A 71,029-nucleotide genomic window follows, 5' to 3' on the forward strand; every position below is an offset into this window, starting at 1 on the left:
CATTCTTTTATATGTTACACATCCACTTTCACTGGAGAGATTGGAAATGTTTATGTCCTTTCTCTTGTACATGCCAGATTTGCCAAAAGAAATGCCTGAATGTTCACAATTTCTAAAAGGCTAAACAGAAGTAAAGGCAGAAAGCTTGGCCAATAAAAGGTCACAAGAGACAGGCATGAGGTACTGCCTTCCTTTCCCCACTGAAAAATACGAATGTGTTTACCTCATCTCTGGGTGCTCCAACTTCTGAACAGTCAACCTAAGTCTTTTGCTGCTTAGCTAAGGATAGGTATCATTCGCTCAATTATTGCATTGCATACATATGTGTATTTTAGGACTTAGCCAAAGTGGCAAAGTTTTCCTTTCTCAGTTAAGAAAGTCTAATTAACTGGCTCGTTATGTAGACAGTGAGGATTGGGGCAGGATTTGAATGCAGCTCAGTCAAACTGGCACAGCTGGGAAGTTTTCCACCTCTCCTCCCTGAGTCAATAGCTCTGATTCACATCCCAAGCACTTATTTTCATCCCCAACTAAAAGGGTTTCAAGTGTTTTAGAAGTGGTAGAAGGAGTACCTCATCTCCGATTGCATTCATGAGCTTTCTTCTCACTCACAGGTTGGGAAATCCTAACTGTCGCCGTTACTGACACTCATTTGCAACATATGGGTTCACGCTTCCACAGACAGAGCTCTGTCTATATTTGTTGAATGGTTTAAGTGGAAATTCGTCATGGGGACTCTTGGAAAGTGAGCATGGAAAACATCAAGAAGTAAACCATCCTCTGAAAAAGTTAAGCAATTTACAGAGTATAAACAAATGTGCTTTCTTAGGAACACCAAGGTCCTAAAATTTTTAATACGTTTCTCAACAAACACATAGCTTTTCCAGAGCTGATACTGTTCGTGCCTTACAATTTCTAACCTTTTTAATTCTTATGTGAACCTGTAAAATAGATGCTGTTATTTTCTCTATTTTTTCACGGGAGCGAGTTGAGGCATACAGAGGGTAAATAATTTTTGTCCAAAGTCATGAATCTAAATAATGGCAAGTCTAGTATTCCTGCTCCAGAATCCATACTATTGAGTCTTCTTCTTTACAGCTCCTAGGAGCCCACTGATGCAGATGGGACGTAAACAAGATTCAGTAAAGTGCCTAAGTATTACCAACCTGAATGTTTTCCCCTTTCATCTTCAGCTTTTTATTAACTATCATGTAAACAAATATTTTTAAAGCATTGAAGTTAGAAGTTTGGCATTTAACATACACGCGTATTCCTATTTAAAAAGAAATGGAAACAATTTTTCATTAGTGAGGGCAGTCAAGAGGACTCTGCCCTCCATGTGTATTTGTTGGGGCCAAGCCTGCCTCACCGGGCACCACAGACAGTCCACTGCTCACTATTTGTCTGTAGGAGTAGCACATGCTTGGGACATGGTGGACCCTCAGGGTTGAATGAATAAATGCCATACCTTATACCTTCTACTCCACCATAAGGGCTTGACTCAAGCGCTGAGGGAAGACAGCCTCATTTTGTCTCCAGCGGACCCTGATGTACACTCTTGAATCTCCTGGAGAGATTCTAGTCTCAGTTCCCTTGGTCCTTTTCAATTTCAACTCGACTTCATTGTGCCTTTTTCTTCTTGTGGCTTTTCCCAGTTCCACTTTCTGGTTTCATCAAACCTTTATTGTCCTCTACTTCCTAATTACTTATTTAATATATATATTATTTAACTTATATCTATTGAGCAACTACTATGAGCGGGCATCCCATTTACAGTTTCATTTTAACCTTGATAGCATTATGGAAAAAATCCTAGGTCACAACAGCTTCATGTCATGTTCCATGAACTTATTTAGCTTTCTATGGCAGCTACAAATGATTACCACCAACTTGGTGGCTTAAAACAACACAAATATATTCTCTTACAGGCCCTAAGTCTGAGGCAAGTTTCACTAAGCTAAAGTCAAAGTGCAGTCAGGCCAGTTTCCTTCTGTAGGTTCTGAGGGGAAAATCCCTTTTCTTGGATTTTCTGGCTTCTGGGAGTTACCTGCAATCCTTGGCCTTTAACCTCTTCCCTGCATTTCTCCAACCTCTTGTTTCAATTATCACATCTCCTTCTTTTTCTAGTCAAATCTCCTTCTGCCTCCCTCATTTAAGGAAATTTGTGATTATGCTTCAGGTGCATCTAGATAATCCAGGATAACTTCTCCATTTCACAATCCTAAATCACATCTGCCTTTGGCCATATAAAGTATCATTCACAGGTTCCAGGATGTGGACATTTTTGGGGCCATTTTTTAGCCTACCACAGATGTCCAAATAAACTTATTTATATTTTAAAGAGTCAGATATCCATTTTCATGCTCAGTGGTCAAACCAAAAATACAAAATATAAATGATTTTAGATCTGCAGATACAAAAGATAAGGAAGTCAGTAATACGTTTCCTCTTCTTAGGAAAAGAGATGGTCTGAATGGAAATAAGCTCCATCATAGTTGAATTATGTAAGGAGCCATTTTTTATTCAGTACCATTCTAAAAAGAAATTTTTTTTTTTTTTAAATGACAGGTGACCACAATTCTCCATTCCCAACCAAACTTTGGAATCATCTGAGTCATTATGAAACTTCAAATTTTCCTTCTGGGAAAAAAATAAAAGTTTCTTGACCTTTTGCTTATTTATTAAGTATGGTGGTTTTAAACATGTCCATAAATTCTTCAACACTCCTCCCAGAAAGAAGCATACTTTCCTTCCTTTTCCTCCCTTTGAACCTAAGTGGACCCTTATGACTACATCAACAAACAAAATATGGCAGAAATGACACTACCTGACTTTCAAGCCAAGGGGGGGAAAAACCCATGAAGATTGTGCCAATTTTTCCTGGGACACTCACTTTTAAGCCCTGAGCTGCCATTTTAAAAGTATAACTATCCTGAAGCTGCCATGCTTGAGTGATCATGTGGAAAAATAACACTGAAACAGAAAGAGATGCTTGCGGAGCTGCAACATTCTAGCCCCAGCTGTCAAGTTCCCCCAAAGTCTTCCAGTTTTCCAGATGAGGCCAAAGACGCTGTAGGCCACATGTTTGCAAACTAGGACCTACTAGCCAAATCCAGCCCATCATCTATTTTTGTAAGTAAAGTTTTATCGGAACACAGCCACCCTTTTTCTTTCATGTATTACCTATGGCTGTTTTCATGCTATGATGGCAGTTGAGCAGTTGTGACAGTGACCGTAGGGTTGAGCAGTTGTGACAGTGACCATTGGGTTTCCAAAACCTAGAACATTTGTTATTTGACCCCTTACAGCAACATTTGTCAGTCCCTGTTGTAGAGCATAGAAAAGCTCTCCTGACTGTGCCCTATCCAAATTTCCAACCTACAAAATCTTTGAGCATAAGTGCTTGTTTTATACCAGTACATGTTGGAGTAATTTGTTATACGGCATGAGATAACGGGAAAAGAATTAAGGAGACATTTATTGGAGTCTTTTTGTTCTTAAATTATATATAATCTCATTTATATTACTGATTTTGAAAAAAAAACCATTTGAGTTTTCTTTAACTCATATCTCCTTCAGCTATCACCTTGTTCCTTTGCTTCCTTTACTGCAAACGCTTTTGAAAGGTGCATCTGTCATTCTGCTCAGCACATTCCAACCAGGTTTTTGGTTTTTATCCTTATCACTCTTCCACAATGGCTATGATCAAGGTCATAAAAAATATGTTGCCAATGCCAATGTGTTTAGTTTGCTCAATCTCTCAGAAATTTTGTTCCTTTTTTAAAATCTTCGTTGACCACTCTTGCCTTTGTTCTCTAAGTTTCAAGATCCCCCACACCCATCTAGTGTTTTACCTGACATGACTCGGCATGTTGTGCCTATATCTCTTTGACTCTTCTCTTTTGGTAAGCTTCCAGTTGTTTCTGTACCCCAGGACTTGCTCCTGGATCTTCATCTCTTTTGTATCCACTTTCATTACCTATTCTTTTCCTGGGTGATGTCATCTAGCTCTGTGGCACCAAAATTAAATATCTAAGTATTTACTTAAATTTCCATTGGGGTATATCTAATAAGCATGAAAATTAACATGGCCCAAATATAAACTATTGTGTTTTGCTATAAAATCTGCTCCTCTCAAAATCTTCCTCCTTAAATGACGTCACATCTACTCAACTGTTCAGGTAGACATTTTAGTCATCCTTGATTTCTCTCTTTCTTATATACTTCACATTTAATCCATCAGTAACTCCCATGGCACTATTTAAAAATATATAGCCCAACTCTTATATCATCTTCAAGCCACTATCACTTTCCACCTTTAGCTAGTATTAAATTTGTGTTATTTCTTATTGTATGCATTACTTCTCTTCATCACCAAGATATATAAGTTCCTTAGGATTCTAGAAGAAAGCTTGGAACACAAGATATCCTTAATAAATATTTTTTGACAAGCTGACTAAATTATAATGAACTCAGCTAAAAGAAAAATTTTCCTGAAAAGATAAAAATAAATGAATGAAAGACAATGTCCAAAGATACTATTAATTCTGGAAGTGGCACATGGGGAGATTTTGAGGCACTGGTTATGACATTCTACTTCTTGAATTAAATGGTGGTTATTATGGTAGTTCACTTTAAAGTTATTATTTAAACTTACAATATATCTTACAGCCTTCTGTATGTATAACATTTGATAAAATGAAATAATGCATTACAGGAATAGGCAAACTAAGGCTATGGGCTCAATGCAATCTGTTTTTTGTCCAGATCCTTTAACTAAGAATAATTTTTGCATTTTTTAAAGGTTAGAAAAAGGAAGAAGAGGTGACAGAGACAGTATGTGGCCTACAATGCCAAAAAATTACTATTTGGCTTTTTACAGAAAAAGGTGTGCCACCCACATTAGAATATAGGGTTTGAGTAGGTGTTTTATTTTATTAGAAAATATTTTTAAAATCCCAATATATTAAGATGGCGACTTGATGAAGGTGGTGATGAATAAGCAAGTGGCCTAAAGCTCTACAGACCTGATAAAGACAATTCATAAAAAATCCATAAATAATAAAAGTGCTTCTAATTGATACAACCAGGGTCAATTAAATTTAATGCCAAAGGATATTAAAAAGAGACATAATTGTTGAATATTAAAGATTTGAAAGGAGAAACATTTATGATTCAGTGTTCGTTTAATACAAAATTTATGGCATACATTTTAGAATAAAGTAATTTTCCATTTCCTAAGGGGTTTACATATTTTTCACTTTTTCTTTAGCTTGTAGATACAATTTCATATCGTAAGTTTAAATTCCTATTCCATCTTTCCAAATTGAAGACCAATTAAAATATTAAGCATTAAAAATATTAAATTGATTATATGAGAAGAAAAGTGTTAGGTAAAATATTAATGGAAAAAAGATTAAAATGTTTGGGGCTGTATTAAATATTTACTAGCTATAGCTTTCAATAAATTAACAGTATTGCCAAAGTTTTTATTGCCGCCGCTATTAAAAGTGAAAATCAAAATAGCCATTGCCATATGAATAAATTAACCTTTCCAATGAACATTATTCCATTTAATGAGTTTTATCACGCCATCTTGGATATTTACGTTAAATATTAACTTTCAGATAATTCAACCTGCATAACATGACAGTTTATGAAATTGGATAAGTTGAAGACTAAAGTTATATTTTTAAAATGCTTTTTGCTGTCATTGTAAGCCTATAGCACCTTTTCTTCCAAGTTAAATAAACATGCTATGTAAACAAATATAAACAAATATATTCATGTGCTTTTTGTACCAGTAACCTATACTTTTTGCATCCATTCCTTTTATGTGTGTTCATAGTAGGCTATTGGGGGTGGCGGGGAGTCCCCCAACCACCAGAGATTGTATGCAGCAGCATAGGTGGAACTGTCAATCAAAGCTCCCTGCCCTTCCCCAACAGTAAGTGAGTACTTGACCTGACCTCCACAAGGTGATGGATGCTTATCTCTTCAGCAGAATGACTCACAAATGGAAAAGCAGTTGGCGCTCAGGAGGGAGTCAGCCCGCTGATCAGGAGGACTGAGCTCTGCTGCCTATGTTCCCTCCTGGCCTGGTCATCTGCCTTTTTAAATTCCATGAGCTACTCCATACCCTGCCAATCAATTTCATGTTTTTGCCCCCTCAACACACACATCTGGTTTTATCTTGGGTTAACCAGAGACACTTTCTTTTGTTTGCTATATCCCATCTGAAAAGATTCATTTAGATTCATATGACATGGAACTAAAGCCTAAGGAGAAGTGTGTTACAAACTACATTTAAAAGATAAAAGCTGGTAAAATTGGCATGGATGATTTTACTGTCTTCTAATTCATATATATACATAAAGATAGATAGATAGGTAGATAGACAGACAGACAGACATATAGATAGATAGATATAGATATAGATAGATATATAGATATATTCCAGGTTTTTCTCATCTAAGCTGCAAATAAGTTACCCCATGAATATCCTATGTTAGTAGCAAGAGATGTAATGCAAATGGTTTCATGCATACTGATGTTAACCCAGCATTTCAACATGACCTCCTTGGCTGGAGAAAAGTCCTCTCCAGCTCACTGATATTTATTTGAACTGTGTGAATTCTCTTAGCTAATGTTGATTCAGGAAAACACTACTGAAATAAGAGTAAACACTGAGCAAACACACATAATTTATCATAACATGTAAAAACCGTGCGATGTGACAATAGCACCTTCTTCTAATATTCAGTACATGCAGAAAAATTTTTTTCTCTAATTTTTCAGTTTTTTCTTTTTAAACTATAAAATTAGGAGGTTGAAGAGGGGCCTAGACAGTTTGGAAAAGGATCATCATTAAGAAACAATAACAGCTTCTATTTAGAATGCTTATTTTTACATCATCTAAATCAGCCCTGACAATACCTAAAGAGAAGGCATTATCTCAATTACGTGGCGAAAAAAAAGTCTCAAAGAGGAAAAATTGACTTGCCTGAGGTCACCCCTTATTTATGAAGGACAGAGCTGAATTTCGAACTGAGGTATATCTGTCAGCAAAGCCCATGCTTTTACCCACTACACAATTTAATTTCTATAACAGATTTTATACTCTGTTCATCAGTCCGTGAAAGAATATCTACAGGGTGCAAGAAAAAAAATTGGATACAATTTGTCACACAAAATAGCTTTTAAAACCAACTCAGATAAGAGACTTTGGTAGGTTGTATTTGAAGAAAATAAAATGATGGCTTTGTAAGAGGTTATATGTATATATATCACAAATTCCTATCTCTGCTTTCTTACCCTGCTTGGAAGCCTAGAACTCTCAAGTTCAATGGCTACTAAAGAGACAAGTTCAGAGTTCCCTTTAACAGTAAAGTTTCAAAAACCAAACACATTTTAAAAACGCTTTCAGCATTAAAAAGTAAAAGAAAAGTGCCGTGATTTTATCTATTGCTTTCACAAACCCTGATGCGAAAAATTAGCATTAAAAATAGAAATTTCTGGAAACTAGCTTGCATAATTGTGCTTAGTGGAGAATAAGGAGGGTGGGTATAGGAGACAGTGTTATAAAGCAAGAATATAAATCCATGCTACGTAACTAAGCAATTGCCTATAAAATTTAGGTTAAATGAAAATGTAAACCCAGCCCCTGTTAGGTTGTCGTCTCTGGGTGTGGTTTTCAGAATGGAGTCTCTGGACCAGCAGGATCAGCATCACCTGGGAACTTGCTGGAAATGAAAATTCTCTGGCAACATTAGATTTACTGGATTAAAAACTCTAAGAGTAAAGCCCAGCAACCTTTGTTTTAACAAACCCTCCAAGTGATTCTGATGCATGCTCAGGTTTAACATCTACTACGCTAGAGGTACAAATTAAGTTCTACATCCTGGATTTCAGGCAGAAGCACATAGATCCCTGACTTCAGATGAGGCCCAACAGAGCTTTTCATGAAGGTAGAAGGAACTCTAAATATACAGCTTTTACTTTATGTTCAATATCTCCCTCTGATTTCAACAAAGGATCTCAACAGCTGTCTGATCATTATATATAGCAAATACGCATCTCATTCTACACTTGGATGTGCGAGGAATGTTCTGTATCTTTTGTTCACTCCACATCTAACCAAGTCAGCAGGGAATCCAATCGAAGGCAATCTTAGAGCCTCTTCACCCCACTGCTATAAGAAGGCCTTTGATTACATCATGGGTGAAAGTCAAGTCTTTGAAATCTGGAGGCATCAGCAAGTCATTATAGGTTTTCAGTTCACACTAGTTACCAAAGAGAAATCCACTGTATGGTGAGTTCTCACTTAATGCTATCGATAGGTTCTATGGCTTTAAGAGAAACAATGTATAATGAAACCACTTTTACCATGGACTAATTGATATAAACAAAAGTTAAGTTTCTACAGCATTTCATCAATATTATAATGAAACAATATTGAACAAAACAATGTTATTTGAGGACCCTATATAAGCCAGGCAGCTCATTTAGGTTTAGCAATTTTTCCATTTTGTGGCAGGTGCCATTGCTACAATTGGGAAACTTTGTTCTAGAGTCTAGCTTTTTGGGGACTGCCTTACAGACATGCCTTTTGAGGTCTTGTCAGCACCTCTAGGAGATTTCAGGAAAGCTGAAAACAAGTTCTCACAACTTTTGAGAACCTCAGCTTCCATTCCCTTCCTATTTTGAAGAATTATCTTTCTCTGTGTAGGTATGCTTAAAAACACTCTCTACCAAGGCACCTAGCAGTGTTGCATCAGTGATCCCAAGCTTTCAAAGAAAAGCTTTAAATTCTTTCTAATTTCCCAAAGCCTCAACATTTATTGGTTCAACAAAAGAAAGAGTAAGTGATTATGACCTCTCAACCCATTTGTTTCTGTATGCTACTCAGTGATACACTAACCTGACTAGAGGTCATCCCTTTGTAATTTCTCTCTGTGACCCATAGTCCCAGTCATAGGACTATGCTGTTTATCCTATATGAGGTATCTAAAACATTATTGGTAAGTGGCTTAATAATAGAAATAATCTTCATACTTCAATTTTATTTATTGAGCACCTGCTATGGATCTATCTATAGCTTCTCTTCTCTACTTTTTCATAATAGTCCTAGGAGGTACTTCTAGTTTAAGTACTTGAAGGAGCTTGCTAAACTCATAGGTGGAAGGAAAGGGAATCAGGATTCCATTCCAGCTCTGACTCCTCTCAGTACCTGACAGAGATTCAGCTCCTTCCCAAAGCCACACTGCCTCCTATCTTACTCTTTTGAGGGCAACCAACCAATGGAACTCACATTTGGATTAATTGTCCAAAGGGCATCAATCCAGCCAAAGCACCTACTATGTGCCCCTTGGAAGTAATCAAAATGACTGATTCGTAATATTTTAGATAAAACCTCTCCTTGGTGGTGTGTGCTTTCTGGTTCTGCCCAGTGTAATGACTCAGAATCACATCCTGGAGAAATAGAGAATTAGCTCCTGGAACTAACTTTAGAAGCTCAATGGACTCTTCTTCTGAAGTCTGAAGAGTGAGCATTATGTATGTGTTCAGACAATACATCCTAATTAACTGCCTGGTCCAAGGGTTCAGACCAAAGAGGCTGTGAATTTTGAAATAGCTATTGGAGAGGGGCTTGAAAAAGAAAAACATGGCTAATACAACAAATTCATGTTAATAGTAAACTTTAGTTAGCCTTTGTAAGTATCAGGCTCTGTGCCTAGCATTCCAAATAGTCTCATAGTTAATGTCTCAAACACTCTATTAAATTGTTGTGTGTTCTCCAGTTACATCATCTGAAAGATAGGGATAATATCATTGCCAGTACAGCATTATTGTGAGGACTAAATGAGTCAATACATTTCAAATGCTCAGGAGTAGACCCGGTACATTATAGACACTCAATAAATATTAGTTATTATCATTTCCTCCTTTCTACAGAGGAGAAAACATGGCTTAGCTACACTGAACAATGGCGTGGTAATTGTGAGAGGAGGATTTGAGCCTTTCTCATTCTGGGAGCCATCTTGTAAACACTAGCACATTCCAGCTTCCCTTTACTTTCTTTCAAGTCAAGGACAAAGGCTTTTGGATTCCTGCCATCACATAACCCCCAAAAGTACACTTGGTCCTCTCAGACTTGATTATCTTTGCATACTTAAAAATTTAGAAAGACCATTTATCAAAGAAGGTGGTAAGTTTATTATCAAGAGTGTTAACAGGAATCGAGATAAATTTTTCTGTGAAAGCCATTGACACTTTCATTAAGCACCGACCTGCCCATTGAAAAGTTCTTTGACGAATGTCTCCGGTGTGGCTCCTACAGCAGCCACCCCAATGACTGCTACAGTAGTGTAATCAGGTAACCTTTGTCTGAGACAATCCCCAGGCTGGTGAATGTTAAGACACAAACAAAAGGAAATGGCTTTTTGATTGACGTGGCTGTTTTGTGGATTGGCCTCACTGATAAAATCAGTCAAAACAAATCAGTTTATGCACCAACACATACTTAGAAAGATTGTATTTGGAAATTTCATGGCAGATGTGATCTCTTCTGCTTTTGCTTTTGAAGTCCTTGGTGTCATCTATCTTACGATAAGGGAGAATGTTAAGAAAGAGAGTTGACTATAGTTCTCGACTTTTAATTACTACATAAGATCACACTCCAAATCTGCAAAAAAACAGATTTCTGGGTCTCAGGAGCAGAAATTTTGATTGAATAGGTTCAGAGTCAAGCCAAAGATTTTGCATGTTTATTTTATATTCTTGAATTAAAAAAAAAATAGTTCCAGAGGTGTCCCTGGGCCTTTGAGAAATTAAGAGATGAAGAAAAACAGTTGATACAATGTTTTTACATGAATAAAAATGAATACATAGGATATCAATCTCACATATACTTTCTGAAATGAATGAGTAGGATATATACAGTTTTAGGTAGAATGTTTTTTCCCAGGGGCAAACATTGGATTTTTCATTTTATATTCCCAGTGCCTGGTACACGGTGAGTGCTAAATATTGCTGAATGAATGAAGAATGGATAAATGGTAATCTTAGGGTCTTGCCACATTTTGTTGTCCTTGGTTTGCTTTGCATCCAGCAAATAATTAATAGAGGGATATATATACATATATTACAAATAAGGGAATCATTGAACAAACTACTCTTTAAATAGTCCCCAAATTACAAGCTCCTGACTTGTGAACACCCTTATGTATGAACCACCTGGGTGGAAGATGACCCATTATTAGTGCTTAAAGATGGCTTTCCTGTCACCACCATTTCCTTCCATTTCTATTCCAATCTGCAGCTACCCCCGGATACCAGGTAGCCCCAGACAACAGCACAGCAACTAAGCCCGACCCAAAACTCTCTTCTTAACACTTCCAGAGATTTTCCTACAGTCCTACTTGTTCTCTAACCTTCTTCCTTGTACTCTACCAGAACTCCCCTGAGCCCCTGGCTGGTCCCCGCTCAAGTAACCTTTTGTCTGACACCTTGCATAATTACTTAAATTAGCATTTCAGGATTGCCTTCCTATTTCATATGGTATTTACTGAGCCTCATCGCATTAAGAAAACAGAAGCACTTAAAGATTCATTCCAGACCTGGTTCCCTAGGCAGGAGCCATATTTGGAACAATCTCTGTTCTCATGATAGACTCATTCCCAGTCTGTAATATTACAACACCATGATGAAAGAAAGAGTGAAAGAATTAACTCCTGAGAAGCAAACCTGAGTACAAGTCTGTGATAAAACACTAAGCTCTTCTATCCTTCTTCCTTTCAATTTATACCAAAATGATTTCACATAATTTTAGGGGGTAGGAGCTGAGATGAGACAACACTATCTAGCTATGCATGTACAAGAAGGTTTTCTACCTATCTCTCTTTAATTTGTGGCAATGTGAGGTAAATATTGTTTTCTTTTTAAATATGAGTAAACTAAATCTCAGAGTGTTTAGGCAACTTTCCCAAAATGACACTGTTAGTGAGGGGCTGAGGCGAATTTGAATCCCAGCCTGATATGACAGTATTCTCAAACATTTCCTCCCTAGTGGCAGCAAAGAATAAACACAGATGCCTGTGGGATGTTAAGGATATGTACTAAAGAGGCTTCTTTTCTTAAGCTTTGTTTTGAGTCCATGTGAATTTTGCATTTTCACATTGTATCTGAGGAAGATTAAAGGTAAAAGAAATGATTCTTTCCTCAAACCTTCAGGTAAGATTTAGCCTTACTATCCCAACCTACAAGTGTTTTCAAGTTGGAACTGAAAATCTGGGCCAGTAATTATCAGGAAGCATAACTCCACCTCATATGTCAATATAAAATCCTCACTTTGGTGGACAAGCTCAGCATCCAATTCAACAGGTCAGTTCATCCGGTTATCTTTGGATGTGCTTTGCCAACTATTATACTCAGATGTTGTCCACTAAGTTATTCTTTGATTCAAAGTTCAATATAATAAATTCTTCCCAGAGACTGGAATTAAGAAAAGGGTTAATTTTATTAGTTTATGAGAGGTATATACTGCAATGCTTCTACATGCCTATCAGATATAGACTTCCTGAAATCAAAGGTAGAAAATAGAAGAGGAAAAGATCTACTTTATGATATGCTTGGTAAGATATTACACCATAACAGGAAAAGCAAATGTTTCCTTTTGCTTTTGAGTTTTTAGGTCTAAATTTCTAAGTAGAACATTATTTTAAAAGAAAGAATATATATATATTCATATATATTATATAAGAATACATATATACATATATATATATATATATATATATATATATAGTATTTTTTCCTGCAATCAACATGGGGATGCAGATATTTTTGAGTTAGTGTGTAAGGGACTCAAATAACACATTAGACAAAATGGACAGAGAATTTCATCCCAGAACACAAGATTATACATTCTTCTTTAGTGCACATGGAACATTCTCAAGGCTAGACCATATATTGAGAGACAAAACTTGCCTCAACAAATTTAAGAAAATTGAAATCATACCAAGCACATTCTCTGACCACAATGCTTTGAAATTGGAGGTCAATTGCAAAGAGAAAGAGGGTAAAACCAGAAATATGTGCAGATTAAGCAACATGCTTAATGATCAGGTCAAACAAAAAATAAAAGGAGAGATCAAACGACACATAGAGACAAATGAGAATAATAATATGACCTATCAAAACCTTTGGGTACAGCGAAACTGGTAATAAGAGGGAAGTTTATATCATTACAGATCTATCTTAAGGAACCAGTAAAACTCCAAATAACCTAGCACTAAATCTTAAAAAAAAAACTAGAAAAACAAGAACAAATGAAGCCCAGAGTCAGCAGAAGAAAGGAAATAATAAAAATTAGAGCAGAATTAAATAAAATGGAGAACAAAAAGACAATAGAAAAAATTAATGCAACAAGCTGTTTTGATTATTGTAGCCCTGTAGTACAAGCAAAAATCAGAAAAAGCAGAGAACCCTATGAGTTCACTGATATGTGGTATATAAATCAAAACAACAAAAGAACAAGACAAACAAATGAGAAACAAAAACTCATAGACACAGACAATAGTTTAGTGGTTACCAGAGGGTAAGGTGGTGGGGGGTGGGTGATGAGGGTAAGGGGGATCAAATATATGGTGATGGAAGGAGAACTGACTCTGGGTGGTGAACACACAATGGGATTTATAGATGATATAATACAGAATTGTACACCTGAAATCTATGTAAATTTACTAACAATTGTCACCCCAATAAATTTAATTAATTAAAAAAAATTAATGCAACAAAGAGCTGGTTCTTTGGGGGGAAAAGTGTAAAAGTGTGCTCCTTTCCTTTGCATATATATACTCAGAATGTAATTGTTGGATCATACGGTAGTTCTATTTGTAAGTTTTGGAGGAACCTGTGTACTATTTCTCCTAGTGGCTTTACCAATTTACATTCCCACCAACAGTGCTTCCCTGTCCCTACCAATTATTATCTATCTTCTTGATGATACCATTCTAACGGGTTTGAAAGGATATATTATTGTGGTTTTGATTTGCATTTTCCTGATGATTAAAAATGTTGAGCACCTTTTCATGGGCACGTTGGCCATCTGTATGTCTTCCTTAGAAAACTATTCAGATCCTCTGCCCAGTTTTAAATCAGATTGTTGTTATTTTCTGCTATTGAGTTGTATGAGTCGAAGGGTATATATTTTTATAAAACACATCTAAAAAGTGGTTGGCCTTTTATATCTCCCTGCACTGCAGCTTGAGAATTATCTCCAGAAAAAAAGCATCAATGAAAATGGCACTCATCTTGTATGTCCTCCATCCAACCAGGGATTGTGTCTCTGCTTTAGCTCCAATCTTATCACTACAGTGATTTTATAAGTTTTCTCCTGACTTTATAGTTATTTAAAGTCAGATAGTAAATTCAATACCAGCTACTCATCATGGTGGAAACCATGAACTTCCTCATATAGTCTTAGGGCAACACAAGAAAAAACTCGAGTTATTTTAAAATTACCATTTATTGATAGCCTTTTGACCGAGAAACACCTCAGGGGTAACATTATAAGCTTTTCATAGATTTTTCTGAGGATTTTTCAATTTAATTAAAATTTTATTTGAGAACAGTTAACTAACTTCAATCGTTACAGTGAAGGAGTATTATAAAATAAAGATAAATAAACCAAAATAAGCGTTGTGGTCATTATTTGTAAAAGTGTCCATGTGGTTCAGTTTTTAAAACTTCAGAGTCCATTGTTTTATCTAAACAACGTTGACCATGGCAAATTTATTTTACCAAAAGTTAAATTTAATAGAGCATTTTTAGGATATATTTTCTTGATTTCACTTGAGACAATAATATCTAATGTACGAACTAGAAATTTAAAAAAAATCCATAAAACATTTCTGATCACTACCCACCAACGAGATTAAAATTCTGGAAAAAAAATCTTTCCATTGCCTGATCTGTATACTTCGAATCCACCCAATGCCAGAGGAATTATTCCCTTCACCTTGGCAACTTACAGAGGAATCCTTCTCCCTTCTTCTATGTCTCGTCTACTTTCCAAAACAATCTTAGGCATCTTGAAATAAAAATAATCATTTAGATATGAATGAAATAGAAACTACTTTTCAGAAACATCACTGGTAGAATATATTTGTAAGGAAATGCAAACATCATTTTAGCAGATGACCCTGGCTTGTTCTGTTGACACATTTAAATGAGAAAATTGCTCTGAAATATGGTAACAGATACGACTTCCATCATGGTGGTACTGACTGGACTTCGATGTTTCAAGAGCCATCAGCTTCAGCTCCAATATATTCCTTAACTTTAAATCCTCCCAGTTATGTGGGTACTTGTGATCTGAAAGAATCTATTATTTTCCTGTTCCTTTCAGAAAGCCTTTTTGTGTATCTGTATCTACGTAAACATCACATCTGGATGCTATACTCTAGCTTAACTTAAGTGATTACATTTTGGTGATAACTCAAACACGAAAAAATTAAAAGTTTAAAACACTTTGTGCTGGGTCCTTGGCAAATTAAAGAACCTCTTTGTTGGGCACCTTCTCTTTATTTTAAAGGAGTCTTGGAGAAGGAGAAGAGACCATATTAATGTTTTAGGCACTGTTTCTGGCTTCTGAAGGACATTCTACACAGAGTAATAACTCCTGTTATTATCAATAGGGAGCATAGACAGTGGAAAATTATGCCCACATACTTTGAGCCAACCTGGGAGGGCTATGAAAATAGGAAGTTACCGTAAGAATGCACTATTTAAAATTCCAGATCTAAGATGCGTTCAGTGTGGGTCAAACATACCCATTTCTCAGGTATCCTGGACCAGTGAGGTCCAGGCACGTTTGGGGTCTTGGAATCATCTCTGCAGCCATCAGCAGAGACACCACTGGCCCAGCCTGTGGCAGAATCTTCTTCTTCATCCTCTCTGTGTATAAGAGTAGAGCATCAGCTGCTTTGGATTGTTCTGAGAATGGCAAGAGAGAGCCTGAGGTTAATTAGGCAATAAACCATGACTGAGTATGCATTAGCCATGACTAATCACATCTTACACTTGTGCTGCTGGGAAACAAGAGGTGAGACTGATGGGCTTGGTGTCCTGAAAGTGAGTGGATACCGCTGAGACTTGACGTCTGAAGTGCCTCCTTATGGCTGGTGCAATGTCCAGAGAGATGTTTGGTGACTGTTTCATTTTATGTATGCTCATGCAGGAAGTGTAGCATGCGTGCTAATGCTTCCTGTAAGTAGAATGACTTTGCACATGATGTCACAAAGCAATAACTTTTATTGTGCTTTCCCTGAACAGTGAGGAGGGGCGGTTATCTCTTATTGTGCACAATATGCAGATGAGAAAACTGAGGGTAAGAGAAATTAAGTGACTCAACCAGACTTCACAAGTTACACACAAAAAAGAAAGAAACGAATCCAAGAGACAATGAATTTGCCTGGAGCAGAGGTTCACATAAGTAGTAACATGGTCCGTCAAGTTAAAAGTTAGAGACCCTTCAATGCGGAGCCAAAGAATTGAAAGTTGTTGTTGTTGTTGTTTAACTTTTTTATTGAGGAATATTGGGGTGTTTTTTCAGGACCCATCAGCTCCATGTCAAGTCGTTGTTTTTCAATCTAGTTGTGGGGGAGAGGGGTGCAGCTCAGCTCCAAGTCAAGTCGTCGTTTTCAATCCAGATGTGGAGAGCACAGCTCACTGGCCCATGTGGGACTCGAACAGGCAACCTTGGTGTTATGAGCACTGAGCTCTGAGCAAATCACTGAGCAAACCAGCCACCCGAGAATTGAAAGTTTATTTGAAAAGTGATAGGTATCTCCAAATGCAATTTGATAAAGAAAGTGACATAGCAGTGTTTAATGGGGATTGGTCTCATGGCAAAGTCCTACATAATAAGAAAAACTGGCAGGTAATACTCTTTGAGCTGTTATTATGTCCCTAAAGATCACTTTACATATGTATATAAGCTTCATGTAAGCAAAAAGGGAAGTGGTATTAGCTCTGTTATATGAATTTAAAAAATCATTGGCAGTTATAGGTGACCTTGCAAAGCCTTTCAAGTAGTAAATCCTGGACTCAAAGCCACATCTACAGCTTTCCAGGGGTCATGCTCTCATCTCCATGGTGTATTCCTAGGAAGAGGAAGTGAAGTTGGACTTGAGTACCAAACCACTGTATGTTAAGACATTATTAGCATCTTCTGCCTCGACTACTACAGGGACTTGCCACTACTATTTGTTTTTACCTCCTCTATTGCTGCATAACAAACCATCCAACTTTTTACTGATTCAAATAACAAATACTATCTCATAGTTTCTGAGTGTCAGGAGTCTTGTAGCCGTTAAGCTGGCTTGTTGTTGCTTTCAGTTGGCGGGATGTTGGCAGCGGCTAGAATCCTCTTTAGGCTTACGTGGGGCCAGTGGATTTGCTCCCAATTTGGTTACCTCATGCAACTATTGGCAGGAGTTCTCAGTTTCTTTCTGGAGCTCCTCACAAAATGGCCACTGGCAGCCTCCAGAGAAAATGATTAAAGAGAGTGCAGTGGAGGTCACATTGTCTTTTTTGACCTGGCCTTAGGAATTATACACCGTCACTTCCATCATGTCCTATTCATAAGGAGTGAGTCACTAAGCCCATCCCACCTCAAGGGAAGAAGAATTAAGTTTCATTTTTTGAAGCAAAGAGTATCAAATAGTTTGTAGACATACCTTAAAACCACTGCACTCCCATCTTGAATAGATTTTTTATGTACTATATTCACAATCTTTTAGAAACAAATCTGTTTACATCTCTAGTCTATTAACCTTTCAATGGTATCCCAACCAATATGAAGATAAAAACCTGATATCTTTGGCTCTGCTTGATGTGGCCAGTGTCCCCCACCCCCTCCAGTGTCAGCTTCCATTTTCCCCCAGCTCTCTGTCCTCTGGTCACTTTGTTGCTTTTAGTTCCTCCACTACACCAAATTCCTTTCAGTTCGAGGCCTTTGCCCATGCTGTTCCTGACCAGAACGATCTTCCTCTTGCGTTCACTTATTCATCATTTAGTTCTCAGTCCAAAGGATGCTTCCTGGGGAGAGTTTACCTGACTCATTATCCTTCATAAGCTCCCCAGCTACAAGGTCTTCTTACAGCCTGTACTTTCATTTCTGGGGCTGATCACAATTTACAATTACTTATTCATCTGATTATTTGGTTATGGCTGTAAGAGTCTGTGTCTGTTTTGTTCGCCTAGTGTGTTATACAGGTTTTGGCAGGTGTTAGTGTGCAGTAAATATACCGGTACTGTATAGGTTACCAGGAAAGGAAGATGAATTGATAGAGCAGATACCTCTGCTTTGTTACCCGTGTTAAAAGAGGTAAACAAATACATCTCTCTCTCCAATTTTGAATAAAGACCAAAAGGAAAACATACCATAAATGTGCATAAAATGGAATATACCAATGATGGGGATGCCAGCAGGGGAAGCACAATTAGAGGAAGACGAGGAAGGGATACGTGCAATCAGGAGTCTGCTGCTGGCTCTCAGATCTGTCTGGGTCCTTGAAGAGATCCAGTCCTAATTTTAATCACGCTAAGCTGGAACAACCTTGGTTCTGGAACTTTGGAGTGTATGTGCACACCAACACGGCTCTCCTGATTGTAGGCTCATTATCCTTAGAAGTTTTATTTTAATGTTTTGCCCCATCATCTGCCTATACCTCTATCACCTACATACTGACTTGAAAAGGTGCACCCATGCTGGTCTCTGAGTTGTAACCCATGGGCAAGAGCATCTAAAAAACATCACTTCCCCAATTATATCCTCTTTGTTACATGCCAGGGTTGATGCTTCTGGATTAGAACCTTCCAGGTCGTGGGGTATCTTTGCAATAGAAAGAAGCATCTGGGTGAGGGTTGGAAATCATGCATTGCTACTCATTGTGTTGTCAAATGCTTTTTACTCAGGGGACTAAGATGCTTGCTTTTCAGAGAGTCCATTCACAGAGCATTGCAAGTTAGAAACAAAAATAGTTTGCTGGGAAATGAGAGCAGTCCCAGCAGCACAGCTCTGAGCCTAGAGAGAAAACAAACAAAGCTGCTGCTAAGAATAAACACAAGTTTAGTGTTTTTCTCATTATGGTTTCTCTTGCTCGAGCCCCTTAAAACCTCTTCCTTTGTGTCCGGGCCTGAAAGCTTCTAGTGATCTGACTGAGCCTCTCTAATGGGGTACTTGCAGTTCATCTTATTTTTCATTAAAAAAATAAGCTCATCAGCCCTCTAGCCTCAGGGGTCCACATGGAACATGTCTATAGGAAAGAAGTTTTTGTGTTTATTAGCATCACACAAAGCCTATTACACAAAAGCCTCGGAAATTCGCCCTGACCTCAGCAAGCTGTGGTTCCAAATGTGAACACGTGCTGTCATGAGCCATAAGTCATTGTTAGTGACAGAGCCCACATAGCCCTGGGAAAACTATCCTTTCACTCAGCCCAGGGTGTTTGAGCCAGGGGACCTTTAAGGGGGTACCCCTCCAAAAATTCACAGCCATTTATTTTGGGTTGAAGCTGCAGGTGAGACATTCCATTCAAAGTTAAAAAAATTATGAAGCACCTACTAACCTACTATACTACGTAGTAGGTGGTGTAGATTACCATGCAGGAGCATGGGGCTATTCTTTTAATACCCACGATAATTTATGAGGTGATGTGAGCTTGTTTTACAGATGAAGCCACTGAGGTACTGAAAGATTAATGACTTGCCCCAGGTCCTACAAGTAAGGGGTGGAGTCAAAATTCAAAAAATTTAAAGCCAGATCTATCTAATCTCAGAGCCTCTCTTTCTCCTACCAAAATGTACAGCCTCTTAATATAAATTACAATTTGCGCAAAAGCCCCTTATAGCGTTTTATCCCAAACCAGGCAGGTAGACAGAGTGATTCCAAGAGGGCACAGGGCCAAGCAGACCTGGGTTTGAGTTCAGTGTCTGCTGCTGGGTCATGCTGGGTTGCCTGCTGGGCCAGTTTCTTTAACACAGATTAGGTTGTCTGCTCTGCTGGAGGAAGGCTCTAAGCACAAGTTATGCATCAAGCAACCAATATGTCACGACTGAAGAAGAGATAATGTTCCACAAGGATAAGCACAGCAGGAAGAAAACCAAATTAATTTCAATTGCGGCCAGAGGAAGAAAAGGCATTTCAGCAGTTGATACCAAAGGCCGACTGTTTTGAGACAGAGCACAAGAGCAGGTGACTTCAAGTTAGACCTGACCGGATTGGTGAATAGAAACCATCAAATCATTGCCTACTAATAGCAGCTGCCTGAAAGGCACCGGGATGTTTGGAAGGAAATCGCATTTCCACACAGCCAAGCGTTTCACAGCACCCAGAAAGAAAGAACAGATTTTGTGACTACATTAAATATACATAACTACCACTTTTAATTACTGCACTTAAAGGTGGTTGATTACATATGCTTCTTAGTCTTTTCTTCCTCCTCACACAATAGGTATGTAATAAATGTTGAAATGAAGAAATAATGAAATGCAAGTAAGCAACAGGTTCACATGATTCTGCTTCCTAAGGCAAACTGATGTACATTTGCTAGGACAGGAGAGATATAAAATAAAATAGAAATGGTGTGAGATATCTATGTCTATGTCTATATCTATATCTATATCTATATCTATATCTATATCTATATCTATATCTATATCTATATCTATCTATGTAGATAGATAGATATCTATATCGCTATAGCTCCAGAAAGGTGTAAAATAAGATACGAAAGCATATCTGATTAACCCAACACTCACCAAGGTAGACACCCATTGGTAAGGTAGACACCCATTTCTCAAATATTACTTGCTAAGTTGAGGTTTCACTTTTCACACTGCTTCTCTGTGAATCAAATAAAATAATTTTTGAGTTAGTCACTATCATAAAGCATCTGCCCATAAATTTAAAAAAATGATGCAGAGTTATTCTGTCCTGAGTCAAAATCAACTCTTCCTTCACATTCAATATGCTAGTTGGATGTTAGGAGACCATCTATAAATATCGGACCTGGATCTCATTCTGACACATAAGAGCCTGGAGACAGTTAGTGCAGAGCAAAGCAGCACGATCTAATTAGCACTGGTGTGATTTTAAGGCATCTAAATCCATTTAAGTTTGTTCCAAATGTGGATTTGCCTTAAGAAAGACTCCAAAAATTTTATGATTTTTCAACCAAATTGGCCAAGGGCCAAATGCAGCCCTCTTGTTTTTATAAATAAAGTTTTATTTGAACACAATGATTTCCACTTGTTTATGTAGTAGCTATGTCTGCTTTCAAGCTACAAGGGTAGAGTTGAGTAGTTTTGAGAGAGACCTGCAATACTGCACATATTTACTGTCTAGTACTGTACAGAAAACGTTTGCCCACTCTTGCTCTAAACTACATCCAATTCTCCTTCAAATCCTACGTATCACATAAACCCAACCAAATCAGTAATGCTTATTAAGATCCTATTATTAGGTAAGCTGGCATACTCACTTCTTACTGAGCAAACTCAGGCAGAATCTTCCCCGAGAACACCCACTAATAGGGTGGAAGTAACAGGGCTGGCCACTTGCGTAGCTAAGTTCTGGGGTCATGGCCAACATCATAACCTTCTAAGCAGCAAATATGGACTCATGGCCCCTCTCCCATGGCTCTCTTCTCAGTGTTTTGGGCAATATAGGACACTGAGGCCCAGATCATGCAATGACACAGATGACATTCTGCCTCGATAAAATAGACTTATAAGAAAATAATACCCACAAAATTCAAATTTTAGAATTAGCCTCAACAACCTATTCAAACTTTCAAGCCCCTTAGGCCTAAAAAGAAAGAAAAAAGCCATTAATTTTTCTGGATCAGCAGGAATTCTTCATTTACAATTACATAAGGCCATTCCTATATACATTCTTTTGGCACTGTAGATTAATAAAAATATGCAAAATACATGAACAACTCAATGTATGTAATATCAAGACATCATGCAAACACGTTTCAACTAGTCTGTCAGTAAAGGTCCCATTGCTGAGAGGGGAAGATGATGAAAAACTCAGGCCCACTGAGATCAATAGAGTGTTCACTGGGCACATTTCTGCTCTAGTACACTGCACACGTCAGTAGTTAGAACCCTAGAATGATTGCTTTTTGAATGATATCTTCATTACTAGGAAATTGCTTACACCTAAGCAGGATGTTTGTCATTGTGCTGTGAACAGATTTCTCTGTTTTGATTGTACATTTATTAGAAGGTAAGGGCTCTAGTTAGTTCTCTCAGAAAAAAGAAACAGACGTTTAAAAGTTGGCAAGTTTTCTGGCAGGAAGTGTTCTATAAGGGTTCATGACATTTCCATGAAGCTGTCTATAACAACACATCACCTATCAACCTCTTTGATACTATCTACACAAAAATATCCCAAAGGCAGTCAGAGGTGAATGCTCTGGAGTCTAATTAACCTGAAAATGTCAAGAAGATTCTAGGAAAATTCATATGTTTATGCATTCAACAAATATTTATCAAGTTTAAGGCAATGTTAAGGATACAAAAATGAGTAAGAACAGGTTCTTGCTTCCAAGCACCTCAAAATATATCTGTGTCATAAGAGAGTTCAAGTTTAAGCCGTAAGTGGGCTGGAAAATCTCTAACAAAAATTATTCAGGGCTTTTCTGTAGTAAATCAAATCTAGCCTTTCAGAAAATCATTTCCTAGGTGAAAAGGATTTTACCAGAAGGGAAAAGATTGTATGCTGTCTTGAAATGACTGTAGTTTTTTAAACTTATCTTCCTGTTATACTCATTTTAAAATTTCACACAATAAATTTCTTATTGATTTCAAGCAACTTCAGTCCATTTAATGCAAGAGTTTAATACTATTTAAACAGATAGGGCGCTATTAATAACTTTTGATAATTGTGAAAGATCAAAGCTTTTAAAAATAGTTATGTTGTGTCCGTTGTGTTATTTTAAAGATAAAAAGGGAAAAATAAAAATCCCTAGCCCTTAAATGCAAAAGGATCCTGGAACACAAAAAGGTCGTTAGTGAAATCACTAGGGAAATCTGAATGAAGTCTGTAGTTTAATTAGTGGAATTATACCAATGTGCGTTTCTTCGTTTTGATAAATGTACCATGATTATACAAAATGCTAATATGAGGGGAAACTGGATGGCAGAGTATATGGAAACTCTCTGTTCTGTGTTTGCAACTCCTTTGAAAATCTAAAATTATTTTAAAACAGAAATACTAAAAAATATTGTATATCCCAAGTTATTGTTCAAAAGCATTTTAGCTTTTCTCATAGTTTAGTATAGATGTAAGAGAACTCAGACAGGGGCATCCAAAATTGTCCAGCTAGATAAGGCATCATCAGGAATTATTTTTTTCTAAGTAAGAGCACGGAAATATAGGCTTCTCATTCAAATGTGGATTGCACCACTCTGCTATGAGACTTAGAGAAAAAAGCAAATAATTCTCTGTAAAGGTAAAACTAGAGGGACCCTTAGGTTTATTCCAGTGCTTCTCAACTTATCCATTTATACACCCCTCATGGCTAGAGTTACTGTGTACTCTAGAGCGTGTGGAAGTTTGCTGGAAGTGACATACCTGCAGATAGAAAGTGTCTTCACAGTTTCAGGTTTAACTTCAAAAATTCACACTATATAATTATATATGTAATATATTATATATATAATATTAATGTAATATATAATATATTATATATACATATATAAATATATATATATATATATATGCTTTTTACTTATTTAACTTGTTTTCCCAAAGTACTTACAAAATTGATACTCAAAAAAAACAAACAAAAACTGATGCTCTTATTACTTAAAAAGATAACCGATTATACCATGTTGATCCAAGGGTATCATTTAACCTTTGACACAACGCTGAAATTTGGTGATGGGGAGACAAGGATAAAGCTCCTGGTCTAATAAATTGGATGCAGTTTGCTCAAGATCTGTTTCACCTGACCACTGCTGCTCGTGGGTGTGGGTGTGGGTCTTGGGCATGTGGAATGCCATTCTTTTCCAGCCACAGAGTCCCATCAGCAAAGCTTTCATTCCAGATGATTCCTGAGGAACTTTCCCTTTTTATAGTCCTTGCCTTTTTTTTTTTTCATTTATTTTGCCATTTCCTATCTATTTACCATATGGATATGGGAAGAACCTTTTTCAATATATCAAATTCAGCCAGTTTAGCAGTCCAGGGGCGGGTAGGCATTTTAAGGTGCTTTTTCTTTCAGCTTGTTACACTGATAAGACCATCGTAATGGAGTCTCAAACACTGAATGGAAATATGAGCCCTCTGGAGCCCCACTTCTGTCTGGTCTATAAAACACAAGGTAAAGTCAATCAATTGGATGACTTCAAGCTGTAAAGATCAGAGTACAACACAGATTTGAGAAATTCCACCCCCAAATTCCATTTATGTAATTAAAGGCAGACCAATTTGAATTATTTAGACAATCCCCCAATTTATAGATTGGAGGGCATAATCACTAAACCTGACATTTATTACTGAGACACCATTTCCATAATAAGTAAGGAAGTTCAAGGTTTGCCTCTTTTTCTATTTAATTTCAATTGATGACCAAAATTAATATGGTAAAAACTGTTCTACCTAGTATTCTGTCAATTAATTAAAACTGCAACACAGTGTACACTGATATAAATTGTAATTAGTCTGATTAACTAAAAATAATAAATATTAAATTGCATATATAAAAACTGGAACAGGAAATCTAACACCCTTTGTTTCTGGTATATGGTTCATTTTGTAACCACAGCTCCCAAAAGCATTTTTTTCCCCTTTTCTTTTCTCATTAGGGAGGAAATATGAAAACTCAAGTCAGCCTGTCTGCCTGTCTGCCTTGAAAAAAAACAAAAACAAAACAAAACAGAAAAACACTAAGAACTTTAGATAACTCTACCAGTTCCTAGATACTTCTAGGAATAACACCAAATCTGATTCTCAAATCTCAATCTTCCAAGAAACTTTCTACCAATGCATTCAGTAGGGGTATGTTAATAAAAGTCATGAGAGAGGTGTTAGTAATGTGGCACTGTGACATTTTAGAATTGTCATTTATCTCCTATTTTGTCACAATATCAGAGTGTTTCCTCTATTTTTCCACTGATGCCCTTTTGAATTCATTTCTGAACACCTTTTAGAAATTGGAAAATGTGTTTGCCAAGTTTATAATTTACTCATTTTCATGGGTTATAAGTTTAAACCAGAATTGTCTTTTCTACATGATATTATTCTAATCCTAGCACATAGTTGAAAGAAAATTGCTAGATTTACCTATCCCCAGTATTCATGGATTATTAATGCATTGGATTTTCTCGTCTGTGTTTCTCTTGAGTTCTTAGGAAAGTAATGTGAATTTTAATCAGGCTACATCATATAGGAGGTATGAAAACTTTTCAACATTTTGTGCTATTTGGTAGAATTTATTTTTTGCCTGTCATAATACCTAAAATTGCATTTGAAGGACATAGCTGAAAAAAAAATCTCTCATTTTGATTTTTAATAATCACCTCACAAAAGGTTACAAAAGGTTGTAATCTGAAGGTGGGAAACAAAATATCCCAGTGACGAAAATTGGGCTCTAAGCCATAAGATATCAACATTGATTTTGTAGTCCAGAAATCCCTTCTCCTCTCTTCCACCCAAATATCCCTAATTGTATTAGTCATGTTTCTATAAAAAACATAGAACAGTATACATATATATGGAGAGAGAGAGATTATGAATAAGGAAACGGTTCACATGTGAAGAACCACGATCTGCATTTGGCAAGCTGGAGATTCAGGAGATCCAATGAATCATGAGAGCTGAAGGCAGGAGAAGTCCCAGCTCAAAGACAGTCAAGCAGAGAGAATGAATTCTTCCTTACTCTGCTTTTTGTTCTTTTCAGGCCTTCAACAGGTTAGATAAGGCCCACCCACATTGGAAAGGGCAATCTGCTTCACTAGGGATTAAAGTATTAATCTAATCCAGAAACACCTTCACAGACAAACTCAGAATAATGTTTAACCAAATATCTGGGTACTCTACAGCCCAGTCAAGTTGACATATAAAATTAACTATCACACTAATCAAATCATGATAAAATGTTGATCATCAGATAACTTCTAAGATATCTTGGTATTCAAACTCTGAAAAGTTCTAATAGGAGACAATTTATGAGTCAAACTGTAGCATCTGTAATTTCTATTGTGTAACATATTTTTCTTCTCCCATCTTCTGATTTCTCAGAAAATAGTTTTTCCATTCTGTATATTTCTGATGCAATATCAGTTATGGCCAATCCCAGTCCTCCATTCCCCTAGACACACAGCACATGATGCCAGCAGGGCCAATGAGAGTCTTGTCCAGGACTGACACACAACTGTAGGGAAGAGTGCTACTTTCTTTCTATTGGTTGTCAAACTAGAATCGTGTGAAGTTGTGGTTGCAAGTGGCCATCGTCTCTGGTCACATGGAGGAAGTCATCTGCAGGAGACAGTAAAGAGACTATCATGCAGAGAAAAGAGAAACATGACATGGAGGGTTGGTGTAAGAGAGATTGTTAAAAAGAAGATTTGAAACTCTATGTCCAATTGTACCTGAAGGCATCATTCCTGGACTTCCTGGTTCAGTGAGCTAATTAATATATTTTATTGTTGTTATTGTTGTTAAGTTCATTTGAATTGGCACTAAGAGAGCCCTGACTAATACATACTATGCTCCTATGCTAAATAAACATTCTTTCTATTGATGGTCCTATTTACACACTGAAGAGTATCTGTTATATGGGTAGATTGTCCTTGTTGACAAAGTGTACAGCTTAGGGAGGGATCACTTATGGAAAGGATTAGGATTTCTTGACCTTCCAGCTGAACCCATCCTGGGGAACATAGGGCAGTTATGCTACAGCCAGATGACTTTCCTGAGAGCAGGTAAATAAACTGGTAGGAAGGATAAATCTGTAACTAAAAACCACCTGAACTGCAGACATTTAAAAGCCAAGTTAATGGATACTACATTTAAACTACAAGAGGAATGACACAGGATCATTCCATACCAAGTAGCAATTCTAGAACACAAAATGCAAACTAGGTTTCCAATAAAGCTTTCCCCTACAAGAGGTCTAAAACAGCAACACATATCCTCTGCAAAATGCGATGAGAGATGAAATGCAAAATATAATTGGGGCAAAAAAAAACCTGGGTACTGTTAAGACCCCTCACAAATTTAGACCTCTGCCAACCTCTGACAAATCAGCCAACCTCTGATTTCATAGGTGTATGCTACGTAAGGGCTGAGGCTGCATGTTTAGTAAGCAAAGATGTTATGATAGTCCTTTCGGTTATTAAAAAAGAAAACAGGGGTTCCAAAAAACATAAAATAGCATGTGGGTCTCAGGGATGGGATGCCTCCTCTTTCTTACCCCACGTACCCTGCATCACAGCATGGTCATCCATTATAGCACACCTTTCTCAATGTCCTAGTATAATATGACACATCAGAGCGTCCTGCAAATGGAGTATGAGTTGGATTGTACTTATCAGAAATTTAATAGCAAACAAACCAAAAAAAGACATAGAAGTAGCTATATAATCTGCGGGGAGAAAGTCATATTCTGTTTTGTCATGGTATAAAAATGGAAAAGTATTATCAAGTTAGAAATTAAAAATAAAGGAAAATGAGGAGCCTCACTTCATAAGGTGACCAACTTCCCATTACAGATTGTGCCCCCTCATCATTTTTAAGTTATTCCTTGTCTCTTTCCAGAAGGTTTCTGTGTAGCCATGCTAAAGAAGTCAAAGCTTTTCCATCCTTTAGCCACTCCTAGTCAGTATAACATGCTGACACACAAAAAAGATATCATTTAAAGTCATATTTGGGCCCCCCAATTATGTTTTCTGACAATCACATATTTTCTTGGATCTTCAGAATAACTTACCAAAGCATTCTTGGCCTTGTCTTTCAAAATGAGCAGTAACAATCCCACCCTCTATACGTTCATTACAGTCTGACCCCCTGTATACAGCTGGATGCCATGTTGACTGAATGCTTTTTCCCAGCCATTGTCAATACACAGAGCAGAGCCATGTCATTCCCTCATTCCAGTGAGGTCCCTCAGCAAAACCACAGGCCCCTACCAAACATATAATCTACCAGATCATGACTTTGAAAGAATGCTTCTTTAGGGATTTACTACAAATGATTTTAAGAGAGGTTTTTTCTGAAAACAGGAAGGTTTAGTTCCAAAAGACTGTCTTCCCTTTTGTAAACATTCTCAGAAGTTTTGTATGGAAATAATCCATACCAGTTTAATGTTCTCAACATTTATTTATGTTGGTGGATTTCCTCCCAACTCCCACACACATTTCCCATACCTTGCTTCTCCTAAAAAGTAGAATATGCTAGGTTTGCTCAGTGGAGAGCATAATGGAATAATTGTTTTACAGTTCCTGTAAACTTGCCTTTCAAGTGGGTCCTCCAGACTCTGCCCTTAAACCATGGTCTTTGTGGTCTCTTGCAGTCCAACCAGACTCGGATTCTTCTCTCACACGGCCAGTTGCCCAGTCCCTGACCCCCACCACGTATGGCTTCTCTTTCTCTTTCCTTGCACTTTCCAATAGTTCCTTATGCTGTGTGTTCTGACCATGTGCCAGCTCACCATGCTCAGTTGAATTCTAATCCTCTCCAGAATGAAACTAATGAGCATGTTCACATCAAATGTCTTAAATCAAGAGCTACTCCAGAACCCAAAAGGATAGAGGTAAAAAACTAAGGCGGGAAAAACCCACAGAAGCACTGTTAGAAAAAGCAGTGCAAGGGCCAAAAGGGTAACCCTTTCCTATTTGAAAAACATCTCATCTTTCTCCCTGTTTCCCCCATATATTTAAATCTAATTTATTTTCCCTCAAAAGGTGGTGAAGCTTTTAACACTTAGCAGAATTTGCTTCTAAGGCATTAAAGTCAATATTGGCAAACATTGGAAATCTAGCTTTACAGTTTATATACATTATTTTATTTGATATTCATAACTACTTAAGTAGGACCCAGACAAATATTTATTCAACAAAAGATGCAATGAAAATTCCTGATGTGCCAGAGGAAGGGACAGTGATAAAAGGTCAACAATTTGGGACGCTCTATGGAAAATGGATTATAGGGTGCTAGTGGGGCGATGGGCAGAAGAAGCTGTTCTGGTGTAAGTGCGAAATGATTGTGGTATAGGCCAGAGTGGTATTGTAGTGGTGGTGGAGAAAGAAAGGAGAGGCAGCTTTGAAAGATATTTCAGATGCAAAATCAACAGTCTATGTTGAAGAACTGAATTTTGGGTTTGGGTAGGATACCATTTCCAAGTGTAGGCTGTCAAGGTTTCTGGATGTGTTAACTGGGTGGATTGAAAGTGCCAACCATGAAACTAGGAAACAGAGGAAGAGAACGTTTAGGTGAAGCAGATCATTACTTTGGTTTTACGTAGACAGATTGAGTTTGAGGTATGCCTAAATTATCCCAAAGGAGGTGTCGGATAGGTAGTTAGATATACAGGTCTGGAGTTGAGAGGAGTAGTCTGTGCTGGAAATACACACATGGGAATTGCCACGTATGACTGTTATTGCTATGAAAATAATTGTGGTCATTGGATTAGAAATTATAGAATGATAAGAGTTCCTAGGAAAGTGCTTCCAGGAGGAGAAACAATCAAAAAAGACTGAGAATATGACCGCAGAGCTAGACGGCATCCGGGGAGATTGCAATAAAACAGATAATAAAACAGATGCTATAAATATCAAAGAAGCAATGAAAATGTGGCTAATGATACTGAGAATTCACATAAGAGTTTTTTGTATTTATGGGCATGAACTTAAAAACTGCTGTTTTTTGTTTGTTTGTTTCGTTTGTTTTTTTGTGACATATAAGTTTTAGGAAACTAGAATGGACAGATGAAGAGTGGAGTGGCTGAAGTAATGATGTTCCAGGCAACTTCCAAGTTCTTTCCAGGCATAATCTTATCTAATCGTTAACAGTAACTCTTTCAGGTGAGGAAACTAAAGTTCAGAGAAGTTAAAATGACCTGCCCAAGCTCGCTGAACTCTGGGAGGCAGGAGAACTAGAACTCAGCTCCCAATGTCAAAGATACGTGTGAGTATCTGATTCGAGTTTTGTTGTTGGTAATTGTTTTTAAATTAAAGATGAAATGCTTCTTTCTAAAAGTGAAAGTAGAATAAATTTGCAAGTTAATTTTGAAATATTTAAAACAAAGAAATAAAGCATTATAGTCTTTATTTTAAGCTGTTGTTTCACCTTTTCAGTACATGGACATAGTTTAAAGGCATTACCATAAAAGCACCTGTACCCTTACCCATCCAACCCTATTTTCAATCAGCAGAGCAATCATTTTGGACTCTTGCAGCTGTGTGTTTGCTCTTGGTTGTGTTGTTGCATTTATTTTCATATTCCTAAATAATATGCTTATGTTATAGTTTCTGAATTAATAATTTTTGGATGCTAACTGTGCACTTCCTGTTAGGGTAGATGTAGCCCAATTACACATGCCCAATCCCCCTTCTCTTCCTAGCCAATATAATTATATTGTGATCTTAGTTATAGAAAATCATATTACATATACATTAGTGTAACTTTGTAAAAAGTGTTCATTAGAGACATGTTCTATTACGTTTATTTTTCTCTTGGGTTAATAATTGCCTCATTTTAACTTGCATACCTTTTTATAAACCTATTCCTAATTTTCCACCTACTTCCCTCCATAAGTCAATCACTACGTAGTTGTTTCAAAATGCTCAAATTTGTCTGCTAAGCCCTCCTGTTTCCCAGCATTTTCACACCTAGTTACGTTTTTATTCTCCCTCCACTTACTATCTGTCTTCTGGCTTACCCTGGAGGTGTATTCTTCTCTTAGGCTCTTACCCCATCCTCTTTTAAATGGAATCTATTGTCAGAGGACAAAGCAATCTGATATTTGTCCCAGGTCCTTGACACTTGGAGGGTTGGATCCCTCAACAGTGAAAGGTAAGGATTTGTTCCCTGCAGAAGGCAGGTGAATAAAGGACAGAGGGATCCTTTTTCCACCCCGGAAATCAGCCTAAAAGGCCACCATGTGTCACTGTGTGAAATAGCCACATTACTCACAAGCACTGGCATGTTGATTTAAGACAATAACCTAACTTTTCATGAAGACCCTCCCTCCACAAGACTGGTGCCATGATCACTCTTAATTACAGAAAAGTTCTAGTGAAAGCTGACTTCAAAACAATCTATAAACTCTACAATCTTAATCTTGCATTAAAATAATTCCTTAAAATGTAATTTATGTTCAGTAAGTTCTTTTTCCTTGTTGTTAAATCACATTATGAAATATTTTATAATCAATTTCTGTCACTATGTCAGAAATATAATAACAACAGGGAATTTTACATTCATCTTAGGAAAATAATTATGCATTAAGTTGTAGAGCAAAGCAAACTGGTTTACAGTCACTATTCACTTACTTTTGCAAGAACTGTCGTTGTTTTAGAAAACTCAAACAATCCTAAATATGTACAAATGAAAACTAGATACTCTTAAATCTATTAGTTGGTTTGTTCAACCTAATTGCCACTCTTAATACTATAGATCCAAGCTGTATTTTATAAAGGGCTGTATTATCTTGCTTTAAAGACAATGACAGCCCCTGGTTCGGATGACACTTAGGCCACAAAGCAGTAAGTGATAAAGATCTTTTCAGTTGTGAGATTTCTGCTGGTCAAATTTCACTGACAAAAATTTGCTGGCCTACCCATTGGCCTAGATCAATTATTCTCAAAGTGAAGTACCAGCAGCAGCAGCAGAATCACTTAGGAATTTGTTAGAAATTCAAATCTTAGGTCCCACCCTAGATTTACTTAGTCAGAAATTCCGTGAATGGGGTCTAAAGCAATAGTTCTCAAACGTTAGTGCACACTCCATATTGAGATCAACCCTAAATCAGTAGTGTCCAGGTGAGTGGTGCTGCCAGTCAGGGGGTTACATTTGAGAGCTAATGACCTAGGAAAATGAAGCCATGTGAACTAAATGGGTTACTAAATGGAATGTGACTATCTTTGTCCTAGGACCTTGTTTGGGGGAGTTTATCTGATTTTCTTTGGACATATATGTATGTAGGGAAGAGAAAGGGAGAGTCATCTCCAAACATACATTTATTGACACCTACTGTGTGGCAGGTATGAGAAAGACAAGGAATTTATACCTAGAGTTGACACACCAGCAGGGGACAGCAACAATACACCATAAATAACACAACAATAAATTTTAGTTATCGTTGTTTTACATGCTGTAAAGTGCTAAAAAAATTAATGCTGCGTAAATAAAGTGTCTAAGAGGGAAAGTTGACTGACTATCTGGGGAAATCAGAAAGCAATTTTCAGCTTTAAATCTGAAGGGTGATGTAATAGCTTTCTATGGCTGCTATAGCAAATTACACAAAGGTAGTGGCTTAAATGACCCACGTTTTTATAATTCTGTAGGACAGAACTCTGACATGGATCTCACTGGATAAAATCAAGGCATAGTAGGGCTCTATCCTTTCCTGCATGTGCTGAGAGAGAATCTGTTTTCTCACCCTTTCCAGTTTCTAGAGGCTATTCTCCTCGTTGGCTCACAGTCACCTTCCTCTATAGTCAACACCAGCAACATTGCAGCTCTCTGTTTCTTCCTTCAGAGTTACATCCTCCTCTAACTGACTTTCCTCTTTCTCCTCCCTCTTCTACTTTTAAGGACCCTTCAGATTACATTGGGCCCACCTGGATGATCCAGGCTAATGAAGGCCATAATTAGCAACTGTAATTCTATCTGCAAATGAACTACCCCTTAACATGGATGCATTCACAGGTTCTGGATATTAGGACACTGACATTTTTAATAAATAGCATTCTGCTTAGTACAGATGATATCAATTTCACAGAGTTAAAAGATGGGAAAGAATATTCTCAACACATATTGTCACATAAACAGCATATCTGGCAACCCAGGGAATGACAGAAGCATGACATTTAAAAAGTTTAACATTCATAAGGTATATAAATGTCTAATCACTATGTTGTACACCTGAAACTAATAAAATATTGTATGTCAACTATAATTGCAAAATAAATACATTTTTAAAAAAGGTGAACAAATTTCAGTGTGACCTGAGGAAGAAAGTAAGGGATAATATAGGAAAAGCCGAAGGTAGTGATTAGCACATAGGGTCTTCAGAAAAAATAAATTTGCGAACAAATTAATGAAGATTATAATTTTGGCAGAGGAGATGACCAAAAACAAAAGGAGTCACCAAAAATATGCTGAAATCATATTAAAGCAAATATGCCCCAAAACTTTTATCCAAGCCATCTGCAGACATATCCAGTCCTCAATTTTAAAGTGAATATTTTGCTGTGTAATAATGATTCATGTATTTCTGGGAATGCTTAAAGTTATACTCAGGTTGCCTAGATTTCTGCCAGAAATATCAAATAAAAGAAAGGTCGCCGTTCTTGAAAGCTACGTAATAGATGGAGAGCTTTTAGTAGGAGAAGGAAAAGTTTCCATGTTATCTTTCTTACCCACACAAACTAACTTTTATCTATTTGACGTGATAATTCTTAAAGGATAATTTATCATTATCAGCAAATGTTACTTGGAAATTGCAATGTAGAAATATTGTTTTCCTTCTGGTATATAAAATGTCCTGAGATACTCAGGAAGATCATTAGTACATAACACAATTTTGCCCTTGGGAAGACCCTAGAAGGCACTACTGCTTTGAGTCTAAATTAATTATCTGTGCTAGAGCAGGTTCTGTTAAGCAGGGTCTGAAAGTCCTGACATTACCTGCAAAGTTACCCAGGTAGGTCCACTTTCTGTGCCCATTTGGGATGGAAGTGGGGGGAAGATTATTGTGGCTTTAATCAAAGAATTATCTGACTTTAAAAAGTGTAAGATTTTTAAGGCAGTGAAACTCTACTGTATGATATCATAGTGGTAGATACATGTCATTATACATTTGTCTAAACACAAAGAATGCACAACACCAATAGTGGACCCTAATGTAAATTATAGACTTTGAGTGATGATATGTCAATGTAGGTTCAAACAGGTGCGATAAACATGAAAGCAGAAATACCATCGTAACTGATAATCACTGTTCACATTTTCGTAAATATCTTTCCAGAGTCTTTTCTGTCGTTCTCTAAATGTGCACACACACACACACACAAACACACACACACAAACTGCATGTATATATGTTAAATGTATATATTTACATATGAATAAATAACTTTCATAAAAGTAATCATGATACTAGCACAATTTATGTAGTGGTTAATCTCCCTGTGCTCTTTTTCTTTTGGCATTTTTAAAATAATGATAAAATGAACAGTATGGTGCTTACATTTTTTGACACTCATTTTCTCCTGGGAAAAGTGTCAGGGTGTTATTTCTGACTCAAAGTATAAAATCACTTAAAATTTTGATACTTATTACCAAAATGTTTGCCATCCAGGTTTTATTGGTTTACATTTCCATCAACAGTATATTTCTCTCTTCAGTCAGCCCCAAACACTTCAATTAATTTTTTTTTTTTTTTACTAATCTCACAGGCTATATATCACACCCTGTTGTTAATACATGATACATCTGTAGCTAGGTTGAATATCAGTAGTTTGACCAGTATACCTTCTTTAGAGAATTGCCTTTATCCTGCTATTTATTGAAATATTTTTTTATCTGTTGAGCTTTAAAACTTATTTCAGATTATAATAATTTATTTAAGTATTTTGGCAATATACATTCTCAGTTTATAATGTGTATTATCTAGTATAGACAAAATTATTGCAACAACTAGAACCCTAAATTGATAATGGCTTAATTTAATGAAGAGGTTTTGAGGCCCAGATGCCTTTGATCTTACAACTTTTCTGTCTGCTCCTGCCTTATCATCATATACATACAGCTGGAGATGACAATACAGCATGGAGAAAGCATGCTTACCTTTTCCTTGGTCCGGAAATTAGCATGCATTACTTATATTTCATTGGCTCTACTCCTACTGGCAAATGAGATGAGGAAATTTAGCCCTTAGCTGGGCTGTTTCCTATATACAACTGTACCGTAGAAAGGAGGAACAAAATTTCGTGGACAGATACAATTTCTGACATAACTTGTTTAAGATGTTTTGGAAAGCAGAGGTTTTTAAGTTTTATAAGGTTAAATCAATCATTTTTTTTCTTGCAAATTATTTTCTGATCACCGTCTGGGAGCATGGAAACTGAGCAGAAAGTGGTAGCCTCGCACCTGCAACAGTCTTCTTATTGGGCTGGGAGACAGAAATGGGAGTCCAGAGCTTCTAAGACAACCAGGATTTGAAGGACCAAGGTCTCAGAAAAAAAAAAAGGGACCTACAGAGAAGTGAGCGCAGTCTTCTGTGTGTGATCTGCCTTCAGTGCATTTGCTGACTCCTCCCCAGTGCAAGTGTGATGAGGTGCTTTGAGAAACCATGCAGAGAGCAGCTTCTAAAAGGCTAAGCTTTAAGCAGAGAACACAGTGATTAAATGGTGCCAGGAAGACAGAATTTTGAGTTCACCAAAAAGAAATGGCCCATGTCCAGGAAGAATGAGGGCCTCAAGGGGCTATGCTCTAGGACTAATGGCAGATCAAAAATAGAATAGTTCAGTTGGATATAACTGCTTACCAGAATAAAATTAAATCTCTTGAAAAAAATTGTATCCGGCTATTCCACTGAAAAGCTCTCCACATCTATTTATGACTAGAGTGATAAACTAGTTACAGGAAACCCAGAACCATACAATGTTTTTCTCTCTCCTCCCTTTACCTTTCGGGTTTACTTGGAACACTGAAAGAATGCTGGCTAACTGCCGTGGAGTGGTAAGGTTGCTGTTAATTAATCATTTTCTCCCACGTGTGCTTGTTCTACCATGAGTTAAGAAGCCTCTGTGGGATATTAGAAAAATGTTTTTCTTTCTTTTTATCTTTTGTGGGCTTTGGAAATCCTACAATTCTGGAATAGTTGGTGGTTCATGTTTGACTTGGCTTTGGTTACAAATTGGAACTTTTACAAATGAACAATTTATTAGTGCCATTTAAAAACAAATAGTAGAACAAACAATCGATTTAGGTACTTAACATGAAAATACAGTCCCGTTCCTTTATTTTAATTTAGTTGTTCAACTGGGGGCAAAAATACATTCTACTTCTCAACTGTACATGCTCTGTACTTGCTCTTTGTCATCAACACTGAGTAGTAATTGCCTTGTTTTTAAATCACATTTTTTTAATTTAAACAAAAACTGACTTTTATTACTTTCTGCAAATACCTTCCATTTAAATTTTTTTAGGAAAAATATAAAGAGGGAAAAGGCCATAGAATCTAAATATTTTTATGCTCCTAACAAATAAAAAGGGAAGAAGCCTGCCTTGTAGAAGATGGTTTGTTTTGTGTGTGTGTGTGGGGGGGGTTAATTTCTAATTGTATTTTAGTAAATATCCTTTATTTCTTGAGCAAAATGGGTTTTTAAAAAATATAATTGAGATTCTGGAAATGAAGGGTGCAGCAAAAAGAGTATATGCCCCTTTCTATCGTTATGTTGTCATTCTATTGTATTTCAGTTTGTGTGCAGATATTATAATTAAATTGTGTGTGCATGTGTTATGTGTGTAGAAAGTAAGGATCCAATATAAAATTTAGGCTAATTAGTGGCATCAAAACAAGTTCCCTGGTCTGAAATGGAAACCATTCCCCATACTTTCACACACAGAAATTACAGTATCCAGGCATGTGAAATACAGCTTAAAATAACTAGCATTTATATAATCATAAAAATGTGTTCTATAAAAGTGGACTAAATCTTCTGGGGCATGAGGGTAGAAAATAACTGCTTTTGTTTTATACTTTTGCCTTAAGGATATTCATGAACGTGTTTTTTTTTTTTATTGTGAAGGTATTTGAAACATTTCATAATTAGTTTCTAAAAGAACTGTTAAAGTCATCATAAAGTAGAGAAAATAAATACATTCTTTAAATTGTGGATTTCTGTTAGATTTAGATTTTAAATGTCTAAACATAGTTTGAACAATTTCACTCCATTCTTTAGGTAACAGAGCCAGTTCAGAAACTTGTGGTGCACCAGTTATAGAATACTTTCATTTTACATGTACAGAGTTCAACTTGATGAGTATTTTACTTTTTAAAATGTATAATAAATATCCTCTGTCTTTAGACTAACTTGTTCCATTTTAATTTTAACTGAGACTCTCATCTGTTTACCTAAATCTTTGGTGCTTCAGGCCCATGATATTTCAAAGCAGAGCTCATTATGTGTTTTAAAAGCATTCAACAAACCAGAAAATGAAACAGTATATACTGAGATGGAAAATGCTGAATTTGTGCGCTATTTTTAGATAAAAACATTTCAGATTTTATGGAGTGACATTACATATACTCTATAATTCAATTAGGAGTTAATAGAGATGTTAAGAAATAAGACCAATGACTGAAAACAAAGAGAAAAAAAAGACAATATAAATAGACCACAGGTGATTCAGATATTGAATCCATACATAATAACCCAAAATGAGTATCTTCAAGAAGGTGGATGAAAAATCAGAACTTCATGGTTTCACCAAAAAATGCTTCCAAATATGTAACCTTGATTCTAAAACCTGACAGTCATTACAAAAAAGGAAAATTACAGGCAAATTTCTCTCATGAATAAAGATATATAAATCTTTAACAAATATCAAATCAAAGTAAATAGTATATAAAAAAGAATACTATATCATGATCAAGTTGAATTTATTCTGGGAATGCAGAGCTGGTTTAACATTTGAAAATCAATTCAATTCACCACATTAAAAGAAGATTTTAAAAGCTGATCATCTCAATAGATTCAAAAAAAGAATAAAATGATAAAATCCTACAACTGGTAATGATTTTTAAAAAACCCTCTTGGCAAACTAGAGACATAAACTTTTTTAATCTGACAAACTATTTATAAAATGTCATAATACTGAAAGTTTTCACCTTGAATTTGGAAATAAGTTCACCACTGTTCAACATTGTACTACAGGTTTTAGGCAATACAATAAAGGAAAGCAAAAAATGGGAAAATAAGGGAGTACTAAGGATTATAAATGAAGAAATAAAACTATCCACTTTTTATTGAGAACTTACTTGAATTAGTGGATAATCTACAAAAATTTACTTTTATTTCATTTTTGTATATCGGCAACAGTTAGAAAATGAAGTTCTTAAGAAAGGCACCACTTATAATAACATCAAAATATCAATACATAGGGATATATCTAGCAAAACTTTTGCAAGATCAGTGCACAGAAAATTATAGAACATTATTGTGAGAAATTGAGGAAACCCAACATAATTAGAAGAATCCATTGTGTTTAGAATTGAAAAACTCCATGTTGTAAAGATATAATTGCTTCCTGAATGCAATGCAATCTCAGTGAAAATGCCAATAGGAGTTTTTTCAAGTTAAACTTGACAAATTGCTTTGAAGTTATATGGAAATGCAAAAGGGCATATTTTAAGACATTCCTGAAGAAGATGAACATTGTAGGAAGGACTTGTTCTACTGAATATTAAGTCTTATTATAAAGTTATTTAAGAGAACATGCTGCTGATGCAAGAATACAAGAATAGAGCAATGGACTAAGTACAGAGTTTATTAAAAAGCCACAGGTATAGATGTCCTTGGTTTATAAAGAAGAATTGGGGAAAGGATAGTAATAATAGTAGATAAATATTACTAAATATTATTTCAATAGTAATAATAGTAGATAAATTGGATAGTCACACAGAAAAAAATGCAACACGATTCCTATCTCATACCATACACAAAACTAATTATAGTTAAAGTATAGATAAACAAATAGTCTTTCCATGCTACCCAGAGAGGGGCCCATGTGGCATTGTTCTCGGTTCCCACATAACTTAAATGGAAAATTTCACAATGTCCAGAACGCTTGATGTCCTGCAAATAAAGGAGTAAGATGTTCTTAAATTCCTTGAAGCAGGAACCCACTTAGGTGGCACCAGCCTTGACTTCCATGGAACAGTATAAGGACCGCTCCAGCTCCCAAGTTCATTGCTGCTCAACCCGAGGTCCCAGATGGGTCTGAAAGGGTGCAGGTGCCCTTATGTCCATCCATCAGTTCCCTACTGAAGACCGGAGGGCCCAGCCAGCCCCTGAAGACTGGTCTGCAGCCCCCACTGCTCAGGCCACTGAGTAGGGAGGAACAGCCACTGAGTAGCCTTACGCTGTTCTTCCACAAACTCTTAAACAAAATGGAAATAAGATTGATGGAAAATACTTTCTAAAAGTTAAACAAAAAGGATAGCTATAAATGTAAGTAACAAAACACTAACAGTTGCGAGGGCTGCAAGATTCCTATGTCGACTACATTGTTCCTCTAAGTGGGACTAGTGATGATCCAGCACACAGGCCACTTTTGGGGACTCTCCAGATGTCTTCAGAGAAACTAAAACATAATTCTTCACACACACCCCCCCAACAATAAATCATGGAGAGTTCATTAAATGCCATGAAATCATGATCACATAAGATTCGTGTTCTGGAAATTTTAATCTGGTGTGTTTGAGGGGAGTGGACCTAAAAGCAAATTAAGAAGCCCCAGCGATATTTGAGGTGTTTAACACTTATAATAATATAGTTTGTTTTGGGATGGAAAGAAATGGTCAAATCAAAAAGATGTGTCATTTTGGGGCTTGGCAGCTGGGCTGACGTTGTGGGCAAAGTGGGAAAAAGTCAAAATGACCCCAAGGTTTTAAGCCTTGCTAGTATCATTATCAAGGATAGAAAAATCAGGAAGACAAGCTGGTTTGAGAGAGAAAATTATTGAGTTTGAAGTGACCGTGGCATGTTCAAACAGAAATAACCCCAAAAATGGTAGAAATAACTTATTGGAAACAAAGAAAGGGGCCAGGACTAGAGTGATGGCACAGAATGTCAGTAGTGTCTGCAGCTAAATGACACATGGCTATTCACTGTCTGCCCCAATTCTCTCACATCCGTTTGTTGAATTACACTTGTGGTGTTATCTGGCTGCTTTTGAAATGGAGGGGGAAAGACAAGTGCTGATATTCACAGAGACTAATGACTTCTGCTGAGTAATTCTGAAGAGGCTGCCTGTGAGTAATTCTGAAGTCACACAGAATATTGAGAAAATTCTGAATTAACTTTGTCTTAAGAACTTCTGGATGAAGAGATGTTTCGATAGACTTGGCAAGTCACTCCATTATTTCACCAGCAGTAGAATTTTTCAGGTACTTCCTTTCATCAGTTAACCCTCACCCTGTAGAATATTAGTGAGGTATGATGTCACACCTTGGAATTAATCTACTTAACTTCTTTAGTTGGGCTAAGGGAGGACCCGGTCATCTCCTTTGTAACAAAATCCGTTTCATAACTCTTTGTATTCTCTCTAGTACAGGGATAAGTCACTGGATAAATATTCATGGCCATGTGTGATGGATGTCATTAGCCACCATCCTTCTAATAGATGGCACCTGGATGCCAGCAAAAAAAAAAAGTTATTCTTTAACGGAATAGATCCAGCATGAATATTTATATAACACATTATCACTTTAAAACACTTTTTTTCTTTTTTCAAAGCTTTTTAATTGAGCTACAGAAGTTTATGCTAGCCTAGAATTTGGCACCCATGCTAAGGGCCCAGGTGCCACATTAACACTTTAATAAAGTTTGGGGGGTGGGGGTTGGGACTGTGGTGGCAAATTCTCCTCTGTTCCTATGAAATCAATTTTATAATTCTTTCTATAAGAATTCTTATTCCTACATAACTCCTTGCTAATAGTTACTGATCAAACTGTCTTTTTGATCTTGGGACCCTTTTTAAGAAAATTTTAGAGGGACAAAAAGGACTTTGGCAAAAGAAGAAATCAAATGCGCAATGCCTCCCATCTAGCAATAAACAGTTTTTATAGGTGAGTAAACAATGAAGCAAAGATGACATTTGCTTTATAACTGTAGAGTATAAATTATGACTCCATTTTTATGCTAGAAATGTGTTCTTATGGAAAACAAAACCAAAAACTTCCTACAAAATAATTTAAAATTAATAAAACGCTCTATTTTCCTTAAAATGTGGGGATTTGATTTCAGAGTCCCTGTTGATAACTATTGGGCTACAAAAGAGATATGAGGGAATGTGGACTGTCTCTGTAGACAGTTTGTATGAAAGTCACAACTTGAGACTTACCCTCCACTGCAGGGAGTGTCAGAGAACTCAGCGCGCTTTAAGCAAAATCAAAGTCTTTATCCTTGCCTCCTGAGAGAAGATGGTCTTCTAACTCCAGTAAAGAAAATTCAAAGAAATGAAGTAAACAGGAGTGAAACTCACCTGAGTTAGAAACTCAAATCATTGCTCTTGCTAGCAAACCATAATATCTATGACTAGTTTATTATAGTGATAAAGGCCCCAGTGATGAGAGTGAGCACATAGCTTTTACTTTTCTAAGCTAGTCCGTGAAATCTGTTTCTTGCTCAGAACAGAGACCAGGAGCTTTTATGCAAATGCTCAAACTGCACACATTCTTTAAGGTACTAATAAATAATATTTTCCCTACCCCTGCAACCCCTTCTTAGAGAATCTGTTCTGCCCAATGTTCTGGAATCCCTGTCACTCAGTGTCAACTGCTTGGACTGACCAGGGACAGACACCTTACTCACATTTGACCAATCAGATTTTCTCTTCTAGGAAACTGGGACTGGGAAACTGCCTGAGATAGATTGTTACAAGGACCAAACTGGAAAGTCAGAGAGACAAGGGGCTATGGCTTTCATTGTGGGACAGTTATGGGAACCTAGTCCATAAAGAGAAGAGTAAAGTAAATGAGAGATTCAGAGAGAAGACATAACATAGCCCCAGAGAGACAAAATTGGCTGCATTAGGGCTTTCCAGAAGTCAGGCTTCATTTTGTGCTGTTGAGTTCCATGATTTCTCGCTTGAAATTCTTTCTTTTTCTTCTTTACTTCTTTCTTGCCTTCCTTCCTTCCTTCCTTCCTTCCTTCCTTCCTTCCTTCCTTCCTTCCTTCCTTCCTTCCTTCTTTCCTTCCTTCTTTCCTTCCTTCCTGTCTTCCTTTAACGTTTAGTGTTAAAGTAAATTACAAAAACCCTTTAAAACTTTGTACATATAAAATATTTATTTAATGATTTTTTGCATTTTAATATTGGAATTAATATTGGATTTTTATATTTTTGAGTTGGATGGAGCATCCCAAAATAACAGAGTTTAGGGTCCGTGATGGTCTTAAAACTTCCCTGAAGGTTTCAAGGACCACTCAGCTGGTGTGTGTTACATACAGAATGCTGTGCCTGAAATGACCTTTGCATTTCCAGTGCCCATTTCTACTATATATTATCCATGGGGAGTGAATAACTCATTTGCCCTTAATCATAGGTTTCCTCATCTTTAACACAAGAGGGTTGGTTGAAGTGACGTGGAAAGTCTCTTCCAGGACTCCAGATACTGGATTTCACATGTTTCCACTAACTTGTTCACACATTCGGGAAATTTTGGTGATTTTTGAATTATTTGCCCCAAAACAATAGATTCTAGATTCCACTTACAGACTGATCACTATCTCTGTGAGAACTATTAGGTTCTTCTCAAGAGAAACAATTGAGATAAATAAAATTTAGGCCTGTTTCATTGTATATGACAATGATTAATGAGTTTGACAAATACCATAGATCTGTGTACCCAAATAGGCTCACTTTACTGTCTAAACCTCCCAAAATCTACACTTTCATCCTCACACTTAAAAGCAAACACATAAAAATCTCCTATTTTACACCTGCTTCCCTTCATAGGTTCTTTTTTATGCTCTTATTTATGTATTTACATCTCTTGAGATCTTATTTTAGTTATATACTCATATCTCTAGGAGGAAACATTGTAAACCTCCAAATGTGTCCCCATTATAGAACCCTTAGTTTTCCTTTTTCATTAAGACAAATCATTTTTTTGCACAAAGTTTGGAGAACTTATCTTTTTTTGTTGTTTTAAATTAATTTTAATGTTTTCTCCAGGTATAATTGCTCCATAGCAGTTCTTCAAGTTGAATTGTACTGTTGGCAGAAACACTCTGTGGCAAAGGCACAGACACTTTAGAGTCAAGGGGCTGTCCTAGCCCACAGAGAAAAGACTGTGGTGTCCACCACACCGCTTCAGGACTGAAGGACTTACTCCCTCCAATGGTGGGAGTGCTGCCCTCTCACAGGCTTCTGCTGTCAGCACTCTTGGGGAATTGTCTTCCTCCCTGATCCTACAATAGTTGGTCTTGACGGTACTCTCCAAAGAACCTTTTGCCTGCCAATCTCCATCTTGGAGGGCCCAAATCTCGCTAATTATTCTCCTCCTCTTTTTCTTAAAACTTTTGCATTGTTTATTATGCATTCAATGTGGACATAAGAAGAAATATAATTCTGGGTTTCTTTTTAGTAAACTTTTTACTGTTGTATAACGTATAAACAAAATGCACACAAATTCTAAGTGCACAAATGAATGACTTTTCACAAGGTTAATACTCTATATAAGGTACCAGAAGTAAATATGTAGTACATTTCCAGTGTACCAGTACATTTCCAGTGTCCTAATTATTCTAAAAGTTGTTTTGCCTGTTTTGAACTTTGTCAATGAAATCTTACTTTCTAAATGCACTTGTTTCATCTAGTTTCTTTCACTGAATATTATATTTGTGAGATTCATCTGTGCTGTTGTATGTTGTATGAACTTTTTCATTCTCATTCCATAAAATTCTAATGTATACATTTATGATGTTTTTTAATTCATTTCTTCTGTGGATAGACAACTGCATTGTTTCTGGTTTGTAGTGCAACTATGACCTTTTATTTTGTATGTATGCATAACTTTCTGTTAGTGTATGCCTAAGAAGTGGTGGTTCATATTTCCTAGGTATATGTGTACATTTCAGCTTTAGTAGATATTGTCAAACAGTGACCCAAATGGCTGTACAGATTTACATATCCATCTGTAGCCCTTGAGTGTTCTGTTCGCCCCCCCATCCTCATCTCTATCAGCAGGTGGTGGTATGTATAGTCATTTTGGAAGAGGTGTAATGTTATCTCATTGTGGTTTTTATTTGCATTTTTCTGATATCTAATGATGTTGAGCAACATTTCAAACAAATAGCTATTTGGATATCTTCTTTTGTGAAGAGCTTTTCAAGTTGTTTTGCCCATTTTTGTATGGAATTGACTGACTTTTCCTTTTTAGTTTGCAGGGATTCTTTATATATTTTTCATATAACTCCTTTGTCAGATACATGTATTGCAAATATTATATTCCATTCAGATACTTTTTTTCCACTTTCTTAATGATGTTGTTTAAGGAACAAGAGTTCTTATTTTTAATGTGGCAAAATTTATCAAGTTTTCCTTTTGGTTACTTCTTTTTGTGTCCTGTTTAAAAAATCATTTCTATACTAAAGATGTTTCTCTTTTTTTCTTAAAATTTCATTTTACCTTTCATTTTTGATCTATAGTACATCCCAAATTAATTTTTGTATAAGAAAGAGGTAGGGGTAATTATTCTTTCTATCATGTGAACATATTAATATAACTGAATTAGTGCCATTTATTGAAAAAATTACCTTTGTTCCATTCTACTACAAGTATCATCTTTGCGTAAGTCAAGTGATTGTATGAAATGTGCATAACTGAGATCTGTTGATGTAGCTGCACCATAAAGAAAATGAAGAAGAGAAAGTCAGTACAAATCAGTTACAGGAAAAAAATTACTGAAAGCACAAATAAATTTTAAAGGAAATACCAATCTTGATACTCTTGAAATGTGGGTGTCAAATAACAATGATTCTTGGTACAAGGATTAAGTCATTTCAGTGCTATCTTATGCTTTGGAAACTGTAAAATTCAGTCTATAAGCATAAAGAAAACCTAAGTACTGAAGATATAAAAATTTGACCATCTCAAGTGACTGTGGGATTATGGTTAATAACAGACAAGGTGACAAACTGGATCTTTTGGGCTCTGGCTACAGAGTACTTCTGAGTCAGTAAACTATGGCAAACTAGATAAGACAATTTGGATACATCTGTGACACAGTCTTGGCCCAATTCTAGAAATCAAGCATTAATGAGCTCATTGTGTGCAATAAAATAGAAAAATTAGGTGAATGTCTCCTACATAAAAAAAAAAAAATGATAGCATATTTCAATCCCTGGATAGCTTAATTGAAATGTTTTGTCTCTCATACTTGTATATACATAATTAATCTGCACTGATGGGCAAAACAAGTCAGTGAGTGGGGTAATAAAATAAAATGTCTGTTGAAGAGTCTAATAGCTATGCAAATAAAGCTAAGGTGTGTACTTCATTTTTCCTTTTGTACTTTGAATGTATCAATATGATAATCCAATATATTTCTTGAATAATAAATGCTATTAAAATAAAATGACTATCAACTTGACTAAATTAGACTTGAAAGATAGGTAATGCAAAACCTTTTAAAACATACAACACCAATATTTCCTAGGCAAAGGAAATTAAACCCATCATCTTTAATCTAAAATGGTGTTTTAGAAATGTCAAAGATGTCTCTGAAATTGGAATATTAAAAGGGCAGCCTACGCAAAGTGTCCATTTTGAAATTTAGCTCTATTGTGGGTCCAAATATTCAGGGTGAAAAAAAATCAAAGCTACTGATTAACTGACATTAAGGAGGGAATCGTTTCCCAGAATGAGGTCTTAGTAACACATCAGAATTGCTGAAAGAGAAAACATCTTGGAGAAAAACACAAGAAAAAGTCTCATGCCTGCAATCACTCAGGTTTGCTGGGATCACAGCTGTTTTGAAGTTTTTTCTACTGGCCTGTACATGCCAAGTCAAAAGAATTTCACTCATTTGTGGCTCATTAACCACCTGCTGGTGACAGAAACCAACTTGGTGGGTTGTAAACTGTACAGCTTACAACCACTTCCCTTCCTTCTTTCCTTTCGCTTGCAGCATAATGGGAAAGAAAGAAGGTATATTCTATTATATATTTATATATTCTATTCTATTATATATATATATGTATATATGTATTCTATTCTATATATATATATATATATATATATATATATTCTATTTTCTTGCTTCCCTGTAAATTTCACTGCTCAGTTATTGCACCTCTCTGTGGATATATATGTCCTCTGTATTCACTAACTGTTTTCCTTTTTCTGTACTAATTAAGTCCCATTTCCTTGGAAAACTTATCTCTGAAGACCAGGGCCAGGTTCATGGGTGTACAACCTTTGCAGTTGCATAGAACCCCTTGCTAGAAGAGCATCATGCTTGGTTTAATGCTCCGTGGTCACTGTCTTGAAATTCTTAATTTTATCTTGGACTTGTGCTTCATAAATGATGTCTAATGGAACAATGGAGCATGCATATGAGCAGAGGAGATATGTGCAATATGCATGTTTATTGTTCCTTGCCTCCTCATTCATGTGTAACATTTGCAATGCCTCATGATCACAGAATTCCAGTGGACCCATAATGCATAGGAATTCAGCAAAATTCAGAGTACAACTTAAGTGTGTTAAGCCTGTGACTGAGGAAGAGTGGGCACTGAGAGCCCCCAAAGGCAACATTTTCCTCTTTAACCCGAACTACTGCAGAAAGAAGAAAACATCAAAGGAATCCTATCATATCTTCCTTTCTTATCTTACTTCTTTGTAGTAGCCAGTTCTATTGAAAATGATGACATAGAAGGAAAAGAAAAAATTGGAAACCCATATTTCCTTTTCTTTTCAGTTCCTCCTAACTCATCAGTAAGCTGAAGGTAAAGTGTTCGTAGAATACCAAGATATAGTGCATACGAGTATCAAGATGTGGAATAAAAACAGTCGAGCTAGTTTTGTGCATTGTTTCCATAAAATACATATTCATATATGAGCTATGAAATACAAATTGTGTGATTTGGGTGATTTCACATGAATTAAATGCTCTTATGTTTGCACTTAAAACTGTGTATGTCATTGCACAGTACAAAGATAAAAGGTAAAATTCATGCTAATAATTTTAAATTTTACTTTACTTGGAAGGGCATTAAATCGCAAATAAAACACCATAAAAAGTTGGAGAGGTGGAGTTGTGGCATAAGAAAAAGCATTATTTTTAGTATCTTTAACTGTACTTTACTCCTGTTTTTGAACGAGAAGTATTGTATTTTTCATTTTGCACTGAGTCCCACACATCATGCAGCTGGTTCTGCTAAAAACTTTTCAGTTGGAACTGAGAGCCTTATTTTTACTAATTATGGCTGAGAAGTATTACATCAGTGCTAGTAATATTCCTGAGTTTTGAGAAGGGAAGATCAAATTGGTGGCTCTTTGAGAACTCCTTGAAAGTTTTCTTAGCATTTTCAAGAACTTTTAGTAAAACTAATTCTTCCTCAAACAAACATAACCAAAATATTTTAAATTACATTTCTTTTTTAATGATACTGCTTTACTTTAAGATGAAGATTACAAAATTATCTTTTTCTACTGGTTTTCACTGAAAATATGAAGTATTTCAGCTGCAATATGGGTTACATAGACTTTGGCCAACATTGGAACCACAAAAACCCTGCCTTTTCTCGGCTGTGTTGGGAGTCTTACTATCATTTCTTTCAGCACAGAAATGTGTTTTAAGTGCCAAATAACTGACTTACAAACTAATTTTTGTCTCATAGCCTCTTTGTAAGTCAAGAGCTATCTGATTTTATTTTACATTTTCTTACAGTTCAAAGATGATGCTTGATATACTGAATTTGCTTCATGATTGGAAAAGTTGTTAATGTTTATTTAGCCGGTTTTGGGAGCTTTGTGTGCTATTTTCCCTTGGATTAGCCCTGAAATTTGGTCAGGAAGATGCAGGACAAATGGGCAGGAAACAAACAAACAGGAAAAAGAAAGTTTTATATCTTGTAGCAAGATTTAGACATTTCCTGCTCATATTCTTGCTGTCGTAATTACTATAAGGGATACTTATTTTAAGTCATATTTAGTTATCCATTTGCTAAAGACCCCCCAAAGTTAGATGTTTTCTATGAAATTATCCTATGAGATTAAAGAAAAAGTTGTAAATGCTGTTAATCTCCAATAATTTTTTAGTTCAATCAGTAAGAAGAGTTAGGAATTTTAGCTTCAAAAAGCAAAGAAAAATAGAAAATAAAAAAGAATTCCCTCTAGTCTCTATGTTAAATGTAACCACATTTAATAATTATTTTTCTGTGTATTAAATCCATCTTTTCCGCCTTATCTTTTGAATGCAAACTCTTCTCAGATAAGGTAATTGGAGACTGGAAACAGCAGCAATAAATAATTATTTGAAATTTTAGGTCACAATTTCAATAAAAAACAGCTTTGCCATCTTGAGTTATATTCTTGCTACTCTTTATTATTCTTTCCTTTTACCTATATTTTGTTCTTGTATCTCCCTACCATGTAAAGTAAATCGTTTATAAGAGGATGAGTATATATGTAACTTAAATAGTCTGCTTTGGTAAATTTAACATTAGATTTTTAAACATTGAATTTAAATGAAAAAGACTTCTTAAATAAAATGATTTTTCTGACATGTTTTGATTATAGAACACGTGTACTTTTTACAAAGGAAGAGACTGTCACCAACTGTAAGGAAAAAATGGAAGCCTTGCTATCATTTCTCTTACTGAACGTTCGGTGTTTATTTGCAATAATTGTCCTTGATGCAATCTTCATTTAATTCTATTTCTTTTAGAGAAGGGTGATTTATTTTATTTTTTATGAAGACTACTTTTCTCTCAAAAAGCTATTGGATTAAGCTTATTTCCCAGGTTAATAACTTTTATTAAAAATTGTTTTCTTGTGGATTTTACAAAAACAACCTGAAGGCAGAGATTTATCCACCGCGGATATACTCAATGTTTGTATTGGAAAGCTATGAGGGAAATGATCAGAGACTGCATTTTCAGAAATCTCTAGCATGGAGATTATGCCACTGCCCTACAGCAGCAACAAAATCACATACACTCAGTGGTTTTTGAGCATTTACTGTGGATCAAATTTTAAAACAACAACAACAAAAATAAAAAAATAAAAACACGTTATCTCATTTAATCATGATAATCGTGTGAAATAAAATGAAATTCTTGGAATAGCCTTCATTCCAATACCACCCCACCTCCACCACCAAGCCTAAACCCTTAAATTGGCACATTACCGTGTGTAAATATATTTCAGCATCCTTTGCTTAAGTTAAAAAGGTCTAAGGAATTTAGGGTTCCTTCGGTCCCTTAACAAATAATAGCCAGGGTTCTTTCCAGAAATGCAAGCAATCCATTAACAGGGAATTTGACGGGGTGACCCGTCAGTTCTCCTCTTTCTTTCCTTCTGTGGGACTCGGATTACTTATGTGTGATGACATCAGATACTTGGACAAAGTTTTCTTTGACTTTCCCTGAACTGACTCTGGAGGTGAGAAGTGAAAAGGGAATCAGGAAATATAAGTCAACCGCCCTCTCACAGTCTGGGAAAGGTAGAGATCTACAGGTTAAACTCTGGGGCTGACAAGCTGCGACCGAGGTACTTGGGGAGCGGGACGAGGGCGAGCCCAGCAGCGGAGATTCGGAGCTCGGGACCCGAACCCCGGAGTCGGTCCTCCTCCGGAAGCCCAGAAGCGGGTTCAGGCCACGCCCCGCCGCACTGCCTGCGTCCGCGACGAACTACGTTTCCCAGAATGCCACTCACCCGCCTCGCAGAGCGCCAGTGAGAGCCTGGGTGACGCCATCAGCCAGCGCGATGTTTAGACTCCACTGATGTCGTGGCGCTTTGGGGGCGAAGTTGGTGTTTTGCCGGGCTCTGGTCCTGAAGACGCGGTCCGGGTGACCCCTGGCCCCTTCCTACCCACTCCTCCGCCCGCCTTTTCCCTCCTTCCTCTGGCAGGATGAGGCGTGCAGGCCTGGGTAAGAAGAGGACTGAGGCTCGAAGTTCGGGGGCCCTGGAACCGGCCGTGTTGGGCGCGGGGCCTGGGGAGGAAATGGGACCGGTCTTCCTGTCACTGGAATCTGGGCCGGCAAGCAGGATGTATGGAGGGGTCTTTGGAGGCGCTGCCAGGTGGAAGCACATCTGTTGTCCCAGATCGTAGGGTTGGTTCAGTCCCAAGTGTGGACGGTAGGTTTAGAGTCGTGGAGGATGGAGGGTGCCAACTCCGCAGTCGAGTTTCTTAGTGTTCTCGACGGAGCGTGATGATGGAAACCGCTCGTTTCCTGACGTCTGGCTTCGCTTTCTCTTTTGTTGTGAGTTTCTTCAGAAGCGCCAATTAAAGAGTGTTACCTGCGAAGCGCAGTAACTAATAGTCCTCGTAGTCCTGTAACAGTGGGCTACATAGGTAAGCGTACGTGGCATTACCGTCAAAGGCCACGATATGCACCTGGGATCAGAGGCCGTTTTACACCCATTTCTTATCGGAGCCTTGTTCCACTGTCAAAGCAGTGGACTGTGGTAATGCTTGGTGACTTAGCATTCGTTGTTGACCTTTTGGCTTGCGAAGCAGGTTCACCAAGCAGCAGGAGTAAGTTAGGCACAAGGAGTTTTCATGGGCCACTGGAATGAGCTACTAACACGGCATCTTCTGGTCCTGATGTTCTCTATCAAGAGACGGTTAAAAAGGAGAAATAGGACCCTGCTGAATCAGCATACCGTATACCTGAGAAAATATGTGAAATATTGGAAAAAAGGTATTCTTTTTCAGTTACGATAAGATGGACCAAAAAAAAAAAAAACGTTTTCAAAAGTGTCATTTAAAGTTAGTAACTCTAGACTTGTATATCGAATGATACATTGTAGTATGAGCAACAGCTTTTGAAAAATACAGTTTTTATGAATACTTGGATCGTACAAAGTTGTCCCGGTAAATTGTGGAGAAAAAAATAACTAATTTGGAGCAAGTTGAGTTTTTATATGCCTGAATGTTTTTCCTTTGTATCACTGCTAATGACAACAAACACTGACTGTGTCGTTGAGTAAGCGCTAGGTATATAGTTGTTTGTGGTCCTGTTTGTGCTCCCCAAAGCGTCCAGTCTAGTTGGAGAGTAGGAACATGTGCAAAGATAAATTATAGTACAGTGTTGTTTACATCCAAGCACCAAATAAGTTCTACAGATAGTGAATATCTAGGGATTTGTGGGGACATAGGAACTTAACTAGAGCTCGAATAATGGACAGTGGGAGAGGTTAGTTCCAGTGGGAAGGATGACATGCCCTCCCTCCAAAAGTTGCAGGACTAGAATTATGGATGATATGCCAAGGGGTTATGATTAATACAGTTTGATTCAAGTAAGAGGCATGGAACGAGAACCACCACACAGCGGAGATCTTTGAGTGCCAGGCCAAGGAGTTTGGATCTTACCAGTAGGCCCTTTGGCGCCTGCGAATATTTTGTGCAGCAGTGTACCATGCGTGATACATTTCAGGAAAGAGACTTGAGAAGTGGGGGTTCTTAGCCCTGATTGTACATTAGAGTCATCTGGAGAGCTTTTAAGGCATTGATACCTGAACCTCAGCTCAGACTAATTATATTTGAATTTCTAGATAGAGCCTTTTTCTTTTAAGCTGCCCTGTAGTTGAGAGGAAAGGTGATTACTTAGATGTCTGTTGTAATCATTTACATTGGTGTGATGTGACGAGGGCTTTTTTTTTTTTTTTTTAAGTATCAATGTGTATTGACCTGGAATTTTAAACCTGGGATAGAGAATCTGATAGATAGTCAGGTGGAGAAGCTACCACACGTGATATGAATCTCTAAATGATTTGGCTTAGTTATTGATAAAAACTACCCAAAAGAAGTAACCTTTAGCTGGACAAATGAACAAAGGCTGAGGATGGTTAACTTTGGCACTCACTAGCTTTATTACAACTTTTCACAGCAGTAATTCACACAAAAAGAACTAAGTCTGGAATAGCAACTCTTAGCATTTTATTTTATTTTTTATATTGGGGGTGGGGGTGGGTGATAGTATGAGGTAAGTGTAAAACTCTTTAATAGAAGAAATGTGCATTGAAATATTGCTGGGTGATAAAATGAGAATTTTGCTTTTAATAAGTGGAACAGAAGAACTCTAAAATTAAACTTAAGGAAGGCAAAAGAGAAAAACAAAGAAAATAAAGCAAATAGCCGTAAATTTAGCAGTGAATTCCTTGGTGGTTTTGAAGTGATTAAATTTAACCAGTCAGCATTATTTATTGGCAAATGTTATACATTCAGAATCTTAGTCATGAAATAAGAAGACATTTTCCTCTTCTTAAGGATTTTGGTTCTTATTAGAGTTTTCACAGAGCATCATTGATTCATGAAGAGAAAATGCATTTTTTTAAATGGTTATTTTAATTGGGGGAAAATATTATGCCTAGTCACTTAAGTTCTTAACTTTTATGATAGCACATTTAGAGAGCTTTATGGACAGTGGTCAGCCACTGAGGGAAAATTTTGAGAATCCTACTGTCTCCTCTGGAACATATTTGTTTAACATTTTGTTGTGGTTTTGTGGTGGTGGAGATTGTTTAAATGCCTGCTGCATATAAAGGACCCATTAGGTACAGGGGATATAGTGTTAATGAGACTGTCTCTGCCCTCAAAGAATGTTATAATTGTATTTTTGACAAAGGCTGGCATGTTGAAAGTTGAATAACAGCGAATTCAGATTGTATTTTACAAGTGTTATTGACTGTCCTGTGTGTGCGTGCGTGCACACACACACACATTTGTGGAAGATATATAGCCGTTCCACGCACATTTGTGGAAGATAATATAGTGAAACAAACGTAGTTCTGCATTTGGAGTGTAGTTTGGAGTGCAATTATTAGTGTTATGTAAAGTCAGATCTGTCAGAATTCAAAAGAGGGAGTTTTGCTTTTTAGAGAGATTTGTGTTGTGCCTTGAAAGAGCTTTCTATCCACACCTTGACCATCCTTCAACTACCAGTGCTGACTGCTACTTCCTGTCCTTCCATCTCTTACTGTCACTGCCACTCCATCTGCTTTTAGAGCGTAAGAGACCTGTAATTTCTGTATCATCCCTTTTCCCCATATTCTCAGGCCTCTTTTGAAACTACTACAATCCCTGTCCAGTCTAGACCCCGACATCTCTATCTTTAAGCACTCCTTTGGCAAGCAGTCTCAGCCTCCTGGGGTCCTGTCCTTTGGCAGCCCCAGTGCTGTAAAACTCCAACTCTTGAGCAGTCCAACCATGCAGCTTCTCATGGCCTCACTCAGGCTGATGAACTCGTCTTTCACACAAAGGGGAGATTGAAACCACTACTATATATTGCCTCAGCCAGGATTGTTTCATCCCCCTAGTAGCCATCTGTAATCCTAGTCAGTTTCCTCCATCATTCTCTTTACTTTTTTTCCCAAATGATCTCGATTCTTCAGACTGCCTTTCCTTTTACTGAGAAAATTGGTGGTATCGTTTTTGTTTTTTTTTAATGTGGTTAAAGAACATGTTCAACTATTCTTTCTTCACTCAATCCCCCCAACACAGTTATCTGCGTATTCATTGTTTGACTGCCAAGTACTATATTAGGCAGTAGCCAGGAATGTATTCCTGTATTCTCAGTGCTACTCACTAGAAGATACTCTCCAAAAAGTAGCACCTAGAAAGAACAATGGATCTGACACATGGTAGTTTCTCAAATATTTGTTGAAGAGTGAATCCCTCTCTTAACTCTCAGCTAATATTCTTCATAAGCTACTCCCGCTCTTTTCTATTTAAGTAAAGGACCCTCCCTCTGCCATGGGCTCCCTCGTGCTGTATTATCCTATTTCTCTTTTTCTCTTCATAATCAGGCTTCTTCAATGGGGAGTCGATGTCACTACTTTTAGATCTTTTTCAAAATGTGTAATTTTGTGGAGCAGGAAATGTGTCCCGAATATCCTTGTATATCAGTGCCTATTTTAATGTGTTGGGGGCAATCAATAAGCAACCAATAAATGTGTATTGCAGTGATTGAATATTCTTTGCTTAAGAGAGGGCATTAAAATTGTTCTGATCTCTATTTGGTTATTTTTAAAATTCATTTTAAGTGTGAATATTACAGACATACGTGGTCTGCAACGCCCTCCAGGGGTCTTTTTGGGTTCTTTCCTATCAAGGTTTCAAAAGTGGCTTGTTTTTGCTACAACTATACCTGTGACTGATCCTTGCAGGTGAAGGAGTACCTCCTAGCAACTATGGCTATGCCAATAGTGGGTACAGTGCCTGTGAAGAAGAAAATGAGAGACTCACGGAAAGTCTGAGACACAAAGTAACTGCAATAAAGTCTGTAAGTATATAATAGATACTATATACTTTTAAATTTGTACTTTATATGCATATGTATTATATTCTTATAAACTGTATACTTTTATTGCCATCGTGCTAAGATACTCAGTTACCCAAATAGTGTAGTTCAGTGAGGTTCAAGTACACTCAACATTTAGACCTCATTTGAGTAGAAGGTTAGAAAATGTGGCCAATCAAAACATATGGTACATTTGTTGATTTCTTTTTTAACTTAAGCTCTTTTTTTTTGTGGTTAAATCTGAAATACTGTATGTTGTCTGTAGTAATGCCTCCAAGCACTTTGCCTTCCACCCCCCAGCAGCTCTACTCACCTTTTCTTCTTCCAGTCTCCTAAGCTACAAATCTCAGTCTTTGATGCTTCTACCTTTTACCTCACAGGAGTCATCGAGTCTTATGCTTCTTTTTACTATTTCTCTCTCTTTCTGCTTTTCTATTTCTAATGCTAGACCCTGGTTTTCTATCGGGAAAGCCTCCTATCTGCTCCTAAGTGTTTACATGTTTTGGGCTGAGCTACATCCACTCACCACAGTCATCTTTTTAGAGTATTTACTAAATTGCATCTTCCAATCTGAGAAGTCTTCAGCATCCTCCCATGATGTAAGAAAGTTCACACCCTGTAGCTTGATCCAAGAGGTTCTTTAAAGATTCCCCACGGCTTTTCAGACCTTACCTCCTGCTCTTCCAGAGTGTGTATATGCTTTCTGCCAGACCAGTTAGAGTGCTGTCTGTGTCCTCTGCACTCTGTCACTTTCCCACTCCCGTATCTTTTTGATCATGCTGTCCTGCTTTAGGTGTCCTCTCCCTCCGTATATTGGCTGAAGTCCTGCCCATCGAGAAGGCTCCACTTCATTGCACCCCATCCCACCTCCAGGCTTCACCTGATTTCTATATCAAAAGTAACTTTTTTCCTTACGAACATGAGACCGTTTGTACCATTGCTATAGCACTTATTACATAGTGGTCTGCATTGGATTTAGTTGTGCGTAAAAGAAATTTATCAGAACGTAGGGTTTTCTGTTGTATTTATTTTTATATTTAACACAGCACTGAGTATAATTCCTTATCAGTTGTATTGAGTTGCTGTGTGTGAAATAAAGGAATAAAAGAGACGGTTTTAACAGTGCGTGATTGATTCTTCATCACAATCAACAAGCTCATGTTGACAGAATTTAATTGGTATTTCACTAGTCTTGGAAAATAGAATTGTATTCAGCCTAGAGATTATTATATTCGGAAATGAGTATTGTTTTCAAAGCTATATTAAATCAAAAGGAGTTGATCCATGTACTAAGAAATATTGTATAATGTTAGTTATTTAGAAGTTACAACATTTAGAGGAAATTAAGAATTAAATGATTTTTTAAAAACTACAATGTTGATAAGCTTTTTGTTCGTATAGAAATTTCTTTCCTTGGCATGAATGAAAGTTGTAGACAGTAGTTAAGTGATTTGGGCTATCTAGCTTGATAGTTGATTCATTATCTCTGTTAAATTTGGGGTGGGGAAGCTCATATTGTGATCAGTAGACTTCTAGTATGGTCTTGTGTCAGTAATACCCCATATGTTTTCACACAAAAGAAGCTGAGAATAATATTTGCAGTGGTTAGCCAAGATTTTTAGTAGTTGATTGTATTTATTCAAATGTCTTAGAAGTGAAGCCTTTGATGAATTTGTCATATAAAGTATTAGGTAGGCTTTGGTTTGAATAGCAGCCATAATCGCTTATAGTATTTTGTTTGGCTCAGCCTCTTTTCTGCATAGCTTTAGAATGTGGATAACACTAATTTATAATTTTTTTCCAATTTATTATATTTTAATGAAAAAAATACCTTAGAATCGAAATAAATAATCAGTTTAGACATATATTGAAAGTAATGTCACATTTTATTAGGAGAATATTAAATACTTTTATCTGTATTTGAATTGATAATACGGGTACTTGTATACACCTTTTAAAACATAAAGAAGGAAATATAGAGATAAATTCAGTTGTATGAATAATATAAAGTGAGAAAAAAAGCATGCAAGGATAAGAGAATGTATCAAAATTGAATATTAAGAATTGAATATTAAGATGAAATCAAAATGAAGAGCAGAGAAACAATATCCTTGTGGAAAGGAGTAGAAATTCTAAATTATATTCCATTAATTTCAGTGGAAATGTATCAGAAGATGAGAGTATATTTTATATTTCTAGAATACAGTTTTCTTTGAGAATATATATGTTTAAAATGGTATTATTTTTGCTTTGTAATATGAGTACTAATGTATTTGCTTTCTTCTTTATAGCTTTCCATTGAGATAGGCCATGAAGTTAAAACTCAAAATAAATTATTAGCTGAAATGGTAAGTAGAATTTTAATTTTAAGAAATTTGATCTAACATTCTCAAATTTAGTCTGTTAATCAGGAATAGTATCATTTTCAGTTTTATCCATTTTGAAATAGAGCTAGAGATCCTAAGTCCTGGATTCCCATCCATTTGTATCTAATGGTTTGGAATAACTACAAGGTTCATTTTTACCATATGTTTACATTTTTCATCTTGCCTAACACGTATAAGTAGGAGGAGGAGGTGGAAGCCAAAGTATCTTTAATCCTGTGTTTAGAAATACTGTTAAAGACTCAGGACAACGGTCTATTTTGAGTGTTCTCAGAGATTTCAGTGGATATAGATCACCAAAAAGCACTTTCCATCCAGTCAGCCAAATGTCTTGCACTTAATGTAAGCTGATTTCTTTTGCTTGATGTCCTAAGCATTACTTGTGAACAAATCGATAGATTTGAACATAGTAACATCCCAGAGTCTTTTATCTCTAGGCCAAACCATCGCAAGCCACATAGACCTTTTCTTGTTAGAGCCTCTCTCTATTCTTTAGTGTTTATTTTAGATTTCAAACTTCTCCAGACCTTCCCCCTGTTTCTCCACATGCTTTTAAAATTATATTCTTCAAAAATTAATGAATACAACATTGAAAGCAGTATTCTGTAAAGGCTGTGCGTTGGAATCACCTAGGGAACTTTATGAAAATATTTACGCCTGATTCTCACTCTAAATATGCTGATTCAGAATTTCAGGGCAGGGACCTAGGTATATGTATTTTTTGAAAAAAGCATCCCAGATGATTCTGATGCATAACCTGATGAAGAACTGTACGTAAGTAAAGGGCCTGAGCTACAGAGAGCCTGAGCTGTAGCTGTCGTCATGACAGCCTTTCCATCTCGGTATTGAGGGTGCTAGAAAAGTGCAGTATTTCTAATCCATACCTAGTCCTCTCATCGTAAGGACTTTTCCAGCTATGTTTCAATATGGCTGTTTTCCCTATCCATATTTGTAGTCTCTGTTACATTTTACCACTTCTACGTGATGTTCTCTTAAGTTTTAATAGACTCTACTGTTCTTTAAAGTCAGCTATCTAAATTAAAGGGTCTTAAAATTAAAGGTACATTGGACTGCTAACCATAGAAGTTTTGAATTGCTGTATGAGGAAGCAGCCAACCACTTGACTTGGGAGAGCATGCCCCAACAAAAAGTGGGAAAAACCTGTATGGTAGTAGACAAACTGCTTACCTTTATCATTAACGTTTTTTAATCCACATAATTGGAATAGGACCTAAATAGTTTGGGATTTTGAATCACTCTGGGGCTGAAAGAAATGTGAATTGGATAATGAAAGAGCTTTTTATTCACTGAGAGAATTATTCTACTTTGCATGAGGTAATCAGGCTGATTACCCAAGTTATAAACAGGCTCCTAAGTTGATTAAGTATTGAAAATGTCATTTAAAATGTATTCTACTAGCAGTATATTCACTTACTTAAATGTGCATATGTAGAGTATTAGAATTCAAGTATTATTATGGGGTTTTAAATTTTTTTTCTAGGATTCACAGTTTGATTCTACAACTGGATTTCTAGGTAGAACTATGGAAAAACTGAAGATTTTATCTAGAGGGAGCCAAACAAAGCTGCTGTGCTATATGATGCTGTTTTCATTGTTTGTATTTTTTGTGATTTATTGGATTATTAAACTGAGGTAATGCAAGTTAAGTGTGAGTTTGGAGTTTGTCCCAACTTAAATAGCTTGGAGAACCACTTTGATAAAAAAATCAGCATCAAAACATTCCTAATTTTCAAACACTATGGCTTTTTCCATTGAAGATTAATGAATTTTACTTGTTTTATAAATCACGTTAGATAATACAGTGCTCTTTGAATACTGTTTCTTAATGATTCATTTTTGCCCCTATTTTCAGGGGTATTAAGATGACCTAAAGTCAGTCTGGCCCTAACCATTGTTTTCTTGTTGTTTGGTGTCAGATTAAACAGCAGTATAATCTTCCGTTGTTAGCATAAATGTAGGTTTATGTTCCATATAAATAAACTTTGTGGGAGAATAACAGAATGCTTGGAGAGCCTGATGCTGAGCTCTTGAGGTAGTGAACAAGTTTGTGATGGAATGGTAAATGTATTTTCTTGAGTTGCCATCAACCCTAATGATGTATTCCCCTTTCCTCTTTTATTTGGTTAAAACTGTAGGCAGATCTTTTTATGTACAATTTTTCTAATAATTTTTGATGATATGACACCCCTATCCCCTTTGCCCAAGGACCTCATTCTTTACTAAAGCTTGTTATTATATTTTGGCATATTTCAGGTAAGGTGCCAAACAAATGTGTACCAGTCTAATTGTTGTTTTATATTGATTTTGTACATACCGTTGACTTGGCTTATGATTCTATGACTTCTATGATTTTAGCTATTTAGATAGGCCATTTGGTTATCATTTGTGACAGAATAATGTGAAGCTAAAGTAATTGCTAAGCTCCAAATGGAAATAAAATTTTCAAGAAAATTAATTGCCTCTGCTTTATTATATGCTCAAAATAGATAATTGAAAGTACTCAGCATTGAACTTGGGGTTAAGAGTATTGTTGCTTTTATCCATTATATTTGTTTGTAGAAAGTGAAACAAAGGTGGACTTGAGTAGAAATATTGAAATTTTCTTAAATACTCTGTTACCACCATTTTGGAATTTATCCTTTTATGGGTTCGAAAAATAAATTTTTAATGAAATAAATTAATCGACTTTGTTGCTTCTTTATTCAGGTTTCTTATTTTTTTACTTAGAACCTGAGAAATGGTCCTAAAATCTCAGATTCTGAACAAAATTAGGAAAAGTTGATATATTATTTCAGAACTTAATTCAAACAAATGAGATAAATCATAACTGCAGTTTCAAAAATCTTTAATTTTTAAGATATTTTTTGTTATAAATCTTTTACCTTTGATTTTGCTTAGTTTACAAATTTTTTGCTTATCCTCAATTACCTATCAATTCAGATCCTATCTTTCTGGCTGGATTTGTCATTTGGTCCTCTACTGACAGGTAAAATCACTAGAACTAAGAGTGACTTAGCATGTAAGAGATGGGCCTGTGGTATGATGAGTAAGACACTGGTTTGAGTTAGATGACCTGGGTTCAAATCTCCATTCCTTCACTTGCTCAGTGTTTTGGGGCCTGTTTCTTCATTTAAATCACCTATTTCATAGAAGTGTTGTGAAAGGTAGATAATATATTGGAAAGTACCTGATACATGGTAATCACTCTATGTTAGTTCTCCCTATCATTAACAGAAACATCAAAAAAAGGAGTTATTTTAAGGGCAAGACAATGAGTTGGTTTCAGGCTTTTAGCTGATGTGACCTCCAAGTGGAAATTTCTATCAGACAATTAGAGATTGATTCGTTTTTTTCAAGAATTATTTATGTGCACTGTGCCAATTATGCAACATGAGAGCTCAGGGAAGACTCAGAAATTCTTTCAGTAAGAAAATTGCAGTATTAAAACTGCAAAAAGAAAAGAACAGAAGGCCAAAGAAAAAGAACTGGAAGATGGAAACAGAAGAGAATCAACAAGAAATAGATGAGATCAAAGCCTTAGGAAAACCAATGACAGCAAGAGAAGGATGGATTTCAAGATTAAGTTTGGCTACTGCATGAAATTACTTGGTAATGTAAACACTATTTAAATGTTGGATGTTATCGAGGAGATGGGGATTTCATGGCAACGGGTTTGGAGTTATGTAAGATACTCATCATTGCATTGTCCAACATTTCTTATTTTACAATTATTTTTATAGAACAGTTCCCTAACCAGCATTTCATATCACCCCCCTCCATCACTGCCTTTGCTGAGATTCCTGGCAAGTAGGCAACTGCTCCGAAAGGCTCTGTCCCTGCCCTATCAGGATCCTTCTGTTTGGGGAGCCCCTAGGAAAAAGTACTCCCATAAATAAAATGTTGGGGAAATATCAAATATGGAAAAGATCTAATCCTTTATAATTCTTTACAAGCTCATTGTTAACTCTGAAAAGGAAATTATTGCTAGGTATATGGGAAGTTGTTTATAATAATTGAACAGGCAAAATATTTGTATAGTTTTTATTCAAACAGCAAAAGACTTGCAGATGTTTGGATGGTAGGGACACACTATAGATTCTACATTTTAAATGGTAAAGCAGATTCAGAAAGCAATTTTAAAAATTCCTAAATGTCCACATTATTCTGCAAAATCTCTAATCCATTTCAGTAGGAGTTGGTCCTTGGAACTGTGCCAATGCATTTTCAAATAATAAAAACTAACTTATCTGCACCATCCCCTACAGATAATCAGACATAGGTTTCTACAATGAAGAAAGGGAAAATTATACATGCTATTGTTATAATTTAAATTAGCATGCAAATTAATTCTTTGATACTGCTTGAGCAAGGCAGTTAAATCTAAAACAAATATGCAACATTTTAAGCATCTGAATGCTGAAGCAGAAAATCCTGGCGTCTGCACCCATAGAAAGCTTCTGGTTCTATAAAATAAACTAGTTTTCCTAATTTTTCAGTGCTCTTAAACTTCAAATGATGTGTGTTGAACATGCTTCCTTGTAGAGAAAGTGGAAAAATTGCTTGATGATTTGGGTTCACTTGGTCAGCAAATAACTTCATCAGGCCATACTGATGAATAAATTGACTAAATATTTACTAGGAAGCAGACACATGATACCTAAGACTGAAAACTGAAGTCACACTGCCTGAGCATAAATTTTGGCCCCACTACTCACATTATAATTTTGGACTGATAACCCCTCCACCTCAATAACTCTTTTGTACAACAGGAATAAAAATTGTATATAGATAGCAGTAATCCACTCAGGATTCTTGTGATCATTACATTATGTTACTTGTAAAGAACTTAGAATGGGTTGCTGGTACTCAATGTTAGTGCCTTCAAGGTAGTTGCTCATAGGTGTCTTCTCAAACTTTGCAAATTTTATTTTTTTAAAAATGTAAACTACAAAACTCATAAAACAACAGCATTCTAATATTCAAATTTAAAGGCTACTATGATTTTAATATACTTGCTTAAGTTCTTTGTACCTTCATATGTCTTAGAGTAAATCTCCAGGAAGTTCTCATGTAATAAGGTTTAATATAAGTTAAATATTCATATGTGAGTGAGAAAGTGAAAAGGAAATTTTATATATATATATATATATAAATATATATACACATATATATATATGCATATATATACACACATACACACATATATATGGTGGCAGAGAGTGAGTGTGTGTGTGAGAGAGAAAGTATATATATATACTTCACCCTAAATTATATTAAACTTTTTTGAAGGATGTAGGCATTCTAAGGACACGTAGTATAACAATTTTATATGTTAAGTAGTTTTCTTTTTAATTGTGTGCAAATGTTGTTTTATTCAATATATAGTTTTTTGCTTTTTTGTTCCTAGTAATGAAATGATGTAGGTTTTCAGGAAATTTAATTTCCAATTAAACAATTCCTACTGGTACTAATCTATGCCAAGTAAATTCAAAATGGGTTATCTTTTCATATAACCATATTTACTCATGACTTAAAATTTTGTTCTAGACTTACAAGAGCTGTTTAAATATATTCCCCTTGGAGCTGTACCATCTGGTATTTTTTTCCTTACCAATGAGGAAATTTTTAGAAACTTACATTTTCAAAAAATATCAGTATGGTGTCTAATGACCACACATCCTCTATACTCAGTTTTTCTATATTTTAGAGAGATGAATTCCTACCAACAAAAGACCATGAAAATTATTCATAGAAAATAAAGTTTTAATTACCAACAATAAAATACCTTTGTTTAATTCATTTGGGAATGAAATATTTGATGCCTATCAATATAGGACCTTACGTTAAACACCTGTGTTTTCCCCGGATCACTTGACACAACAGCAGATCCCAAGAAGTGATTGGTGAGTAAATTAATGTGTCCTACTAGAGAATATATTTATTTTTATAATCTTTCACTAAAATTTCAATCCTGAGATCATAGAAAGCCTTTAAAAAATGTGTGGCTTGATTAATAACACACGAAGTTCAGTTGCTAGCTGAGCTTCTTTGAGTATTGGAGGCACAATGCTATAGCCATTAGGTTAATCAGGGGCCAAAAATTGTTGCTAATTTAAAATTATTATTATGGTTTTCCTTTTTATAAAGCTAAGGGAGGGTGGGTTAAAACTGAATGCTCTGCTTACATAAAAAATTATTATTATGGTTTTCCCTTTATAAAGCTAAGGGAGGGTTAAGAATGGATGCCACTTAATCAGGCACTAGTGCAGAAGAGCTAAGGAAACCTGCTTAATATTCCTCCTGTTCCATCCCTATTCAGATTTCAAAACATAAGAGGTTTATCAACATCTCTGACCCAAGGTGATCAGGTAAGGAGGGCATTCCTTTCCAAAAAACCTAGCTTTTTTGAAAGCATTTTTTTTTCCTGTTTCTGTTTCTAAGTAATTAGACTTGACTCCTGTCCTTACCCAAAAAGTCAGCATTTCACTCAAAGCCCTACAACAAAATGTTTAACCCACTTAGCAATGTAAGCTCTTCATTTACCGGGGAGTTTCATTGGCACACAGATGAAGGGCTTACTCAGGTCAGAGAGTGGGGTATTACATCACTGGTGTAGGCAGTTAGGAACATCCGGTCAACCTAGGGTTAATGGGTTGTCCACATTCTGCTGCCACTGACGATATAGAATAGAAGCTATGTAGATACAGAGATATCGGTAAAGATGTAGAGGTTTTACTTTGTAGCTTTCAGAACAGGCAGTGCATTCTCATTTATGAAAGGCACGTGATAAATATTAACTGAGAAACTCAGCTCCTTAAGTCTACCATGGGTTTTCAGAGCTAAAAATTTCTAGTGTGTTCACAGGATTATAGAATTTTGAATTGGAATTAAGACACTAATTCCAAATATTGTTTCAGAAAGGCAAGTTCCTGGTCTGCATATCTTCCCAGGTAACATTGAGAGATGAGTGAGGACTAATGAAATAAAGAAAACACACATAAAGTAACAAGGTCAAACAGATTTGTCTTTCTGGTCTGGCTACCTTCATTTGTCATTATCAACTTTCTAATTATTAACTTTAGCTGAGGAAATAGCAAAAGAAGGCTGGTGTTGGGGGAACAGAAACAAGATAAAACATTTAAATTTCCAATCACAAGAGGACCACTGTGGTCCACTGCCAGCAGCACAACCATTAATCCTAAGACGTTCTAGGTTCTGGGTCTATGGGAAGGAATGAAAGAACACAAAATCTCCCGGTGGCAGCATTTGAACAAGCTATCTAGAATGCAGCACAGAGAGAGCATGAATAGAAAACTGAAAGTGAAATTAAAATATCTAAAATGAGGACTCCAACATATATCTAATATTCCCCAAGAAAAATTGGAAGAAAATGGAAATGAGGCAAGTTTTGAAAAGAGAACGGATGAAAATTCTCCAGAACTAAAAAAAACCATGAGTTCTTTGATTGATGTGAAACACTATAATGCAAGCAGAGTTATAAAGAAGAAAAAGAAAAGAAGCCCCACAGCTAGCTGCAACATATTAAAAGTGCAAAAACATCAAAGATGGAGGAGGTCTTAAAAGTATTTCTTCAGTAAGAGGAAAATTGAGAGTAGAAGGAAGAAGATGAACGTAAGAGTAACACTTTAAAGAGAAAAACATACTTAATTTATCTGTCCATATTCTTGCAAGTGTAAACGGTTCCTTGCCTTATTCTCAGAGTTCACAGACCCAGAAAAATGGGGGGTCGGGGAGTTAGCAATGGCTTGTGAAATGAAACTACTCCGACCTATGGAACTCCATAATGGAGCCAAAAGTAGCACCACATCAAACACACAGAGGTAAGAGCTAATAGGAACACAGGTCTGAGAGGAACTGAGCTTAAATGTATGCCCCAAACTCATGTAATTACGTCACACCTATTATTACCTGAGGAGATAGTATGACAGTATGACTTCAAGTGCCCTGCCCCGCTTCAAACCTTGTATCCACTAGTACAAGGAATAAAATCCTTAATAACAGTAATAAACACAGTTGGAAAGTCAAATCTGGGAAAACATATAGGATTATGGTAGGTTAAGACATTTCACTCACTTGTAACTTCAGAAGCTGCACCACCAGTTTCACTGACACCCAGGCAAGTGAAGTCTCCAGCACAGATGGAACAAGATACTGCTGTGTAGGTTCCACACTCCCACCCCTGAAATTGAGAGGCCAAAGGAACACAGGATTAAAACGGGACAGAATTATTGGCAAAGTAATTGATCACCCCCATGAAAATCAGGGCTATTTGTTGTGTGCCCTGGTCTATTCCCAGTGCCCATGTGCTTGATAAAGATTTACCGAGTTGATGAATGAAAGTAATCAAAAACAAAGGAAAATATAACTTTAATAGGTAATTTAAATTATTCTGAAATACATCATACTCTGACAAGATAAATTAAAAAAAACACAACTAAACAGAATCTAGCTACTGATTCTCTGTGCAATCATAGTTGAAAGAGGACATAGTTATGAAAATTAAGAGATAATGTTAAATCTAAGTTCACGAATTTACGACATGACCTTAAGGAAAATGTCCACCATTTTCAGACTTTAAAAGCATATTCTTAAATAAAATATTTATAAAGCATCTTTCAGTTGGTTGCATGTTCTTGCTATTGCACTGAAAAGTGGCACAGTTAGGCTTGGGTGGTGGACATCGCTTATTTTTATGTACCTAGCACCCAAGCAACTCTACCTATTACAGGCCATTCTCTGATTGTATGAGTGTTTCTTCCCACCCCAGAAGCCTACAGGGCTGGAGACGCTCTCTTTCTGCCATTGGGGTGTCCTGGTTGTAGACTTAGAATCCACTCTTGACCAATTGGGTATGTCCAACCAGGACTTCAAAAGATGAAGGGAACTGAGAAATTACCAAGGGCAGAATCCATAGCACCAATTGTTCAACAAAGATAAGTGTGGGGCCTGTGGCAGCAGCCTTAAGTGTCCCATGTGAATAGTCCGGCAGAGACAATAAAACCACAGCCTGGATGCCACTAGTGATAATGTCGGTGGCAACCATCTCAGACGGCTCATGAGTTATAACTGGGTATGCCTCTTGCTCCAAGGCTGGCCTTCATTTTCTTTCTTTCTTTTTTTTTTTTAATTAATTAGATTTATTGGGGTGACAATTGTTAGTAAATTTACATAGATTTCAGGTGTACAATTCTGTATTACATCATCTATAAATCCCATTGTGTGTTCACCACCCAGAGTCAGTTCTCCTTCCATCACCATATATTTGATCCCCCTTACCCTCATCTCCCACACCCCACCCCCCTTACCCTCTGGTAACCAATAAACTATTGTCTGTGTCTATGAGTTTTTGTTTCTCATTTGTTTGTCTTGTTCTTTTGTTGTTTTTGGTTTATATACCACATATCAGTGAAATCATAGGGTTCTCTGCTTTTTCTGTCTGACTTATTTCACTTAGCATTATACTCTCAAGATCCATCCATGTTGTCACAAATGCTCCTATATCATCTTTCCTTAACGCCAAATAGTATTCCATTGTGTATATGTACCACAACTTCTTTATCCATTCATCTATCGAAGGACATTTTGGTTGTTTCCATGTCTTGGCCACCGTAAACAAAGCTGCAATGAACATTGGCGTACACGTGTCTCTATAGAGAAATGCTTTCAGATTTTTTGGGTAGATACCCAGGAGAGCGATTGCTGGGTCGTATGGTAATTCTATTCATAATTTCTTGAGGAGCCTCCACACTGCCTTCCATAGCGGCTGGCCTTCATTTTCCATACCCTTTTTCTGTTCTCGAGTCCCTCACTTCCAGAATCATTACGTGGACAACTTTCGAATACGTTCATTTTCCCTTCAAGTGAGCCAAAGCCATTTTCTTAATATAAAACTCTGACTGACAGACCTTGCCGCTCATGGTACAAGTTTATATATTAAAGTAATTTTAATATTCCTAAGAGAAAACACACAAGATAGGCATATAGTCTCTTACGTTATATATTTGTCACTTTAATCTGGAGCAGAAAGGAAGTTGTGAATTGTGGGATGGATTGACTAATGTGTGAAGAAGTATTTCTAACTTGACTTGGTGCTACATAACCCGCCATCTATGTAGACAGCGCTGTGTGCAGACCATAACAGCAGCAGATAACTCCATACTCAGCTCAAAATCTGACAGGCTGGATTGTACACTTTGTCTTTCAGGTAATACATCCTTACTACAAAGGCATGTTTCATTTTTAACTAGATACCTTACTTCTTGGGAGTATTGTGTTGATGATTTTTTTCAGTCTATACACTGATGTTACTTTCCTGTGAGTCATAAGCAGCAGCTAATTAGGGACATGCTGATGCTAATTCATCATTTGAACATCCTTCTGGGTCATACATAAACGTAAAACAGACTAACTTGTGATGCTAACGTCATCTAAAAGGCTTCATCCCATCATCATAATTCTAGAAGAAGAAAACTGGATGCTATTCCAAATGGTCTCTTGTTGTTGAAGGAGAGGGAAAAAAAAAACAAAACTAGTATTACATACGTATGGGTATACATTCTATCACATAAAAATCTTCTGATTCGACATATACTACAATTGCACTTAAATTCCCTTTCACTCACTAATTCAGGGACATCTTCATGTCAAAAGAAATTTAAACTTTAATAATGAAAAAAGAATAAAAGCATTCCTAATCTTAAATGGAAGGAATGAAACAAATGTTTATTTTTCCAAAGGGCCCAAATGTAAAAATATTGATTGTGATTCCTATTGGCAACACAGTGGCATTTTTGTCACACAGAAGACTTTTTGTTCTACAGACTGTTAGGTCCAATTTTTTATTTCTAAGGGGAGGGAACATGGGAAGGTGCTACCCCTTAATAATCTCCTACAAGCCTGGATATTGTAAAATGACTTTACTTGTGTTTTTTTTTTTTTTTTAAAGAAAAAGAAATGCCTTATTATTAGTGGATTCTCAGTCCATCTTTATGAATTTGTGATTCTAGGTACTAACAGAGAAAGGAATACATTGTTTTTTTAATTAAGGAAGAATGAATTGTTCACTGGCGCCAATACTCAATCCAAACAAAAAATGGGCTCTCTCCTTTGACTTAACCCTAACTGCCTTTCAGCAGTTATTAACATCCGCACAATTCCTATCCAGTAACTGTCCTTATGTACTTATTTAGAACTATTTTATGTACATATGTGTAACTATTTAACAATCACCACTTAAATAAATAATAATTGACACACAGAAATAACTGGTAAAGATTTGTTTAGGAGACGGGAAATACAGCTTTTATCAAAATGTTATAAATGGCTAGATGAATGTTTGCAAGTTCAGTGGTAGTCTAGTGAAGCTCATTATCTGAATGAATTGCTTCTTAAAAGTTGAGAACTATAAAAATATATGAGAGATTGATGTAACTTCTTGACTCATATACGTCTAGTAAGTACAATATCAACATTTAAAAATTCTTAAGTCTAAAACCACATAGACTACATAAAAGATGTGTGATTAAGAAAAATTAAAGCCACAATGAATTTCTATTCCACGAGAATTAGTTTATTTTCAATTATTATGTCTGACACCTACTTGCTTCTAGTATCACAAGAAGCAGTAAAACAATTTTTTAAAAAGCTAATGGTCATGAAAGAGATTTTAGGGGAAATGTGATCCAAATCCCCATTTTAAAAAATGGTGAAACTAAGAGATCATCATCACATGAATTGAAAGAACACAGAGGTAGGTGGTGCTAAAGTTGAAAGTAGGTTTTTGTTTTTTGTTGTTGTTGTTGTTGTTTTTCTTCAGGAAAGCACAGGTTGTTTATCGAAGCAAAAGTACACAAGTACGCACTTAAGAGAGAAGTACGGGTGAACTCAGAGAGCCAGCAGCTCTAAGGAAGTCCTGACCAGGGGTATTTCTCTCTCTTGGGGCGGGTATTGGTGACTTCCCATTGACGTTGCTCCTCAGTTTTTCCCCAGTAGATGGGATCCTCACTTTCCCTCTTTTTCTTCCTTATTTGGCTCCTCCATCATACATTTGTCATGGCATCAGATGTATGATGGGAGTTGTAGTGACCACAATGTAAGTAAGATTATCAAGTGCTTTTGTCCACATCACTACCTAGACTCCATCTCAACCATATTTGCTGCTCGATCACTTTTGTCATGTGAATGTTACTCAAAGGAAATATACTTAACAGCAAGTTTGTTTCTTTTAAAGTATCTGCATATATACATCAGGCAAGTAAGGTTTGGTTATGCTACTGGAACAAACCACAAAAAATTCTCAGTGGTTTAAAATGCAAAAGCGTATTTTCACGCTGTTGCTGCATGCCCAGTATGGTTTGGTTAGGGCGCCCAGCTCTGTATTATCCTCAGTGCTCGCACTGAAGGAGGTCCCATTTCAGGGCTTATGATCACTGAATGAAGAAATATGAATGCTGCAAACAGCACTTTATGCTTGTGTCCAAAAGGGACATGTGGCACTCCCTTCAGATTTCACTGCCAAAGTCCATTTCATGGCCACCCAAACTCAAGAAGGCAGTAAGGAAAATCTACCCATGTGCCTAGACAAAAAGAAATATTTGGTGGACAAGCATTTTTTATTACATTATTTATATAAAACAGCTATTCCTTTGAGCTTCGCAGGGAAAATATTCACTTCATTATACATTCACTGAATAATGAATATTTATAAATCTGTGAAAATGCTACCAGAAGACAGAGGGCTAATGTAATTTCATATCTGATTATATTTACCTGCTTCATGAAATATATTACTAAACAGATTTTTTTTTTAAAGACAAAAAAATCTAGGATTTAAAACCAGATTTTAAAAGCCCATTGTGATTTAAAGATTTAATTCCTTCAAAAATGTACTGTTTATTTATTAGGCAGTGCTACTTTTCCCCTCAATTCAGTTTTACCCAATTTAATAATGAAGTCAGTGCAGAAAATTATGCTATAGGTATTTTTTTTTCCTGTTTTACTGAGAAACCATCATGGTTTGCCAGAAGTAACTAGGAAAAATTGACATACCCTGAGTGTAGAGAAGTTCTAAATATCTAATGGGAATAACAAGATTGTCACTCAAAACATCAAATGTTTCTAGGGCAAAGAAAGTTAGAAGCCAAATAAATTGCACCTTTACTGTGTAGAATGTATGTGTTATATCAGCTCATTTAAACATTTTTTCCCAGGTGTTATGCAGCTGTTTCAAGGTTAATATATGAGAACAATCTCCTGCACAATAGTTAATGACATCATGACAATTTTAAGAAAGTAATTTAAGATCTTAAAAAGCCAACTAAGTGAAACTTTGATGGAGCAAGAGAAACTCGAATCAGAAATTCATAGGTTTAAATTGTAGCTTTTCCATTTTTAGCTGTATGGCAACTTTTTATAATCTCTCTGGCTCTGTTTCCTTTTCTGTGAATTGGGGATACTTTTGTCTATATCACAGTACTGTTGAGGGGAATCAGTCATTTAGTCATTAAACGAAACATTTAATCAGCCTCTCCACTTGCTATGCACTTTACTAGGCATCAGGGACACAATGAAACACAGAGCAGGTAAGAGAGAAGCTAATCCACAGATAAATGAAACAAGCCTATTTTGATAAAGAAGTAAATAAGTAATCAGAGAGGGAGTTAGTGGGAAGACCACTTTAGACAGAATGGCTAGAGAAGGCCTCTTGGAGGAGCTGAGAAGGGGAGACTGGGGACGAGCCAGCCAAGAAGAACTTCTGAGAAAAGCCAGCGGGACAGAGGAAATAGCAAGTGCCATGGTGTAGAGGCTGACGTCATGAGATGGCACATAAAAAATACCCCCAGAACATCCAGTGCTTCTCCCTTACCACTGTCTAACCCGCTCCCACCTACACACACTCAGGCAGTCATCTTGCTTTGCAGACAAACACTTCACCTGACAAGTGGTAACAGTTGTGGTGAATTTCAATGGAATAACATGCAGTGAGTAAAAGAGAACCAAAAAGAGCCTTTGGGGATTTGCATTATTAGGGTTAATAAAATCATTTAAACCTAATTGTCTGAAACATTTTCAAAGAGGAGGAAAAAAATCATGTTGAA

The 71,029-nt window shown here is 36.4% G+C and overlaps 1 protein-coding gene across 1 annotated transcript; it reads left to right on the plus strand.

The window, feature by feature from the left end:
- Positions 1 to 49,935: 49,935 nt before the first annotated feature.
- Positions 49,936 to 59,367, plus strand: BET1 (Bet1 golgi vesicular membrane trafficking protein). The gene is made up of 4 exons (XM_081080206.1): positions 49,936 to 50,133; positions 54,374 to 54,489; positions 56,799 to 56,855; positions 58,393 to 59,367. The coding sequence occupies exons 1-4, from the start codon at positions 50,115 to 50,117 to the stop codon at positions 58,546 to 58,548; spliced, it is 348 nt and encodes a 115-aa protein (XP_080936332.1). The 5' UTR covers positions 49,936 to 50,114; the 3' UTR covers positions 58,549 to 59,367.
- Positions 59,368 to 71,029: the final 11,662 nt, after the last annotated feature.

The sequence above is a fragment of the Rhinolophus hipposideros genome (assembly GCF_964194185.1).
Source record: "Rhinolophus hipposideros genome assembly, chromosome: 18".
NCBI lineage: Eukaryota > Metazoa > Chordata > Mammalia > Chiroptera > Rhinolophidae > Rhinolophus > Rhinolophus hipposideros.

Coding starts and splice junctions, on each gene's coding strand:
- BET1 (XM_081080206.1), top strand. Junction 54,490..56,798: donor AAGTAACTGCAATAAAGTCT/GTAAGTATATAA, acceptor TCTTCTTTATAG/CTTTCCATTGAGATAGGCCA. Junction 56,856..58,392: donor ATAAATTATTAGCTGAAATG/GTAAGTAGAATT, acceptor TTTTTTTTCTAG/GATTCACAGTTTGATTCTAC.